This window comes from Enhydra lutris, unplaced genomic scaffold (genome assembly GCF_002288905.1).
Source record: "Enhydra lutris kenyoni isolate GAN:26980312 unplaced genomic scaffold, ASM228890v2 scaffoldscaffold34, whole genome shotgun sequence".
In the NCBI taxonomy this organism is placed as follows: Eukaryota; Metazoa; Chordata; class Mammalia; order Carnivora; family Mustelidae; genus Enhydra; species Enhydra lutris.
In genome coordinates, this window is record NW_019154118.1 from 23,362,338 (window position 1) to 23,434,426 (window position 72,089).

A 72,089-nucleotide genomic window follows, 5' to 3' on the forward strand; every position below is an offset into this window, starting at 1 on the left:
GGGGAGAAGCAGTGATCCTTTCTGAGGTCTTTCCCAAATCCCCAGATGGAATTACTCTTCTCTGTGTGCAGAAAGATTTTTCATGCCACATTAGGCTATCCCAGCCTTGACACACATATTTATGGCACATGTTGGATTATTAATTAAAACAAATAATATCTTATTCCTCCTGACAGTCTTCTGGATGACGCTCTTTAGTTCTGAATGGATTCAGGCTGCCTGTCCCTGCCCACAGGCTGAGCCATCTCCTACTGTGTAAACTAGGCCCTCGGACCTCAGCTTCAGAGAAACCGTTTGGCATAAGGTCGGGCCCTGTGGATGCTGCATATTTTAGCCCTTATGGTTATCTATATATGCCCAGAGCCTGGCAAATTCCTGATACTTAATAATCCTAACAGTGAAGAAAAGCAGAATATGTCACCCCAAAATATTCCTCTTTGGCATAAGGATTGTGTTGAGAAACAGCGGACATGGGAAAATGTCTGGAAACAGAAGAGTTCCGTTTTGTAAAGGAAATTTGCATTCACAAATCCAATCTCCATTTGTAAGCGTGTCTCCCTCTGCACCAGGAAGAGCCGTGACTCCAAATCACAAGAGAATCTTATCAGTGGAAAAGGCACAACTTGACTCCAGATAACAAACCTCACCCTTGGTTACTGTGTCTTTCCCGTAACTTCCCTGTGACTGGCCTCGCCACACGCTTCTTTCTTCTGTCTTCGGCTGACGGTGGTATTTAAGGAAGCAGTTCAGAGGATGCACAAGGTACACCCGTTAATAAACGGCATGTTTTCCTCTTGTTGTTTTGTCTTTCGTTACAGGGGTCTCAGCCAAGGACTCAGAAGGCAAAAGGTAAAATTGTATTTCTTCCCCTCCAACAGCGAACAGTGCTATGTATTAGCGTTAAGTACATTTCATGCGAGGTCTCGTTAGGTCACACATTCAAGGCCAAGACTTGGGTGAGGCTAGCAGAATGGGCAAAATTTTAAGGAAGTCCTCACTCTCAGCGTTGACAAGAGCCCTCTGTTGACACTACCTTCGCGTGGCCCTGACAACCAGTGCCTTCATCCACTACCAAACAACTTTCTTGAGACAAAGTTCACACACTGTACAATTCACTCATTTCAAGTGCACAGTTCCGGGGCTCTTTGTATATTCACAGGGCTGTGCAAGCATCACCAACTTTAGAACTTTCCCATCACCCCCAAAAAACCCATGCCCATTATCAGTCACTCTTCACATCCCCCAGACTCCCAAGCTCTGTGCCACTGTTGATCTACCTTCTGTCTCTGCAGATTTGCCTATTCTGGACATTTTATATAAAGAGAATCACACAATATGTGGTCTTCTGTGACTGGTGTCTTTTACTCACTGTAAGGTTTTCCAGGTTCATCTCTGTAGCCTCTATCCCTATTTTATTCTTTTTATTACCGAGTGACATTCCATTGTATGGAAGACCACCGTTTGTTTATCCATTCATCAGCTGACAGACATTTGGATTGGTTGTTTTTTTTTTTTAACTATTAAGAATCATGCTGTTATGAACACCTGTGTGGATGTATGTTTTCATTTCTCTTGGGTCTATACCAGGGGCTAGAATTGCTGGGTGAAATGGTAACTCTGTGTTTAACATTTTGAGAAACTGCTAGACCATTTTCCAAAGGGGCTGCATCATTTGCTGGAAAATTGCCAGCAATTTTCCAGATTCTCCGTGTCCTCACTGCACTTGTTAGTCTCCATCTGTTTTTGTAAGTCACCTGGGCAGGTGAGAAGTGGTATCTCACTGTGGTTTTGACTTGCATGTCCCTAATGCAAATGAGGTTAAGCATTTCTTTATGTGATTATTGGCCCTTTGTCTATCTTCGGAGAAATATCTTCTTAGATCTTTTACCTATTTTCTAAAAGTATTCTGTTTTCTTGAGGTATAACTGACAGAGTTGTAAGATTAAAACTAAATCACGGTTGCACATTATGCGCACAAGGTACATGGGTGTGTAATGTGAATACACTGTGCAAGGATTCACCCCACCTAGTTAAAGGACACACCCGTCACCTCATGTATTTATCTTCCCTCCCATTTCTTTTAATTGGGTTATTTGTCTTATTACTGAGTTGTAACAGATCTTTGTATGTTCTGGATGCAAGTCCTATCAGACATGATTTGCTAGTATTTTCTCCAATCTTGTAAGTATCTTTTCATTTTTTACAGTGCCCTTGGAAGCACAAAAGAAATTTTTTTAAAGATTTTCTTCATTTATTTGACAGAGGGAACACAAGCAGGGGGAGTGGGAGAGGGGGAAGCAGGCTTCCTGCCGAGCAGGGAGCCCGACGTAGGGCTCGATCCCAGCACCCTGGGATCATGACCTGAGCCCAAGGCAGACACTCAACTGACTGAGCCATCCAGGTATCCCTAAGCACAAAAAAAATTTTTTTTTAAGATTTTATTTATTTATTTGACAGAGAGAGAGAGAGAGATCATAAGTAGGCAAAGAGGCAGGCAGAGAGAGAGGGAGAAGCAGACTCCTTGCTGAGCAGAGAGCCCGATGTGGGGCTTGGTCCCAGGACCCTGAGATCATGACCCGAGCAAAGGCAGAGGCTTAACCCACTGAGCCACCCAGGTGCCACCAAATTTTTAAATTTTAATTCAGTCCGGTTTATTTTTTCTTGTGTTACTTGTGCTTTTGGTTTTCTATTGAAGAAGGCCTTGCCTCACCCAAGGTCAGGAAGAGGCACTCTTAAGTTTTCTTCTAAGAATTTTATAGCTTTAGCTCTTGCATTTAGGTAAGTGACCCACTGGGGTTAATTCCTATGTGACCTCCTTAAAGGTTGTATTCCAGATGACTTGACTCATTTCACCCTAGGACTGCCCTGCTTTCAACAATTCCCCGAAGTCAATAATAACATTATCTCCGTTTATAGATACTTAAATTAAGGCTGAGGTAGTGAAATACTTTGTCCCATGTCACACAGTGAGTGGAGATAAAATTTGTACCCAGCTCTGTGCCAGAACTCTTACTTACATTGGTTTCTTGGTTTATACAGATGGGCTCGTGAATGAATACAGAACTGGCAAAAAGCTAAATTCCAATTTATGATATAGTCTCCATTCATCTGTTAAATAACAAAAATTCAACTGAGGACCTTTGAAGATCTAATAGGCTTTGTTAAGCAATTCATGAATTGGGCGGAATCCCATCTAGCGAAAGGAAAGGAGTTCCACGGAGCTGCAGAAAGGGAATGGTTTTTACAGGTAGCAAGGGATGCACTGTTCCAGGCCGGGTCAGCCTTCTAAGGGGAGTGGGAAGAGTCTAGCAGAAAATTTCCTAGTGCTGATCAGGAAATTCCAGGTGGGTTGGCTACAGGCTGCGTTCCTGGCATGGAGGAGGCTGGGCGGAACCATACTGAGGTTGGGTGTTAAGTCTTGTTTTGTTGCTGTGGGGCTCTTAACATGAGGGACTCCATTTGGGGCCTGTGGTTTTCATTTGAACACAGCTATGGAACCGTGGAAGAACATCCTTAGCGGCTATTTCCTCAGAAATAAAAATAGCTTGAATTACAGACCTAGAGTAGATGAGACCTCTGTGTTGTCCAGACTTTATTTGCAGTTGAGGATTTACTCTGTCAGCGCCACAGGAGAAGGGACGGAGGTCAGCTGAAGACCATGAGAGTTACAGTTTAACAAATCCCATGCAGTGCATCTGTTGTGTGGATTCCGTGATGTTTGATGATATCTTTTTGTTGTCAAGATACTGGGGTATTATGTTGCGAGAAAAATGTATGAAAAGAAATCCATACTTGGACATAGCCTAGTGAAGTGTTACAAACATCGCCGTATAGAGAGACTGAACTCTTAACAGTAAAACAAAAAACAGATTCTCTACAAAGGAACAACAAAATCAGGTTTACTAGGGGGGGTAAAAAAGGAATTTCCAGGTATGAGGGAAACAGAAAAACCAAATTCCTGACATACCACAGACACTTAGTAAATATTTGGGTTTTTGTTGTCATTGTTTTTTAAGTTTTTTTAATTTGTTTGTTTATTTATTTATTTAAACTTTCGTTAAATAAATGTGTTCTCTTATATGCAAGTTCTCAGAAAGTACCCAACTCAGTTAGCTTTCCTAAAGAAGCTGCTTTAACTAGGACAGTGAAAAATTGTTGTGTGGATGTCCTGCTGAGAAATGTTCATCTTCTGTTGTCTGTTCCTAGACCTCATGGCTTCTTCTTCCCATCTCTGGGGGAGGGCATCCTCTAGAACACTAGTTCTCAACCTATTAGGTTTCAAGGCTCCTACACTCTTGCAAATTACTAAGGACCCTCCCAAAGAGCTTTTGTTTCAGTGAATGACATCTATTCTTTTTTTTTTTTTTTTTTTTTTTTTTTACACAGTACAAGGCTTTTTATTCACCAATAAGCTAAAAGTCCATTTCTAGATGTTTCCTTCTTTTGCATGGTTCATTTGTCTTACTAGCAAGCAAAACCCTGCAAGGGGCAGCTTCACATAGTCTTCAGACTCAGACCCATCTTCATCTTGACTAATCTGGAAGCAACTACACAAAGCCAATCAGAAAGATCGTCCTTCTACAGAAACAACTGTGATTTTATTCTTGAAGCATTCAATGTGAACAACATTCCCCATGTTTCCAGTTTTTCCGTTGACTTTAACCCTCTCCTGTGGAAACTGTTCAAGATTCCCAGAATCAAAAATGCCATTTTCTACTAGATGCGTAAGGTCCAAATTAAATTTCCAAGGTGACTTCTTCCGCTTCTTGTCTTTCAGTGCCATCTTGAAAGCCGGCTTGACGAGAGAAAGCTACAGTCACATGTGGGCATCTATTAATTTTTATGTGTTAGAAGTTAAAACTGAGAAACTTAAAAATATTCATGCTTGCATGCATTTATTCAAAATAAGGATAACGAACATATTCAATGTTCAAATCTCCAAAAATTAGAGAGACACGTCTCACTGTTCTACATTTCGGCAAATCTCTTTAATGTCTGGCTGAGTAAAAGAGAGCTGGATTCTCCCATCCAAGTACTAACCAGGCCCGACCCTGCTTAGCTTCCGAGATCAGACGAGATCGGGCGCGTTCAGGGTGGTATGGCCGTAGACGAGAGCTGGATTCTCATATCTGCTTCTGCATTCAGTCTGCTGTAACATCAAATCCCATGGAGCTTCAGAAAACCCTACTCTGTGCTCATGAGAGAAAAAGAGCGAAACACAGGGGACATCTCAGTATGGTAATGAAAACAGTTTGCCCTAGTGGACCCCCTGATAAGGCCTTAGAAATCCCTAGGTGTCTCTGAATCACACCTTGAGAACCACTGCTCTAGCAACTTCCTGAAAAAAAGACAAAAGTAAATTTTTTGAAGACTTGCAAATCAACCAGGTTGTTTTCCTACTTGCACTTGATTATTAGGTTGTTGCTTTTTGCCTCAAGGGTCACTGGCATGATGTTTAGGGCCATTCTCATTGCAATTCTTTCTACAGAGCCCATTCTTCTTCACTTGAAGCTTTTAGGATTCTCTCCTTGTTTCCAGTTTTCATTGCATTTGTTCTTTCAATCTTCAAAGTTATCTCTTTCCTTTCTGTGAAATTTTCTTGCATTAATAACTCCATTATTTCTTCTCTTCTATTTCCTCTTGTTTTCCTTCTGGAACTTTCATTATTCAGTATGTGATCTCTTGGTCAGATCCTCACATTTTCTCTAATTTCAATCTCTTGTTTTACTCTCTGCACGATTTCTTCAATATTATATTCTAGCTCTTCTGTTTTCATTTTGGTTTTTGTGTTCTTTTAATTTCTGAAAGTAATATTACTTTCAATTAAATTTTTTCTTCCTGCTATCTACCTTATATCTTTCTCTAAGTTCCTTCGTCAAAAATACTGTTTTTAGAGCCTTTCCTTAAATGGCCGGTGATCCCTGACTGTCCGCTTTCAGAGTGGGACATTAAACAACTGGACAGCAGGGAGTGTTGAGTGGCGGGTCTCCCTGAGGCTGGTGAGCACAGACTGAGCCGATTCGCCAGGAGATCTGCACCTGTGAGCATCTGCAGACCTTTACTCCTGGCTGGTTGACAGGAATCCTCCCATTTCCCCCTGGGTGGATACAAACCTGTGCTCCCGCATCTTGAGAGAGGAGCAGAGAATGAAACTGGGGTCTGGGAAACAAAAGTGAAAATAAACTTTTGGGACTTCATCAAGATCAAAGGCTTCTGCACAGCAAAGGAAACAGTCAACAAAACAAAGAGGCAACCCATGGAATGGAAGAATGGAATGCAAATGACAGTACAAAGGGCTAATATCCAAGATCTATAAAGAAATCCTCAAACTCAACACACACAAAACAGATAATCATGTTAAAAAAAGGGGAAAAGACATGAACAGACACTTCTCCAGTGAAGACATACAAATGGCGAATAGACACATGGAAAAATGTTCATCATCACTAGCCATCAGGGAGATTCAAATCAAAACCACATTGAGATACCACCTGACACCAGTTAGAATGGCCAAAATTAGCAAGACAGGAAACAACGTGTTTTGGAGAGGATGTGGAGAAAGGGGAACCCTCTTACACTGTTGGTGGGAATGCAAGTTGGTACAGCCACTTTAGAAAACAGTGTGGAGATTCCTTAAGAAATTAAAAATAGAGCTTCCTTATGACCCTGCAATGGCACTAATGGGTATTTATCCCAAAGATACAGATGTAGTGAAAAGAAGGGCCATCTGTACCCCAATGTTTACAGCAGCAATGGCCACGGTCGCCAAACTGTGGAAAGAACCAAGATGCCCTTCAACAGATAAATGGATAAAGAAGATGTGGTCCGTATATACAATGGAATATTATGCCTCCATCAGAAAGGATGAATACTCAACTTTTGTATCAACATGGACGGGACCGGAGGAGATTATGCTGAGTGAAATAAGTCAAGCAGAGAGAGTCAATTATCATATGATTTCACTTACTTGTGGAGCATAAGGCGTAACACGGAGGACATTGGGAGAAGGAGAGGAGAAGTGAGTTGGGGGAAATTGGAGGGGGAGACAAACCATGACAGACTGTGGACTCTGAGAAACAAACTGAGGGTTTTGGAGGGGTGGGAGGTGGGGGGTTGGGTGAGCCTGGTGGTGGGTATTATGAAGGCACGTATTGTGTGGAGCACTGGGTGTGATACATAAACAATGAATTCTGGAACACTGAAAAGAAATTAAATTAAATTTAATTTAAAAAAATAATTCCTTTTACAGAAAGGAACAGATAAATTCATGCTCCATCTACTGCATTTACCTGTCAGTCAGCTGCAAGTCTATTCATGCTTTAAAAACAATATAAAAAATCTGTTCCTGAATTTTATAGGTTTCTCCATGGACCTTTGTCTTTATACTTGAAGTCAGAATCCTTATTTAGTGTATCTTAGCTCTCCAGCATTTATTCTGGCCATAATCTGTTTGCAAAATTTTATTACTACATAACAGAAATCAAAGTCATTACTTATGTCTTTCAAAGAGTAGAAAAGAGTTAATTTTGTCTCTTATTTTATAGAATTTATATTTTCAACAGTAAGATATAAGATGGTTTTTCTGGAAAGTTTAATAATCTCTGAGGACATAGAAGAAGAGACTCAAGGTATAAGTCATATTCTGGGAGTAGTGTGGACAGTTAAGACATTAAATATTGCCTTAGAAGGTTTATGGAAAAGCAAAGAGGCATGGTACTTTGTAGATGGGAAAACACACACACACAACAGAGGAAAGGAAAGGTTAAATGACTTAGCAAAAAAAATCACACTTTTGTGTTTATGGGGCTTGGATTTAAAAACTTTTGTTTTGGGGCGCCTGGGTGGCTCAGTGGGTTAAAGCCTCTGCCTTCGGCTCAGGTCATGATCTCGGGGTCCTGGGATCGAGCCCCGCATCGGGATCTCTGCTCAGCAGGGAGCCTGCTTCCTCCTCTCTCTCTCTGCCTGCCTCTCTGCCTCCTTGTGATCTCTCTCTCTCTGTCAAATAAATAAAAATAAAATCTTTAAAAAAAAAAAACAAAACAAAAAACTTTTGTTTTTAAGTATTAGTTTAGTGCCCTTTTTTTTTCTTGACCCAGATGAACATTCTGCTTACCCACTTATTTAAGGAGCCCCAGTGGAAAGGCCCTAGCAGGTTTTGACAGAATTTATTTCACATACCTCGCTAAAAATACAAAAATTTCATGCTTTTAACCAAGAATTGCTTACCTTTCTTAAATAGCTACTGTAAGTCATCCCTAGAGAAGTCATTTTTTATCAAAGGCACACAGTTCTACTATAAAAGACATTACCATTTTAATGAATATGTCTTTTTCCTGAACTGACCAATTAGTACATAATGCATGTAGCTACTAAATCTATCTTTATAGGAATGGATAGAACACTATATTCTCAGAAGGTTAGCCTGGAATGTAACGTGAGCAAATCTTTTTTGAGACCAGGTCTGTGCGGAATATATTACTTATGGTTTCCCCCCTTTGCTAATATGCTGCCTTTTAAAGAGTCCATATAAAGAATTTGAGCATGATATGTACTACAAAAATGCAGGGTGGCTATCAGTCCTAGAGAAAAGTAAATGTGAATCCTTTTCTGATTGTACTACATGGATTTGTCAGACAGATGTTGTGCCTTTTGGTGTCAGATTACCTTGATTCTGAGAACATTTCCTACTGATTTCATACCTTCTGTCTTATAAACATCCGTTTTACTTAATCTTCTTCCTACAATTTCTTGTGCTTTCTCTCAACCTACATTTCATATTTAGAAAGCAACCCTCCTTTCATACCCTTTCCTCCTGCTGCCCAAGTCGCTCCAAAATTCCCCGTTCTGCCAAGAATCCTTCTTTATCTACCATCTCACTGTGGAACTTGTCCTCTCTTTGCATGGAAAGTTAATTTTTTCTTTAGTTATTATTTTTTTTTTAGCACATGACTAATAAATCTTCCCTAGAGCAGTACTGTTCTCATTGTTTGTATCATTTTTCACAACAAAAGCTTAGAAGTCATTTAAATACAGTCACTTAAATCTGCTTTTAAGGCTTCTATCAGATCTGTATAATGGTTTTGATGTTTAGCCTATATTCTCGATCTGCTCTGGGAGCTAGGGTCATTGAGTTCCCACCTGCATGCTCAGTATTGCTTGTCTTGTGGACTCAACACTGAATCACCCAGCCACCAGGGTGACTACGGGGACATTTTGGTACTCGTGGTTGGGTTCCTCTATCATTCCCAAGGCCCAATTCCTCCTTCATGTATCTGAATCCTGGTAACTGGGTTTCTCTTTGTCCTTAAAACCCACTCTGTCTCAAGTGCTCTAAGACATATTCCTGACATTCTCCCCTGATCCTTCTCTATCCAGTGGTGGTTTCTATCTAGTATCCCAGTGTCCTCCCAGACTGAGACCCTGCCATGTTTTTCTGCCAGGCCACCTCCTAGGAATGGAGCTGGTTCTTAAACACCAGTTGGGTGGCTGGGCCCAAGTGCAGCTCTCCATCAAGATGAATCCTGCATGACTCCTCCCAGACATCCAGTTCCTACACTATACCTCCATGCTGGGAGCTCCATTACTCTGTTGAGAATATTTTTTCTCTAGATTGAATTCTTTTTCAATTGCTATATCTCTTGAACCCTGCACATGGCTCATAAAAAGAAAGAGAGGTAGAAAGGAAGGTAGAAAGGAAAGAAATGAACGTTTATTGCATACCTTTTATTTGACCCAAAAGGCACTAGACACTGTCACATACCATTAATGAAATCTTTTGTTCCCACAAGAATTTTGTGAAATAGCTATTGTTTTCATCTCACAGGGAAAAAGGCGGGGCGGGGGGGAGGGGAAGCCCCAAATGAGCAACTTGACTCTGCATTGAGTAAGAGGCTGACCTAGGAATCAAGCCTGGGTCTTTTGCTTCTGAATCTTTGTGATGGTCTCAGCATACCAGGCTGCAACCTGGCAGTGTGGCCAATTCAAGTTTTATATTCTACACATCCCCACTTCTCTGTTCTATGTTATTTGATGTTTTCTATTAAGGAGAATGAAGACAGTGCAGAAAATGTGATTATGGGCGATGAAATGGAAAGCCAGTCTCATTATTTTATGGTCACAACTCATGCTGAAAGTTTTGGTGACGATGACAAGGAACATGTGTGTTCAATAGGGAAGACAAGACATCGCTTAACTACTAATGGTTAGAACGTAGGAAGACATCTTTCAGAGTTGCTTAGCATGGATTCTCAAGAGAGTATTTTAATTACGGTATGGTTTTCTAAATTATTTCCCTTGGACCATTAAAAAAGATATAAATCATTAAACATGACTAATGGAATCCACAAAATTCTCAAAGTAGAGCAACCACTCCGTTGACTGACATTTATTTCAAAGAAGAGGAAGCGTCTGTAATGGCAAAACCCGAATTAAAATGGCATCAGCAGCATTAGTAAACATCGGTCCTGTTCTTCTTTTTCACTAATGCTGTGTTTATTTATTCATTAACTTATGAAGGTCTTAGGGAAATTAACTGGGGGGTATCTCAATGAGAGATGACGGAAAGTCTCATGGAATGTCCTCTGGGAAAGGCAACACCCTTTAGACCAGTGTAGATTAAAACAGTAAGACAGAGTCTTGCTTTCTCTTCTCTGGTGTCTGCTGTGGATCTGGCCATTCCTGAGTCTTTCCTGAGTGGACAATGGGTGAGATGGAGTCATGGGATTGTCTTCACATTACATCAAAATCACTCACAATTCAGCCAAGTTTTAATCAGAAAACTAGTTAATTTAGTGGGAGAAAAATGAAAAAAAATTTTTTTTGGATGTACCAATTGTATGTGACAGGAAGGGGCATGTTTAGATGAAAACAATTATGAAACAGACACACCTGGGATCACTTGGAAGGTCAAAGAACTCCTGAGAGGTGGATATTATTAATGTAACAACTGCTGCTATCCAGCCATTGGTGGAGTGGACACCGAAATATTTTTTGAATGAATGAAACCACATGGGCCAGAGGACAGTCTTAATAATTGCATTAACTTTGTAATGAAGTTGATGTTCATGCCAGTTCGTCTCTGGGGTGGCTTCAGAATCTAACTTGAATCCACAAAGTGACCTCAGGATGGCCTCCTGCCTGATGCTGGGTGTGCCTTCCAGATCTTTTGGCCAAGGGGTTGGATAGGGCCCTCTTGGAATAACATCTGTCTGCTTTCAATTCCAGTGATAAACTTGAACAAGGGCAGTAGATGTGGAAGCATGAAGAGTGAGTTATACACATCTTTTCGTAGGGACATTCTGCTAAATGTTAGGCTTTCTTCATGGGATGGAGGTGGATTAGGGAAAACTAGGAACAGTGCACCCAGGGACAATGTAGAAACAAGTTCTTCTTTCTTGGCAAAAATAAAAGAGACAATTTATATAAAAGGAGCTAACAAAGAGCCTGGAACATGGAGCAGACATTAAATAAATATTAGTTCCTTTCATTTCCCTTCTTGACAAAGTATACCTAGAACATCTTTTTGGTGGTTGTGTGTGTGTGTGTGTGTGTGTGTGTGTGTGTGTTTGGAGGAGGGTGTTAGGTAGGGAGAGAATGAAATAATTATATTCCCAAAATAGCATATGTGATAGGACAATATACCGAGTATATATTTGGTGCCATCCTCACATTCCCTTTTAACCTCACTTTGGGAATTAACTAGGCAAGCCACACATACCTCCTTCCTAGAAAAACTCCTCAGGGAAGATATGATTCAGGCTTTGAGTGTCACAATTGACATTTGAAGACCCTGGCAGGGACAATGGGCTTGGAAAAAAGGCAGGAGAGGGTTGAATTGCAAGATCCTGGATCTTTTTAAATGTGAAGAGTAGAATGTTGACCTAAATATCCTCAATACCTAGCAGTGTTCCAGAATTGATGGGATGTCAGGACAAGGAAGCAAATTTCCCAATCTGGGGGACTGAGGAGCACGTGAGACAAAAGGCAAGAGAAAGAGATGCTGATGGGTGTCTCTCACCAAAGGATAGCTTCAGGTGCCAAGCAGAGGTGGGTGATGGGTGACGGGTGCCTCCTGTATATTCGAAGATCTGAAGACAGACCTGGAAATTGGCATGTGACCTAAATCATGTGTCATCAAGGCATGGAAGCAGCAGAGCACCCCAATTCTCCCAGGCCCATGGGCTGTGAAGAAGGTACAAATACTAGTGAGCACAGAGAGTGCTCCCACAGTTGAGAGGAGGTTGTGCTATGACCTGATACCCAAGCGTTTCATGTCGGATGACCCTTCCTCAGCACACGCTTCCCAAGGCAGACAAGCACGACTAACCTTCAAACCCAGCCCTTCCAGTACTCACTACAGACAAAAACCATGATGCCAGGACTTCAAATTAACCTCAAGGAAAAGAGGGCTAAGAGAAAGAATCCTTAAAACTGACAAGGTTTACCACCAGGTGGAATGGGGCCATGAAATAGAAACTCCATTTAGTTATTTAAGAAAAGGGGGGGGCACCTGGGTGGCTCAGTGGGTTAAGCCTCTACCTTTGGCTCGGGTCATGATCTCAGTGTCCTGGGATCGACCCCTGCATCAGGCTCTCTGCTCTGCGGGGAGCCTGCTTCCTCCCCTCTCTCTGCCTACTTGTGATCTTTCTCTCTGTCAAATAGATAAATAAGATCTTTTTTAAAAAAAAAGAGTATGTCTCTCACACACTTAAGTGTGCACAGTTTAAAAAATATGTACAAATATGTGCAAATGTGCAAGAGTGGGATGGCCGGGGGGGGGGGTGGTGCATTGGAGAATGGAGGAGAAAATCAGAATTTTGTTTCTTCTTCAGCACTGAAGAAAAGTTAAGAGGGCCAGATGTCCGTAAGCGATGGTAGGCACTGGGCCAGTTTGGAGGGTTCCTGCCTCCATCTAAACACAAAAACATCTGACAAACACTAAGTGGATGAAATTATCCATGGGGCCATTTTTAAAATAAGAGAATGTTTCCTCCCAGCTCAGAGGCTGTGTCCTGATGACTGTGTTTCAGACAGTTCACCGCTTCTCATAAAGACAACATCAGCCCCGAGTGCTATGAAATTCCTCTCCCGAATCTGCCTTCTCGTATTTGACCTGAAACTATTTCTCTCATCCTTTGTATTAGAAACAGCTTCCCCCATGCTTTCATAACTTGGGTTTTTTAAAAATTAGTTGAAATTGCTGCTGTTTCAGGCAGGAAGTCCACCTTGGGTGGGGCCTCAGAGCAGAGCGGGGCCAACAGGAGACCTCGGGGCAACAAGGATATTTCACTTGGTAAAAGTGAAACATGACCTAACCACACACTAAGATAAAGGAAAACCGCAAGAGAAGATGAACATCTCTCAAAGGCCATGGGATTTCAGCCAGTTAAATATTTATTATTTTCTTTCCAATGCATTGATTTCTTCATTCTCATGCTAGTACAAATTTCTTTCTTGCCCTTTATGTAACAGTTTGAGCAAAAATAAATCACTCTCAGCCTGTCTGATGATTTCTCCAGCAGTGGTATGTTCTGGTGCAAACAGCCCTGAGGTAAGAGGCAGATCAAGGTCCCGGGCTCAGTGTCACCCCTTACGAGATTTGGGGCAAATTCCCCAGTGTATAGTCTGTTCTACCAGTCATAACAAAAGACCATAGACTTGGCTGGAATAACAGAAGTGAATTTTCTTACAGTTTGGAAGGCTGGAAGTCAGGACACCAGTGTGGTTGGCTTCTGGTGAGAGCTTTCTCTGGGCTGGTACAGGCTGCCTTCTTGCCATGTGCTCACCTGGCAGAGAGGGAGCTAGGTCTCTCTTCCTCTTCTCACAAGGCCACCAATCCTATCAGATTAGGACTCTACCCTTATGACCTCATTTAACCATAATTACCTCTTAAAAACCCTATATTCAAATATAGTCACATTGGGGATTAAAGTTTCAACATATGAAATTGGGGGGGTATATAATTCAGTCCATAGGACCTCGTATCTTGTTTCTTCATCTAAAATAAGCTCAACGGGTAAAAGAGCAAATGCGCTAACTAATGTGTATGAAAGTTCTTTGCAAATTATAAAATCCCATGCAAACAGATGATATTAATTAATAAAAACAGTAATATGGAAGAAAAACACCGTCCGTAGAAAGGCCAACATATTTCTGATTTCTGAGTCAGGACATTTGAAAAATCCCTTAACCGTGTATCTCGGTCTAGGCAAATTGAAACAGCAACATCCTAAAATAGACCACCTCGATGAATGCATAATCGTTTTAACTAATAATGAAATATTTGTTCTTGTCTAAGCAATTAGCTTCAGGGTAACTAATAATTACATCCTGCATCTCTTCTAAATTGCATTCCACATGTGAATATCGAATTACTATCCTAATAACGTTTAAACATCATTAATAACCCCCAGCCAACACAACTGAAAACCTTCCGCAGCGGCCTGCACTTGCCTTAAGTGTCTGATTTATGTAAATAATACCCAAAATTAAAAGCTTTGTCCTTTTAATCTCCTTAACTATTATTCATTATTTTTGAATATTGGAGACATAACCAGTGCTATGTAAAGAAGAAAAATATTACACCAGCATGAAGACCTAGAATTTAATCAGAAGAGCAAACAGTTCACGTAGGTCTGAAGCATGGTTGTCAGACTTTGTACCTTTCCTTCTTCGGGGCGTTAGCTGTTCTTAGAGCTGCTTCCCCATGGTGCCCTCAGCAACTGCGACTGGTGATCACACAGGGCATTGCTACTTTTGGAGAACTGTACTCAGATCCACCGACTTCCTGTTTCTGGGTTAGTCAGTATGGTAATAGGGGACAGACATTCTTCTCAAAGAAAGGGTCTCCCCCTCTCCTGGACCGCAAGGGAACAATTCTTCCCCAGACATGGGCCACTCTGATCTCTCATGCTGTAGAGACAACTGACCATGTTTATAATAATAATAATAAAAACAACGAACGATACAAAACAGTTGTTTTTAAGCTGAAGTTCGTGACTGGCTTTATGGGATCTGTAAATTCCATGTAAGTTACATGGAATGGTCTCTCAAAAGGTCTGTGACTAAAAAGGTCTGAAGTCACAGAAATAAATGTTGGTTAATGGTGTGCGTCTTAAGTTACAAAGTTCAGTACACAGTTAAGAAGTATGTGCTGCTTTCCCATGGGACTTTCTTCAATATATCGTATCGTTAATGGCGATACTACGACAGAAAACTGTAGCATACTCTTACAATGGGGAAGTCACTATGCTTAATGGCACGGAAAATACAAATGTGAACAAAGCATGTGGCCCTGCACCCTCCAGGGTCATACAATCTTATAGAAGAATTAAGAAATTTATAAAAATAATAGTAAAACGAAGCCGACTGTGAAAAGGCCATAGAGTAGGCATAAAGGAGTTCCTTTTTTTTATTTGAAAGGAAGACAGAGAGTCATGATTGCAGGAGTACGGGGAGGGGCAGAGGGAGAGGGAGAGGGAGAAGCAGGCTCCCTGCTGAGCAGGGGGCTTGATCCCAGGAGCCCGAATCACAGCCTGAGTAGGGCTCGGACTTGAGCCAATGGCAGACGCTTTACTAAGAGCCACTCAGACGCCCTGGCATGGAGGAATTCTTAAGGAAACTGTCAATGATATTAAACTCCATGGAGGAAGTAGTATTTGGACAAGGCTGTGAAAAATAAATGGAATTTCCCTGGGGATAATTCGGGGAAGAACATTCTAAACAGGAGGAATAGCTTAAATAAATGTGGGGGAGGGAAAGCAAGAGGTGAATTCAGACCATGGATTCGAGGAGCAATGGGAAACACATCGTTAATTATTGGGTATTTTGGATCACAGAGTATCTTGAAATGTCATTTAAAAGGGAGAAAAGTAAATTAAAAATCTGTCACAACAGTCCAGATGGAAAAGAAATGGCGCCCGAAGTCAGACATGATCCTTGGGACAGGAAATCACGGTGGGGAAGCATGTTCTGTGTAGGTTCCAACATTAAATATCTAAGAGACGCATAAGGCAAGGAAGGGGACCGGGAATACGTGGGGCTTAACACGTGTGAAATGTGTCAGAAGCTATGGCATCAGGAGTACAGGTTTGTGGTTTTTTTTTTTTTTTTAAGATTTTATTTATTTATTTGACAGAGAGAGAGAAATCACAAGTAGGCAGAGAGGCAGAGAGAGAGGGGGAAATAGGCTCCCCACCAAGCAGAGAGCCCGATGCGGGGCTCAATCCCAGGACCCTGAGATCATGACCTGAGTGAGCTGAAGGCAGAGGTTTTAACCCACTGAGCCACCCAGGTGCCCCGGGAGTACAGTTTTTACGGAGGCAGTTGTATTTGACCCCATACATAGAAAATGATCATTTGTTTTTTTGATCATTAACCACTCTCTATAACCTCACTGGACTGCATTAATTAATTAATGGGGGTATTAACCCCATGTAAGGGAACTGGGGAGGGACACCCACTGAGGAGGTGGAGAGGGGAGCATTACCCTCACACCAGAGAGGTGTAGGCGCCATTGCCTGCTTGAGAAGGTCAAAGGGAAAGAGGGGCGAAGAGGGAAGTACTGCCTCTGAGAACAGGAGAGAGAGGCTTGTGCAGAGGCAGAAGAGAGCTGAAGAAAGTCGAGGAGAGAGTGAGAGAGTAGGGAGAGAATAAAAATGTTGAGAATTCTTCAATGAGGATCAAGGTCCACAATATCATGATACATCATATTTATCTTCATGTGAAATCTGTTCTTTGATAGAAACTAGATTAATCATCAGAAACGTAAAGGAATGAAAAGAATCAGAATAGCCACTAAATATCCCACAGCAAAGACAGTCAATAATTCCCAAGTACTGGAGAGGATTAGCGGAGTGTAAGAGAGTATCTACTCGCGGGGTCTCAAAGGACCCCAGTCTCTGATCTCTTCCTGCATGACTCAGCATCCCCGGAGGCAGAACAAGGCTCACAGAGGGCCTGCCCCGGGGGCGGGGAGGGGTGCTGGCAGAAGGCCAAGCAGCAGGAGGTCTGTTGGGTCCCCTCCCAGCAGAGAGGAATGTACGCCCAGAATGTGCGGTGATTATTTCACATGAATTGGCCCTGCGTCTGGAGCTTGACTGTGAACTTCCGGAGATGGTGCATCACAGAGATGAAGCGCAGAGGTTTCGGGGCGAGGACTGAGCTGGCTGAGAATCACACCTCAGGGAGACACTCAAAAGTGGTCCTTTGTAAGGCAGCAACAGCGACCCCTGGAGGTGGGATTTCTGCATACCCGTGACCAAGAAACTACAGATCAGAGCCCATTTGCTTCCGGTCAGCTGCCGCTGAAAAAATCAGTATGACACCATTTAAAATAAAATAAATGCAATAGGTAATAAGTGTCCTATGAATATCCCTGAGAAGCATATGTTACAGAACTAAGGAAGCTTCTTTAATGCTACTGTTGCTGTTGAAAGTCTAAATAAATATAGATACATATTTAACCACACATAATGAAGCGTTCAACTTCAATCCACAGGAATTTAAAAAAACTGTGTAAGTGTTTTGATGAGTGCCAAGCCGACTTCCCATGTCTTTCAAATATTCATTATCTAATGTATTAAAGAGAAAAAAAATGCAAGCTCCTTCCAAAGCCATGTTGCAGTCTGGATGACTCTAAATACATAATTTTAGTTGGAAAATGTACAGTTTCTCTTTGCTCAAGGAACTGTACTCATAATTTGAGTTTTGCTGTTTTTTTGCCTAAGGCTAAAAATTAATAGGGAAAAAAATTGAGAGCAAAGAGGTTAATATCTAGTTTATTGAGGGAATGATTTATTCATTTCATGGGAATAATTTACATCAAAGGCCACTAATCTCAACATTAAATATTAAAGAAATAAAACAGTCAACTAAAAACAAAAGCAAGTCTTTTCACAGGTATCTTTTCAAATACCTGTGATAAATCAGAAAGAGAACAAAGGACCCATCAATATCTTATTTCATAAAGGATGAAATAATTATTTTTTCTTACTTTTGAAAAGTTCTTCGTTGTTTAAAACTTTTTACTTTTAAAAAACTGTGTTATTGTGGTATGTTTACATATAATAAAATGCAAATAAAATGTATTTTAAGCATGTAGTTTGATCAGTTTGGGCAAATGTATGTATCTGTAATCGCTACCACAATCTCGATAAAGAATATTTCCATCCCACCAAAATGTCCCTAGTCTATTTGCAGCTAATTCCCTCCCTACACCCTGCCCAGAGCAAGCTCTATTCTGCTTTCTGATGGACTATTGATTTTGCCTGCTTGAGAATTTCACATAAAGGGAATCATATAGGATATATTCTTTTTTTCTGGCTTCTTTCACTAAGTATAATGTTTGTATTTATCAGTAATTCATTTCTTTTTTTTTTATTGTAAAGTAGTATTCCATTATATGCTTGTATTGAATGTGTTCACCCATTCATCTGTTTGGAGGACAGTTGAGCTCTTTCCAGTTGGGGCTCTTAGGAATAAAACTGCAATGAAGATTTGAGTCCCAATCTTTCAGTGGACATGTGGTTTCTTTACTCGTGGGTAAATTCCCGAGTGGAATTGTCTGGATGCTGGATGTGTGGCAAGTGTACATTTGACTGTATAAGAGCCAAGCAGTTTTCCAAATTATCTGTACCATTGTTACATTCCAACCAGCAATGTAGGAAGTTCTAGTTCCTCTACATTTTTGCTAATGTCACTAATGATGTCTTTCCTTTTTTCTTTCTTTCCTTCTTTCTTCTCTTTCTTTCTTTCCTTTTACTTCGAGTTCATAGAAATACTTTGAGATCTGTTTTGAGGAAGGAATTCCTTAGAGAGGATTTGTGTTTTCTTCTTCTAGCCGAATCAGAAATGAAAACCAAATATCTCTGCATTGGAAATCTCTTGATGCTCCAGTTTTTGTTCTTCTGAGGCCGAGCTGTTCCTACTTCCCTGATTTTCTGAGCTCTGATCGGAGTTCTTCTGTGTGGACCAATGTTCCCGATCCAGTCCCACTCCCGATTACTGGAAGCAGTGGGTGGGTCTTTACTTCTTACAACTAAGCAAGCCAAAGGAAATCTCCTGAATTGTAAACAGTTGTAGATACAGTGGGGACTATGCCAGAAAAGAAACCTAGAGTTACTTCCTTCATCTGTTACATACATGATCTTGAGGCTTCCACTTCCACCTTTAAAAAAAAAAAAAAAGATCTATCTATCTATATCTTAATAATACATATATTATTGTATTATAACATAATACAATAATATATATATTTGAGCGAGAGACTGAGCGAGCATGTGGGGATGGGTGGAGGGAGAGGGAGAGAGAGAATCCCAGGCAGACTCCCCACGGAGTGTGGACCCTGATGAGGGGCTGGATCTTATGATCCATGGGACCCATGAGATCACAGCCTAAGCCAAAACCCAAGCTGGACACTTAACTGACTGAGCCACCCAGGCGCCCCTTCACTTCTACCTTTGTCAGAAACAAGTCCACCTTCCAGAGCCCACAGAGGCTACTGTGGAGTTACTGTGTTGCAAATCCAACAACCCCAGGATGCCCCCTCACAGCTTGGTGTTATGCTCCCAATGGCTGACTCAGGAGCCAGTCAGAAGCTCCGTCAAAGAAAGAGGGGAAATGGGTGTGGGAGTTCCATATAAAATTCCACACACAGAGAATTAGTTCTGGAAATGCAGCAATATCCACCTTGCAGTACCGATTTCTGGTTATATGAAATTCAGGGAAATGTCTTCCTCTGTTAAGCAAATAGAACACTATACTATAGAAATATGGTTTTGGGGGCACCTGGGTGGCTCTTTTTAAAATAAATAAGTCTTGGGGCGCCTGGGTGGCTCGGTGGGTTAAGCCTCTGCCTTCAGCTCAGGTCATGATCTCGGGGTCCTGGGATCGAGCCCCACATCGGGCTCTCTGCACAGCGGGGAGCCTGCTTCCCCCTCTCTCTCTGCCTGCTTCTCTGCCTACTTGTGATCTCTCTCTCTCTCTCTCTGTTGAATAAATCAATAAAATCTTAAAAAATAAATAAATAAATAAATAAGTCTTAAAAAAAAAAAGAAATATGGCTTTTGCATACCAATGCAACTGTTGGAACACTTGGGTGATCTTTTCAGCTATCGATTCTTGGCTGTGTCTCAGGTTCACAAGGTAAAAATAGGTACAACATTTTCCAATTTCTAGTGCTTATTTATTTACCCGGTAATATAATGCCCTTTTGGGTTAGCTGGCTTATTGATTAATCACTGCCTTAAGCAACTAATTTTTTTCCCCCTAGTTCAAAGGCTTTTCAACATTTGAAAGGTTGTGTCTGCCCAGTAATTCATCAGAGGTCAGTGGTTTACAAGTACATTTTGTATTTGGAGGTTCATTGGCCCAGAGTTGAGAATGACAGATGCAGACGCAAACATGCATTCCTGTCCCGGCCATGAGCGGGGAGCCCGGGCAGCACAGGCTCTGGCAGGCATAGGTACACATTCGCGATGCCCTTGTGTGTCTAAAAGGAAGGTGAATTCAGAAGAAATAAAACTGAATTATAGGCAATATTTTCCTCCATGAGTGTGTTCTGAATAACCACGTATAATCATACTGTGGGATGACTTATGTAGAGAGAACTCAGGATTTTTTTAATAGTCTAATTTTTTAGAGCAGGCATAAGTTCACAGCAAAATCAAGCAGAAGGTGGAGTTTTCTTATGCAGACCTGGCCCCATACAGGCCTGGCCTTGCCTAGTGCAGGCATCTAGGCACCAACGCATGAAACTACACTGACCCATGATTATCGCCCAGAGTCCATCGTTCACATGAGGGTTCATTCTTGGTGTTGAACATTCTATGCACTTAGTCAAATGTATAATAAAGTGTATCTATTATGATGATATCCTATAGAGTATTTTTACTGTCCAAAAAATCCTTTGTGCTCCATCCGGTCATCACTCACTCATTGCTAACCCCTGGGAATCACTGATCCCTTCACCGTCCGCTGAATCTTGCCTTTTCCAGACTATCACATAGCAGGAATCACACAGTATGTAGCCTTTTCAGATTGGTTTCCTTTACTTTGTAATGTGCATTTCATGTTCCTCTATGTCTTTTCATGGCTCATTTCTTTTTAGTGCTGAATGATATTCCATTGTCTGGATGTACCACAGTTTAACTGGGGGATTTTTAAAAAAAAGTTACTCTTTAGCGGTGTTCAGGAGGTAATCACGTATGGAAAAAGCCACTTAAAGTGGAAACAGGAAATGAAAAATCTAAGATGGTTGTGGGATTGGAAAAGAGATTGCATAACTGCATTGTAATCCACAGTAGGCAAGCCCTAAATGTTTGTTGAACTGAACAGAAAGAGGGTTGTTGCCTGGAATACAACGGAAGGACAGGCAATAAAAGCAATGTGGGTCACAAGGAACCGTATTAGTTGTCATGGTCTCTATCAGAAGATGATCACCTTCTAGTGATTTCTAGCATCCTCACAGCTCAGTCTTAGTAAATGGGCGAGTCAATGTCTTACTTAGAAGAGGCCAGAGAGAAGTTGTCTCCCTGCCTGGTCTATCCCCCACTTTTTGGAAGTTCAAGATACAGCACATCGCTTTTACCAAAGACCTGCATGGGTGCCTGTATGCATTGACCTAAGGAAATCCAAAGAGTGTTTTCATTTTTACACCCCTCGCCGAAAAAGGCAAGAAATGGAAATTGTGTCCAGCATTTGTCTTGCAGTGAGCTGTTAGAAAGACAGTCTGCACCCCGAGCCATGGGAGAGGCCTCCAGCAAGCTCCTGGCCTGGGAACTCTTCTCAGCAGCTCTGTACCAAGCCTCCACAGCTTTGCACTGTGTCTGTGAGCATCTGTGATTTATCTTGATTTATTTTGTGCCACTGTGAGCCCGGTGTGTCCTAAGGTATCAGGAAAAGCTAAAGGAGGTTATTGTTTGGGTCTGGGAATGCTCAAAAATGTCTCTATACACATGAATGGCAATCGTGTCATTGCTTGACATTATTTCATCTAATAAAAGCTTGCATGGGAACACCCTATCTCAGAGAGGAGGGAAAACCTGTACTTTTTTTTTTTTTTAAAGCAGTTAATGAAAAATTCAGATTCCAAGAGTCACTCTTAAATCAAAAGTCTTTCCACAAAATTCGATTATTTTCTACTCAGGAGAACCCTAAGCAATAATCCGATATAGCAGTATCTATTTCTCAGCCCTCTCTTGGTGAGAATTTTCCTTCTTGAATTATTTCAAAAGTCCGAAGAGTGCCTGACGTGGGGAAGATGAAGAGAGGTTCTTCCAAGGTGAAGCTGTGAGGACTGAGTGGGCTACAGAGTCTGGGCTCCACTTACTGTGAGAAGAGATGAGCTCCCTCTATGCGATGACCGGCTGTGGGGACACCCAAACAGAAGTTTTTATTTTTTATTTGGGGCCTAAGGATTGGCTTTGTTTCTGGTTTCATAAAGAAATATCCTGAAGTAGGAAGCATGCTCAATTTTCTACGACATCAAGCAACTGCCCTCCTCCCACTGTGTAACTTTTTGTATTTTCTTCTTGAGATTGTACTCGTCCAGACATCACATTTTTATTTATTGATAATTGCTTCATTAATTCCAGCAGTCCTCCGTGAGCACCTACTATGTGCTCAGATATAACTTCTAGGCACTAAGGATGCGACAGTGAACCAGAAAGAAAAGAGCTGTTCTTTCATGGACTTTGTCTTCCTGACGGAGAGATACAGTATGAGCAAGGAGACAAATTAGGCAATTTTCAGGGTGGTAAGAGTCATGAAGGAGACACAATGGGTTAATAGAGTCACTGGGTGTGGGGACAGTTTGTCATAAGGTGATCAGGTACAGCTCTGGACAACAACAACCAAAAAATCAGTTTTTATTTTAATAATTGAATTAGGGACACCTGGGTGGCTCAGTCAGTTAAGCGTCAGGTCTGTGATTCCAGGGTCCTGGGATCGAGTTCCGCACTGGGCTCCTTGTTCCCTCTGCTTACCACTCCCTGTTTGTGCTTGCTCTCGCTCTCTCTCTCTCTCTGTCTTTTTCTTTTAAGATTTTATTTATTTATTGGACAGAGAGAGATCACAAGTAGGCAGAGAGGCAGGCAGAGAGAGAGGGGGAAGCAGAGAGCTGCTTCCTGCTGAGCATAGAGCCCGATGCGGGGCTCGATCCCAGGACCCTAAGATCATGACCTGAGCCGAAGGCAGAGGCTTAACCCACTGAGCCACCCAGACACGCCCCCCCCTTTTGACAAATAAATAAATAAATCAATCTTTAAAAATTACAAAATTTAATTAAATTGCTAGGGAGACACAGGGTACCATGGTGGACATATACACTCATTCCCAATTCTGGCCGTTGGGATTCTCTGGGTCTCTTACCCAAGAGTAAATCTTGCCGGCCAACAAGCCCCATGCACACAGTGGACTTATTGCTTCATTTAAAATTAAGATTAGAGCATCAAGAGTCTAGAGATACTTAGGAAATAGGGAAGCATAAAAGAAAGACCTCTCTCTTACACTCCCAAGAAGATAAACAAAACCGGAAACAAGTAACCCCAGAGGAAGTCAGGCTAAGTCGTAAAAACTTCAAACAAACGGGGGAATCCGTGTTGAGCTCAGCGAAGGGGGATTTCTGCAGCGAGCTGAGAAAGCAATGGTGTGTACAGCACCAGAAACACGGAGGACTGTGCAAGGTATTGTCCTTGGAGCCAAGAGAACATGATGGAGTGACTAGGTAACAAGACTGAAACTCTGAGAAACTCTGGGAAATGATCAGGGCACAGAATGCAAGGAAACAAAGGTAAGGCTCTCAGACACTCCAGTGAACAATACCCAACCAACCAACAAATTACATATGACGGTTATAATCCAAAATTGCAGTAAACCAAATGTGGCATGACTTTTAGCAATCGGTAGGTATAAAGCAGGAGAATTCATTGGAACTAAATTTTAGGATTATTCTCTGAGCAGCAGAGGGCTTACAGAATTACAATCTTGGAGCAAGAAGAAGACTCGTGGCACACCCAGCGTCTCTGCATCTAATATTATGTGATTATGATCACGCAAACGCCATTCACTAGCGCTGACCTTGGCAATCAACGTGTAAAGAAATCATCATGAAAACTGTGACCAGCAACCACTGTAACTGCTCTCAGCATCGACAACGCGAAAGGAAAGCTCGAGCTGACAGATGTTGAGGGTCAACGGGAGTTGAAAGGTGAAGGGAAGAGGGAATCCACTGAGACCACCAGCTCCCAAGAGGGGGACCCCAGAGAATTGTCCATCTGAATAAGATGTGGAGGGTTAACTTGGAAGTCAGAGACGCAAAGCGAGAACAGTGACCTAATGGTGCTGGGAGGCAGAGGGCAGAGGAAGCCGGACGGGGTACGACTGCACACTGACGCCTCTACCACAGCAGGAAGTTGCAGATAATCGTTAATGATGACACATCATGAAAGAGCCCTGTAAGCACACTGGTTAGAGGTTTACAGACAATCACCAGAAGAGTCATTTAAAAGCGGTGCCCTCTAGAAAAAGACATCACAGACGTGGATGGGTTGGCCGAATAACTGGTCTTCTCTGTTATAATAAGCCTGTGGTGCTAAACAATTTATACATATGACATTTGTATCCCAAGGAAATTTCTGAGCCCTCTTGGCATCTAGTCTGTAAGGAGGAGCATAGGTGCCTCCGTCATCTGATGACGTGAGGATATGAACCTCTCCTGAGTGATGGTACAAACTCTTTTAATAATTTAGTTTTGGGGGGTGGAGAGAAAGACCCTTTCTTTTAGGAGGAGGGGAAAATCCCACCTTAATTTCTTTAGATTACCCTTTTCAGAATATCTGTTAGTGTAGCAAATATATTTATCACATAAAATTTCCCACTGGAATCATCTTACGTGTAAAATCCAGTGGCATTCATTACACTCGTTACATAGCACGATCATTACCATGATTTCCAAACTTTTGCACACCCCTTGACAGAAACTCTGTACCCACAAAGTAATAACTCGCCACCACCCTCCTCCCAGCCCCTGGTACCTTCTATTCTCCCTCTGTCTGTAGGAATTTTCCTATTCTATGGACCCCATCTAATGGGAACCCTAACTGTATTTTTCCTTCTGTGTCTGGCTTATTTCACTAATCTTCAAACCACCTTTTGACAATTTTCTGAAACTGTCTCAGGCCAATGACAGGATTTGAAATGTGAATTAGAAGTATTCTAATCCATGTAAAAATCTTGGTGGCAGAAGACAAAAGTATTCTATCCTTTATTCCTAAGAATCATACCCCTTATCCTGAGAATAATGGCCGCTGGATTTTCCAGAATCCAAGACTGGTGACTCTGCCATGCTGTCTCCTCCTGGGTCATGGCAGCAGAGAAGTATGGTTGGCTAGAGTGGGGAAGAAGGTCATGAGAGCTGGCACCCCTGAGCTCACCGATGAGGGACCACCCACGCTGGAGCAGCGCAGGCAACCAGCTTCCACACTCAGCCGACACACCCACTACTTCTCTCAGCAGCTGAGAAGGACGGGGTGCTCTGTGCACAGTCTAGTAAGATGGACCACCCAAATATTACTTGACCACACCGGGGTGAGGGGCACATGGGTTCCTGAGGGGCATTTTGTTTTTGCCAGGGGAATTCCTGCCTTTTCTCTGTTCCCTGAAACTGTTCTGTGCACGCTCCACACCTCTTTCTGGAACTTCTCACACCTTCCGGTGTGTTTGCAAGGAATGGAGACGTGTGCAGTGATGTGAGTTACAACATACCTAAGGAGATTAAACCATCTCTTGTTATGTGCATTGAGTTCCTATTGCCAACTCAGACAAGCTTCAAGGTATGGCAATTTGTGAGAAAACTCAAGACAGGACTGCTCACTTGTGAATTATTTCCCATGCTCTCTTGGATCGTTGTCACTCTTGACAGATACCCTACAAGCTAAACAGTGAGCATTTCATTAAAAATAGACCCCTGCACCTAACAGGGTGATGACTCACCAAACCCAGGGGAGCACGGAGAACGCCAGAAGAGCTGCAAGAATGTCCCCAAGGAGCTTCAGAGCAAAGCACCTTCATGATTCACCTCTCCGGCATCTGCAAAAGCCCATCAGGGAGATTCGTCAGTTTCTCCGAGGTGACCACTCCTGGGAGGGAAGTGTGGCTATAATGTCATGGTCAAAATGAATGGGTGGGTGGGACCCCTGATTTCACAAGCTGCCAGCCACGAGGGATGTATGGATGTGTGTGAGTGTGTGTGTGTATGTGCACGCACGTGTGGTGTGCGGAGAGCTTTTAAGAGAGTTGCTTTATTCTGAAAACTGGTGGCGCGTCACCTACCAGGAGACCCTATAAAGAATGATGCAGTTGGCCTGTTCTGAAGAGGATAGCCATTAAAGGGAATTCCAGTGCAGACATGGGGATGGAGATCCTAAGGGCCTAAAAAAACATGACAGGAGAGGCAAGCAATAGGGTCTCGGAAAAGAGGCTGAATTTGCACAGACATGAGGCTGTACTGGCCTGCTGGCTTTCGGGAAAGTCGGGGGAGGGAGGGCAGGGCAGAACACACTAGGAATGGCTTGGCTGATGTATGGGACATGGGGCAGAGGTCGTGAGCGGGTTCTCTAGGAACGCCCGCGTAAAGTAGAATTCATCAGTTATGTGTGTCTGCAGGTTATGAAGAGGATGGGGTTGGTGACGGCTGAAGATTGCTGATTCACGGCTTGACGGAGAAGGTAAGTAAGAAATGCTCTGCGTGTGTTCATGCAGCCTTATAGAGTGTGCTTTCCCACTCCGTGTTTAAGGTCATTTCTTTCTGGGGTGCCTGGGTGGCTCAGTTGGTGAAGCATCTGCCTTCCGCTCCGGTCAATCAGGTCATGATTTCAGAGCCCAAGTCAGGTTCCCTGCTCAGCAGAGAGTCTGCTTCTCCTTCTTCCTCTACCCCTCCCCTGCTTCCTGCTTGTGCTCCCTCTCTCTCTCAAATAAATAAAATCTTTAAAAATATAAAATGAGGGGCGTCTGGGTGGCTCCATGGGTTGAGCGTCTGCCTTCAGCTCAGGTCATGATCTCAGGGTCCTGGGATCGAGCCCCGAATCGGGCTGTCTGCTCAGCAGGGAGCCTGCTTCCCCCCCGTCTCTCTGCCTGCCTCTTTGCCTACTTGTGATTCCTCTCTCTGTCAAATAAGTAAATAAATAAATAAAAGAAAAATAAGTTCCTCTGTACAAGTAAGAGGGAAGCAGAACAGTAACCCCACACGTACGTGTGGCTAGTCTCAGAGGACAGGTGCCGTAGAGAGTGGCAGGTGTAACCCAGGGACAGAGCTCTCTCGGCCTTCCAGGATTGGAGCTAGAGCTTTGGGGGTCCTTTGGCTTCCCCCGTCTTCCACCCTCACAGTCAGTGACCAGATCCGACCCCTTCTTTCAGGCATCTGTTGTCTTGGTGCGTTTTGGGGGATGACCACGTGTTGCGACTGCCCAGTCTGACCTGACCTACTCCAGATCGGGCCAAGGTTCCTGGGGTCGGCTGTGGCTCTTGTCTTCTCTTCGACATCACAGCCAACCGGTCAGGACATGAGCCAGCTTTACCTTCAGTTCCATCTGCAGTCCAGCCGCGGGCCGCCCTCTTCGTGGTGAACACACAGACCTTCCCTGTTGCTAACCTGTCACCTGCTCCGGCCCCGGTGCCTCAATCAGCACCTCTGTTTCCTCCTGACACCATCCTTTCACCCCCATCCAGCCCTGCAGCCTCTCGGGGCACGGGGCAGCCTTCCCCTTCCCACCGGCGCTCCCCCCCCAACTGGCGACTTGCCGCCGTCCCACGAGGGCATCCGTGCCCGGCTCGCCTCTCGTCCTCGCTGACCGCTCGTGCTCTCCCCAGTTCTGTGACACTGTGGGAAGTCCAGCCTGTCCTCTGTCGCCACGCTCTGCAGGAACGGTCCTCCAGCCCGGGCTTCCGTCATCTCTCGTCTAAGTACTATGTGCACTTTGGGGTGCAACACATGGTCCCATTTTCTTCCCACGTCCTGGTGAAGTGACTGAGCCCGCATCTTGTCTATGGTAGAAGACGCTGCTTTCCCCTCTGGGATGCGCTGTCCCCTCATAACAAGAATCTCTGGGTCTTACTCAATCCAGAGATTTATATCAAGGAAAAACAAAAAACCCAGAAATCCATTTGGTCTGTCGGGGAGACTCGGGTTGTTGTCACTGCCACATGGTGTCACTGTTGAAATGTAGGAAGCCTGCGAGCTGGCAGTGGCCTGGTCTGTGGGCAGGCGAGCGGCAGGTAGCTGCGGGCGGAGACATGCTGCCACCGAGGCCCGGGAATCCAGGAGCCTGGGCCGATCCTGTTCTCCAGTGACTGGAGATGCTCCAGGGACGGGGTGTGCGGCTGCCGGCTCTGCGTGGGGGCCTGGGAGAGGACGTCCCGCTCTCCGAGTGTCTCCCTGAGCTCTTGCCACGGCACACCAACGTGACTTCCAGTGGGACGGCTCCGTGGGACTTGGCTCGTTAGCTCATGCACACACGCACACTTGTGAATTTAGAAAATAAAAGGCCGCTCCCCTGGAAAACAGTGAGAACTTGTTCCATTCGGTATCGCCTTCTTCTCGCCGTTGGTACCTTTTCGGGTTCTCTCACCCTATAGAAGTTTCCTTCTGACTCAGAAAAAGCCCCCAGGCTCTTGCTATCCCTCTGAGGTCGCCGAAATGCTAGAGTGAGCCTCCAAGTTCCTCTTTGTTGAAGAGAAACTGACAGAGGAGGTGTGTCTGGGATGGGCATTGAAATGCCAGAATGATCTCAAAAGAGGAACATTTCGTTTGCTGGTAACTTCATATGAGCACATTCAGGGATTCCAAATCCTCTTGCATTTTAGCAAATTTTTTTCTTGATTTGCCTCAATGATTTCTACATAGGAATTACTTGATTACATATTTGTGTTTTCGATGTTTCACAGCATATGCCAGAGGTGGGGGGACATCTCCAAATGGGGAAAATGAAACCAAATTTCTTAACCCTTTATGCTGGAATACTTACCATGTAAAGATTTTTGTTTTGTTTTATTTTCTGAAATGCAAGTAGGAAAATAAATGACTGAGTTCGAGGTTCTTAATCCCTGAGTGTCTACCTACGCTAGGGGCTCCTTCTGCCCAATGATCTCAACTTTACAGGAAATGTAAAGGCATTAAAAACTTCCCCTGGCATGCAAGGGCATCACCCACATTACAGCAATGACTCTCACCGCCTCCCTACTTGGTGATGTGAATCTCATTCCCGTTCCTGACTCCACCACTGTGTACATGTCCGTCTACCTGCATTGGGGATGATGGTGTAGAACCAAAACATTTTTCATTTCCTAACTGGATTTTCCTTGAAATATGTGCTCATTAATTTTCCCAAAAATATACAGGCCATACCATTAGTTACCGGATGTCAGGGGGTGTCTGGCTTTGGAGACGGCAGGCACACCCGGTGTTTACTGCTCGTTTCTAAGGAGTTACTCCCCAGTCTCTTCCATCAGCCACTGTGAACGTTCCTCCTGGATTAACCTAGAAGGTAAAGCAGAAATGTGTGGGATTTGGTGTGAGGAGTTGGACACTGGAGTTCAGAGTTTCTCCAATCTACTTTTTACGGTATGTCCGAAGGAAAATTGATGGTCAGAGGTGGCTTGCTGATACAAACAAGGACCATCGGCGTTCCAATTTCTGGTTAAAATTCAAAGAATTTTAAAATATTAAAATATTTCAAAAAGGCAATGCAGTCTATTCCAAAGTAATAAAAATAAATTTTCCTCCAAAGGATAAGAGCGTCACGCATGTGTGATGCTTACTGCAACTCTGGATGGGAGTCTGCAAGCTTCCGTCGGGCATCGCAAACTCAAACATCTCCAGGGTCAGGCCAGGGACGGTAATTTGGGTTTGTGAGGACCAAGATGGTCTGCAGAGCACTCAGATTATCCGGAAGGGCTAGCTCTTGCCATTTGTTTCCATGAGGAAATGGGGGCCTGGCCTTGTCAGAGCTTTCATCTCTTTAAGAGAAGCTCTCAGTCCAGACTTGTAAGAGAAAGTTCCTGTACCCTTGACCTAGACTTTCACAGGCTGTTTTCTTTCATCTTAGATATTATCTCCACATCTCAAACAGCCACCACCAGGGGAACAATTTTGTCTGACATTTGGCCACATGAGTCAGTAATCCAAGTTTCCCTCAGGGTAGCCAGAGGAAAGGGAATAGCACATCGTTCGGTGATTTTATATATATTTATATATAATACCTATAAATAGAAAACATATATATAATGCAAGACAAACTCTTTTAAAAACAATGTACCACAAGCCATGAATGAACATAATCATATAATTAAATAATATTGTTTTAAAAACAAACCTTCTTATTAGCTAACTTACTTGCTAATCCTTGATTAGTATGTTTTAGGGATTAGATAAGGCAAAACCCAATGGTTCAGGTACACTTTCGTGGCAAAATGTGCATTACTCTTACTCATTAGCTTTGGTTTCCCTGGAAGGGTTCTGGAGACCTTGAACTCATCACAGACATAGACTGAGACACGGTCAAGTGTCAGCCCTTATTTTGGTACTTTTGGACTTGAGATCTCTTTAGTTGCAAAAAAGATCTCTTTTGGACTTAGTTCTCTGTTGCCTTTGATCCCTCTGTAGTGGACAGACCTGTTTACAAAATACCCTCGCTGATGTGAAGGCTTTCCTAAACTCAGTTGAACGCATTTGCTTGTCTTTCTGGGTGAACCTTATCTACATGCTCTGAATTCCCAAGTCATAAACTTCAATGTGTTAACCTCTTCATGCCCGAGTACTAATGTGAGGGTGCTGGTCTCACACATTTGCAAGGCTCCTTCACTATTCTGGCCGATGCACTGGTTCTCTGATTTCCAGGGCCATCCTCTGGTTAGGGCATGATCCATTTCCACACCTTGATGACAGCAGGCAGGTCGGAGGTGTCTTCCCAACCCACTGTGGTCTATTCCTCTTCCTCCTCCTCCACACTCCCAGTGAACACCTCCTCCGCCCCTGTGTGTGAGGACCTACCAGCTTGTGTAGACGTGTGCGTGCTTAGTCTTACAACTTCCCCAAAACAGGGAAAGAACATTCATCTTACATTGCCAGTGTGTCGTGTAGTTTCGACACATAATAGACACGTACTGAACGAACAAATTCTCACATTAGTGTTCCTGATTTTATCAAACATTTTTTTCCTGAATATTTTAAAATGCGTTTTAAAAAAAACCGCTTCTTAATTTTGAAAAAGTGGGTTTCCTTAAAGTATCTAAGAACAAAGTCATTATGAAAAAAACAGGTTGTACTGACAATTTGGTTCCTACTTGGGTTCCATACTATACACACACACACACACACACACATACATACATACATACGTGTCTGCGTCTCATCCATAGGTTTTGGATGTTGATGACATTGATTAGGACAACACGGAAGCCCAAAGTCATAGACCTAACCGACTTGGTCAGTGTTTGTGCTTGGGTCCCAGGACTAAACTGCACCTCCAAATCAATGGTGCCCTCTCACACACATTTCATGTCCAGTACCGTGTGGTTTGTAGTGTGAGAACAGTTATGTAAGTTAAGGAATAGGCTATGGATATGACACATTGTGGTTATTCTTTAAAACATTAAAGATAACCCAACTTTGAGTACAGTTAAGAGGGTTTTGGACATATGAAGAGTGCTTAGGGATATTAACTAAGAAAAGATAGCCATCTTCACTTTAAGTATCATTGAAATTACATTTAAAGAAGCCTCAGCTAATTCATCCCACGTAGAAAAAGCTCCTAAAAGGAACACTGTATAGTAGCTCTTATGTTACTTACTTTATGAACCTAACAAATATATACGAAGACACAGTCAAGATCCCAAGAGTGGAACCTCAACTTACAAAACATAATTTTACACTGTTAAAAAGGGGGGGGGTCACTTAATAATCGTTTGCTTTGTGATCATAATGCGAAACCAATTAGATTGTAAGTCTCTTCCCTCCAAATTCTAAATCCAGAACCTGAAACTCTGAATTGCTCTTGCCTGGTTCTACTGACCGGAAGTCCTGTAATGATCACAGCAAACAGAATTAGAACAGCCTAGCTTCACAATTCTAATCTTCTGGATTTGTGTCTTTGTCAGGAAGTAGATCATTTTAATTTACTGTTCAGAAGAGACAGCTAAGAAACAGAGGTATAAGCACTATTTTCCTGTTTGGGGAGCAACGACATAGGTAGGCAAGGGAATCTTTGACTGTAGTTGGCACCAGTCATTCTCTCGGTCACTGGTCCTCTATACTGGGGATAGTCTTTGATGTGCCAGTACGGAAAGGACTGGTTGTCTGAGGATATTTAACCACTGGGATTGCAAAGAAGTAATTTGTCAGCGTGCGTATCCCCAGGAATCAACTCCCAACGCTTAGCCATCCTGATCACTGTTTCTCAACCAACGGGGAAGATTCTACCCAAGTGGGTTTTTTGCATCAATGCATCAGACTTTTGTAAGGGGGAGAGACCTTCTGGAGATGAGGGGTTTTCTTGGGGCTGTCACTGCAGGGGAATGAGACCAACGCTGGGAAAAAAGGAAAAGCAGTCTGGCATCCACTACTTCCTCTTGAATTCTCACAAAGCGTATGGGCTCCTTCTGAGGTATGATGTCCCGTAGTTCCCGGAGGAACCTGCCTTCTTTCTCAGGATCAGGATGAGAAGATGGGACGTGGCTTCCTCCTCGGGGGTGTTCAGAGACTAGTCTGTAGAAACAGGTTGGTCAGCTGAAAGATTGTCCTTGGAGGACTCAGACAGAAGTGCTTAGTAACTTGCCCCTAAAAAAGCAGAAATCTATAAATACATCCATTTAAATAAATATGTCTCCTGTCCTCTATAATAAATTGTATTTCAATTTAATTAAAATTAAAGATATTCAAAAGCTATTCCTTTCTCTCAAAGGCCTTATGTAAAGATGAGATCATAAACCCATAGAGGCTTTTTATTTAAGCAGATTCTCAAAGTGGCTCTTAGTAACATCCCTGAACTTTTACCCTAGTGTCCTGTTAATGGGTGGTGTCAGGGATTCTGGCCTTCAAGGACATGATTCTGGCCTTGGCTATGCCCGTTATTGATTCTGTAGTGAGTCAGGTTCAATTTTGATTTAGGATGAAGTCATTTCCTTTGATGAGGTGAATGAACTCGGGACCACCGCAGATACTCATTATCTGGCCAGAGTTAGCCACAGAAGTTAAATTGGATTCTTAGGAAAAAACAGGTCTAAAAAGAGGAACAGTTTTGTCCAAACTTGTGGGGAGAAAGGGAGTGTGATAGTGAAAGTCTCCCTTTAACAAAAGAAAAAAATCCTCTCGTCCCTAGGTTATCAGAGCTCTCGTCCTCTGTCTGAAATCTTACTTCCCCTCTCTCCTGTTCCCCGGCCCCCTCTGCCCGTGGTGCTCTGCCTGACCACCCACACGCCTGAACTTGTCCTTCACACGCAACCTTGGCTACTCACCCAACAAACTGGTAAGGAGCTCAGGGTTTCCCCCTCATCTAGAGGGCTCTTCTCTTTGATGAAGGGTTGTAGGGTTTTTTGTTTGTTTGTTTAAATATTTTATTCATTTGAGAGAGAATGAGATCACAAGTAGGCAGAGAGGCAGGCAGAGAGAGAGGGAGAAGCAGGCTCCCTGCCAAGCAGAAAGCCTGATGCGGGGCTCGATCCCAGGACCCTGAGACCATGACCTGAGCCGAAGGCAGAGGCTTAACCCACTGAGCCGCCCAGGTGCCCAGGGTTGTGGTTTTGAAATCAGACAGAAGTGGGCTCAGATCCCAACTCTGACTCTTACTAACCTTGTGACATTCCACACATTTCTAAATCACTCCAGGCTTTAGTTTTACCATCTGTAAAATGGGATTAATAACACGTGTCTCGAAGAGTCGTAAAGAGAAAAGAGATGAGGCATGTAAAGTGTTTACACAGACCGGCAGGTAAGTCCCCATCACATACTGATTTGAATAACATCCTGCCTTTTTCTCCTGACGTTCCACTTCGTTCATGAAGTGTTTTCTGTTTCTCTAATGACATTGCCGTAAGCACCGTCCATGCTGCTGTAGGAATTACTCTGAGACCTCCTCTGATGCCAGCACCGCACAGGTGGCTATGCTACCCCGGGAAGGGCCCGGGCTTCTGAGGCTGCTGCTTTGGGTAGGACTCCTGACTCGGCTATGTCCTGGCTATACTCGCAGTGAGTCTTTAACCTTCCTCGCCCTAAACAGAGCACACACAACATCCTCGGATTATCGATTAAATAAGGCAATTTTTTTACTGAAGGCTTCATCTGTGCCCGGTCCTGTCCTAAATTCCTCATGTGTATTAACCTCATCAAAACCACCCTCTGAGACGGCTACCATTATTTTCTCTGTTACGTGGACAGGGAAACTGAGGCTCAGCGAGATGAAGGCACTTGCAGGACATGGAGGCGGGACGTGGGCTGTGGGGACCAAGGCAGCCTGTCCCGAAGTGTGCCATTTTGGCATGTTGATGATTTTAAATAAAAGGTACTTAAGAGACCGCCGGTGCAGAAACACTCAGACCCTCCTCTGTCCCCTGAAGGCAGGAAATAAGTCTCCCAGGTAAAGGGAACCTTCTCTGTACCAGGATGTGAAAGAATATCCCTCTCCCCAGAGGTGGGAAATTTAGAGCTTGTGTCAACAACTAGCCCTTCTTGCCTTTTTACTAATTTGCTACCATGGCCTCAATTCTGTTTGGAATTCCTTCATTCCCTCCTCCCAGAGTTAAGGATTATTATTATTATTATTATTTTTTTTTTTTGGTCCTGTCAATTCCTCACAGATTTATTGTCTCTTTGTCTCAAAAGTATAAAAACTGCCACCTCGGTCATTCCTTTAGGTCTCAATTTCATAATTGTCCTCTGTGTGTGCATGTAATAAAGCTTTGGGTTTTTTTTCCTTCTCTTCTTCTGTCTCATGTAAATTTAATTCTTCATCCAGCTGGAAGACCTTGAGGGTTGAGAAGAACTTTTTTCCTTTCAGAGGCTGAGGCCGCCACTCATGGGAGGCCTTTCTACTCGCTCAGGCGTGACACCAGAGGAAGGCTGGGACGTCGCTATCCGCTCGGCGATGTCGAGGTGATTCTTGCACGTGCTTCCTCTCCCCGGTGAGAATGTAAGTTCTTCAGAGCATATGGTGTGTTTTGGGTTTGCTCTCTTTCCCGCAGTACCTAGCAGAGCATTGCATTGTAACAGGCATTCAATAAATTTCCTGTTGATTTACATGTGTAGTCGTAGCATGCCTTTCTCCTGAGGGCTTTCTCCAAGCTTCTCACCGTAGCGGTGGTTTAATTGTCAACAGTAAGAACGACACGGGAATAGCAACAACATAATAGTTAAGAGTTTCTGAGCACCTACTTCATACCCACAAGTCCATGTGGATTATCCGACTTACCCCTCTCGGCCATCCTCGAAATCACACGCAATCGCCAGCCTGTGTTACAGGTGAGAAAACTGAGCCTTGGATCGGTTACATGATCTGCCGAATATCTCGGAGCCAAGAAGGGTGGAGGTCAGAAGCCTGGATTTTGAATCTAGGCGTCTGCTTCGGGAGCCGGGCCTCTTGATGTCTTTAAAATTGGCCTTGGATCACCTGACCACCTCCTCGTTGCTTATTCTACAATTCTTTGTTACCAGAATTCTTTCTGTAGATTTTTTTGTACTGTGGTAAAGTATGCCTGACGAAAACTTACCATTTTAACCATTTTGAAGCGTAGGGTTCAACGGCATCAAGTACAGTCCCATTGCTGTGCAACCATCCCACCATCCGTCTCCAGAACTCTCCATCTTCCCAGACTGAGACAGTAACCCCTCATTGTCCTCTTTCTCCTCCGTGGTCAGAAAACATGTTTTCTTCCAAGGTGTGTATTTGCCCATTTCAGTTCCTGGGGACTAGTTTGAGAACTTCTGTGACGGAAGTCTTGGCAAATTCTGTACCTGGATGACTGTCTCACTCATCTCAGTCCTAGAGCCTTGTGACCTTGTTTTCTATCTGATATCAGCAGGCCTGGGGGCAGAAAGGTCTTTGGTTGACAGATGGCTTTTCCTGTGTGAATCAGTCCTTTTACAGATTTTCTTGTTTCAAGGCTTGTTCATTTTTCTTTTACTGCTGCCACATCCCCATGATGTGGGCCCAAAATTCTGAGTCACTTGCTTGACTTACGTCAAAGAGAGTTACAATGACAAAGGAAAACTGCTACAATTATTATTTGCCATAAAGTGTGTGCTGACTTGCTGGGTGAGGGGGCATTCTTGTACTCTGGGCATAACATTTTCAGCATCGCTCATAGCTCAGTTGCAGGTAGAACTGAAACAATCTGGCTAGAAGTATGAGAAATAATCCATCTGTATATATAATGAGGAGAAGTGACAGACTCTGTTCCTATTGTCCTTTCTCAGACATGCCTCTTCAGGTTGTGGATGGCATGACATTTTTCATCTTGACAAGGCCAGTTTATGAAACAGACACAGGGGCAGAGGCAGATCACAGCAGTTTAATGCTGCACTCCAGCCAACGTCCTTGTGAGAGCCACTTAAAATCATCACGTCTTTAAAACAGAGCCAATGTCCACAGCAGTGATGGTGCCTATGTAAAATGAGGTTATTTTGCATAGTGTCTATATGGATACAGATATAATTATAGGTAATGTTAGTTTTCATCTTGAGTTTCCAGGTTGATACAGGTTATCTTTTTGATCCCTCCCTTCTCACTGTGTATACCCCTTGAAATTCACTTTTTCTCCATTTTCCCAACTTTCTGTCCTTTATGTCTGCTCTTACATATGATGTAAATCTTATGCCCTTTGTATCTAGTTTTACTGAGCAAGATTCTTTTGTTTTTTTTTCTATGTTTTTAAACAATTCTATCATTCCATGAAGGCTTCCTTGACAAACATAAAAGGAAGTTGATAGTTCTTTCCATTTAGCTCCCTTATGATTTGCCTTTATAGGACCCAGACTTATGTCATTTAAACACTTTAAAGTGAACGATCGTATATGGAAGACTGCACATGTTATAATTATGCAACTCACTAAATCTCATCTGAACATACTGCAGAACAAGAGCAGAGATAAGGAAACAAAATATTATAGTAACTTCTAGGAACAGATGAGTTTTGTTTATTTTCAAACTTTATATAGATAGAATCACACCATTTACATTCTTGTGCTTAAAATATTTTTTTCCCCTACAATTTGAAGTTGGGATCCAAATAAGATTAAAATTGGTTGTTATGCCATTTACATCTTTTATATGTATCCTGTCCATCTCTTATTTTTCTTTGACTTTTTTAGAAGAGAAACTAAGATGCTAAGCCTGTAGAATCTCCTGTAGTCAGTCTGATTTTACTAATTGTGTCCCTTATTATTATTATTTTTTTTTAGATATGTGCCTGTCAATCCCGTAAAATTGATAGTCTGATATAGTGGCTTCATCAGATTCAGGAGGTATATAAAGTCTGGCCTCACTATTTGCGATGTCATCAGCCATGGGGAAATCATTGCCTGGCTCCTGGATGGGGATGCAGAAGCACACAGAGGTTAAGTGACTTGGCCAAGTGCTCAAGGCAGAGCCGAGGTCTCCAGGAATCTACTCCTGTGCACTCGACACTACAGACCAGCACTGAAACTTACAGTGATTTCTGAGGGTAATTCAAGTATATTTTTAGTTACTGGTGATTTAAGTATCTGACTCTTGCTTTTGTGTTTCATCTGGAAGGCATGGACCATGTTCTTTATACTGGTTCTATCGTGCGCAACATTATTTACGATGGCAGTGGTTTTGTGTGTGTTGGGCAGGAAGAAGTTTCCTCTGCCCTTCAAGGTTCTTCTAGCTGGACTAATATTAAAGTGATAGGGGACAGATTGAGCAGTAGAAAATCAAAGGAAAGTTTAACAACATGTATACCCCCTGTACATATAGGTTTTCTGGGAGAGATCCAGGATTGGTCCCCGAAATAGCTGAAGCTATCCCCTTAAATATCATCTCCAGCTGATAAAGATGCTGGGAATCAGTTCTGGGAGGTTACAAGGAAAAGCACAGTAAAGGAGAGTAAGGTTGTCATGCAGGATGTAAGTCCATGTCTTCTCTACTGATTTAGAGTCTCTAGAGATTTAGTCATCCTCTTCCTGGTACTGAGGGAGACACCCTTATAAATGGAGATTGCGTTATATGTGTAAATGTCTCTTACAAAAAGATTTTCAGAGCATGTCCTGTGTCTGTGTTAAAAATAACCAGCTTCGACTAATCAATATGCTGAAAATACCTATCTTGGGATGGCAAAATTTGCTCTTCTACATGTGAAAATGGAATAAAAAGGCCTACTTTTTATGACATTTTTATTTTAGAAGAATGGTGTCAGTTAAATCCAGTTAAATATGTACTGCATAAGTACATAGTGTATAATTAGCAAAATGAAAATATAAATAAAAACAAAGATAACATCTCTGCCATTAAACAGCTCCCCATCTGAGGGAGACAAACCATAAGTGACTCTTAATCTCACAAAACAAACTGAGGGTTAATGGGGGGAGGGGGGTTGGGGGGTGGGATTATGGACATTGGGGAGGGTATGTGCTATGATGAGTGCTGTGAAGTGTATAAACCTGGTGATTCACAGACCTGTACCCCTGGGGATAAAAATATATTATATGTTTATAAAAAATAAAATAAAAAAAAAAACAAAAAAAAAACAAAACAAAAAAAACAGCTCCCCATCTTTTTCATAGAATCTTATATCTGAGAGGAACCACTCACATATATATGGTCAATGGAAAAAAGAAGTAATTTCTGAGTCTGAGGACAGGGGTTAACACTTCACCTGTATTGTTTTCTGGCCCTGTGACTAGGTGGGCAGCTTAATGACTATGGGTTTTAGTTTCCTCATCTATAAAAATTGAGCCTGTCCCACAGAGTGGTTATGAGTTCAGATAAAATAGTGATTGAAAGAGCTTTATAGTGATGATGCTTTCCTATCTTCTCTGCTTGGGTATCATAAGAATGGGAGAACCCATTACTTCAAAAGGAGGTGCTCCATTTTTTGAAAATCTTTAATTATGGTAACATTTTCCTTTCATGAACACAGATCTCCCTCCCTGTAACTTCCACCCATTGATTCGGCTGAATCTCTTCCAGTACGAGTATAAATCACTTTCTCTGCACAGTGTAAATGTAAATCTTTCTCATGTTCATCCTTCAGACACGTGAAGACCACTATCATCAAATTTCTATGGTCTAGGGTAACGGTCCCAAACTCATTCAATCACTGTCTCCATGTCAGGGTTCTAAACTAATGACTTTTAACATAGAATACATCAGAATCACCTGGGAATTCTTAACAAGCATGCATTTTGAAAAATCTCTCCAGCTGATTTTTAAATTCTTAATTATCTTAGTATCTTAAGTTATTTCTAAAACTTTTTCATGCTTGCCAATACCCTCCTTAGAATATGCTTTGCTCATCCAAATAAACACTACAGATATGTGTGGACCAGTTGAAGTAGTCAGGGTTTGCTAGCTCTTGTAGCAAATAAATCAAAAGATGGTGAAGGATTAAACACAATGGAAGCTGATGTCTTGCAAAGAGGAGTTTAAAGAGGCCTTTCCTGATTGGTGGGTGGCTCTCTCCCAAGCATTGCTTTAGGATGCTAGACTTATTACCCCCTATAGTTCTGCTATTCTTAAAACATGACCTTTGGGGTCATTATGCTTACTACAAGTTGGGAAAAAAAAAAAAAGAGCATAAACAAATGGGCATTTTTATGGACCCAGCCTCGAATAGTGTGGATCATTTTGGTTCATAAAATCACACAGCCAGGGGCGCCTGGGTGGCTCACTGGGTTAAGTCTCTGCCTTTGGCTCAGGTCATGGTCTCAGGGTCCTGGGATTGAGCCGCACATCAGGCTCCCTGCTCAGCGAGGAGCCTGCTTCCCCCTTTCACTCTGCCTGCCTCTCTGCCTACTTGTGATCTCTCTCTCTCTCTGTCAAATAAATAAAATCTTAAAAAAAAAAATCATACAGCCACAACTAATTGCAAAGAAGTGTACCTAGAAACAAGACAGACTGAGTTTGGGAGACAGCTAGCCAGTCATCACGGTTACTGTATATGATATGTTGTGACCACTTCTTCTGACATTAGGCATACCACCCGTTAATGAGGTCACAAGCATTTAAACTGTCTGGAAGACAGAAAATACCTTAAAGTTAAAAGACAAGTACAGAGTGGAAGATAGTGTTTACAATATCTCTGGATGTTCAGGGTAGCTCTTGTCAAGCTGTTAACTCACGGAAGTAATGGTCAGCTCAATGTTTTTAGTTGTTTTCAGAAGACATGCCAAGTTGGGTTTCCCCCCACTAGAAAATCATTCACTTCTTTTTTTTCTTTTTTTAATGTCTTCATAGGACTTTGTATTTATATCATGTTAGTTGAGGCCCACCAGCCACTGTGCAAAGGTTTGCAGCCACCATACATTTAGTAAAAAATTCTTTTCTCTTTAGCAAAGAAATTTTATTCAGAGAAAGGGTACAACCTTTGTCATCTAATTAAATTTTTGTTATATAGTATTAGTTTATACTTAGTGCTTTTATGCTTTCTAGGCATTGCTAAATATTTCACCTGCATTTAGTTTTTAAATATTCACAACCACAGTCTTAATAGAGATCATAACCTTCCTTTCAAAGATGAGACTAAATAATTTGCCCAAAGTCACAAGAATAGTGACTGTCAGAATTAGGGTTCAAACATAGGTATATCTTACTTCAAAGATGAATTTTTAATTATTTTTCTGTGTCATCTCCTATATAAGCAATACCTCTTATAAAATACCAAATAGGAAGAGAGGAAATGGGATGGATGTCATCAGGAAAGAGGTTATTGGAAGTAAGATTTGTTATGATCCTAATAAAGGATAGGATTTAGCTAAAATGATGAAGGACAAGAGTTTACTTGCATATGATTTGCAAATGGTATAAAAAATACCATTCTATAAGCAATGATTCTATAACCAACCATCTTTTGAACTTTAATGGACAGGATGTTAAAAATGAATGTTTAGTTATAGGGAAGTTAGGTCTTATACTCAGGTAATGCAGTGGCCTGAGACTCTTCAAGACACACGGATTGCCAGTGTTTGTCTCTGCATAGCTGTATATTTTCATTGCTCTACTTGAGGAGAGTTAAATATCCACAACTGAAAACAGGAATTATTCAGGTAGGAACCCACTAAAAAAAGTACTCAGTTGGATGGGGGTTGGGGGGGGAGGGTTCCTCTGGCCAACTTGCTCATTTCTAGTGCTATGTCTCCGCCTGGTGGGAGCTAGTGGAATTACAGTAAATTCACATGGGCCACTTGGGTAGAATAATTATCACATCCACTGTAAAAATCAGTCAGCTAATTATAGGAAACAACGAAAAAAAAAAAACTAACAACAACAATAAAAACATGCCATTTCCTGAAGCTATCTTTCCTTATTGCAGTGAATTACTTAAGCTATATTGATTTCTTCCCCATAGAGAGCTATACTGTTTTTCTGTATGCACTATTAGGGACATTGATTGGAAAGCATCAATACTATTTCTTTTAAGGGCTGTTGCACGTCTCAGAAAGTATTGCTTTCTTTGATGGTATGTATTTAATGGAAAGCAAAACATCTAAAATGATATTAACATCAAGTTAACATCAATTCAAGGGGAGGGGATTGTAGTGGGAGGAACGGTCAGTAGTAAATTTCAAAACTTTTCCATGGATTCCTACCATTCATATGCATGACTAATACAACGGAGAATTGTAACAGTACTGGTATGGTTTTACAAATTTTGGTTGCAGTTAGTATATCTTGGCCTTCGTAGCTTTTGCGAGTCACTTTCTTCTCCTCCCTGATAAAAGCATAAATTAAGATGATTTCAGCCTCTTGGTTTAGAAACAGAGATGCGAATTTGTCTATCTCAGAATCACCCATGGCATCTTTGGGGATAAATGTCGGAGTCAGAAATAGCATGCAATGTTTTTTTAACCATATTAGTTATGTATGGTAACCCTGACACCAGACTGAGACCTGTCTTACAAGGGCACTGACTCTGTGTGCGAGAGATTGGAGCTAAGACTCGGGTCACAACAGCTTTTAAAAAGTAACTGGCTCACTGGATGGCTATGGGAAATGAACTAACAACTGGCAAACATCCTAAGAATCCCAAATTTGGTTAAGTGCTTTAAATACATAACCTGCTCATGAAAAGCAGGTGCTATCCCCCCATTTTACGGAGGGGGACAAGGATACATAAGTAACTTCTCTGGGGTCACACTGCTCTTACGACAGAGCAGCCTCATCGGTACTGTGGAGGACTCACCCCCAATCCTCATCCTTCCTCTGGCTTATTATGACTACACCCTTCGTTTCAGGGACACAGCCCAAAGCAACCAGCACTTAAACGGAGAAGGCGAGTTAAGGAGGTGATTCAGGGTCAAGTCAGTTAAAATGCTTAATAAAAATCAAAACATGGGAACACCTTATAACAGTATGCAATTTCTTCTATTTGTAATACCCTTTGGTTTACAAAAAGCGTTTTAGACCTGATTGCATTTGCTTCTCAGCAATCCCAAGGGGAATGAAGAACTAACTAATAGTGCTCTTCTCTTTCATAGCTCGAGAGACTGAGGCTTGGAGAGATTATTTTTCACCCAAGACCATCGAGCAACTTCTGATGTGTGATCTCTGGATGCCCCAAAGGAGAGAGTAATTGTCACGTGTCTTTCCTGCCCCATTTCCATCCTTCAAACCTCATCATGGGCTCTCAGGGCAAGGCACAAGGCAGGGGGACAGTGCAGATGGGATCACAGTGGATTTTACCTGCCGCCCCTCCCCCCGGTATCTCTGTCACCCTTTGGTTCAGTCTCTCAAAGGTTTAACACAGAATGGCACACTATGTGTTAACTCATCCTTGCAAGTTTCAAAGTGGTAGGAAAAAGAAAAAGAAAAAGAAAAAGACAAGGTACAAATGCCAAACTCACCATGAAAATAATTATTTTTTAAGCTGCCGTAAGTCAGTTGGTTCAAATGACCATCAGCGGCACGTCGGAGCTCTCATTCTACTGCAAGATACACAGATGCAGTGAACCCTCGTCAGATTAATTGGTTCCTGACTTCACTGTACCAAGCAGAGGTGTATGACGGGAGGGGTGGGGGACACTCGCTCGCTGTGAGACCCTCTGCTGTTCAACCTTTCAAAATCATTTCTGCATCTTCAAAATGGACCTGGTACTTTCTATTTCATGGGGCTTTTGTGAGGATGGGATGATCCTGGTACACAGGGAGGACTTTGAGAAAGGAAGTGCACATAGCGGGAACTCAGCTACCATGGATATTCAGAAAACATTTTCTGAAGTGTCTGAGAGTTATGTTTTAAAGGGGAGAATAAAAAAAAAACTCCATTAAAAATATTAATGGCAGAGATATTTAAACATATTCCTATTGTAGCAATATATGGGCATAACCTAATGGCATATTTTAGTTCTCAAAGAAAATATGACGTTTAATTATTTCTATGGTAATGGAAAGAAAATTAAGTTAGGAGTTAAAAGGGGTCCTGGCTCTATTATTTAGCAGCTCTTTGACATTGAGGAAGCCACTTAGATTCTTTGAAATTCAGTGTCCTTATCAATGAAATGAGATTATCTACCCTCGTTACCTTCTGTAAATGTCGTTACAAAGACAAATGGATTTCTGAAAGTGAAAGTAATTTTTTTTCCGCACTATATTCTTACGCACACCTGCCCGTATCTAGCATTGCTTCCTGCTTACCGGGAAGGTGAGGAATTGGGGTCTCCATTGTCAATCTTTGAGTCTCAAACCCAGGAGAACATTGACTCTAGTAGGTACTTTACGTCAAGAGAAAAGTGACAAATTATTTTGAATACACTGCTTCTGCTGTCCTTCCTTTGGAAGCCTGTTGGGGTGGCATCCATTCCCACCAACCAAGCCATACTGTTTTTTTCAGGTGTGGGGCCTGCAAGGGCCTTCGTGCTTTGACCCCTGTGACCTTCTTGGACTGACGTTGATCCTATAATCTTCGGAGAGAGCTTGTATTCCCAGGATGCCCAGAACAATTTCCCAGTCCCAGGAGAGACAATCGAGATTGAATTGGCTCTGGTTCGCCCATCACTAATCAGACTGCACTGCAGGCCTGCCCCGGGGCATAAGAGCATCGATGCAGTTCCAGTAAGGAGCTTCATGAAGTACTCTCATCCTGATTCCGGGTGCCAATTCTCTAAAAATCGCCCTGAAATGTAAAGCTTCGGAAACTCAGGAGCAACCCAATCAATTCAGAGACACAACAGGAAACAAGAAAAGGTTACACAGATGTTTTACAGGATACACTCGCATCCTCTCCAATGGTAGGTTTGCAAGGCACCTCGGGAGCAACGGATTTATCCCTCAGATTCCACGGTGGATGATGCTCGAACCGTACCAAGGAGTCAGGATCTCTTCTAAATTTCTACATGCTGAAGGTGCCACAACGGCTCTGTAGCCCGGCCAACTTTCTAGCAACCTTCGCCATCCTCATTAGTATGAAATATGACTCCTACTCGCAAATGAGTATCACACACTTGCTGAATACCGTCTTGATCCAAGAAACTTCTGTGTGAGGTTGACAACCAGATATGTAGAAATGAAAGAAAATTAATGGGGTAATACAAAATTCTCAATATAAACCCATATTTTACACACCGCAGAGTGTTTTCCCTAAGAAAGAATCTGCCGTGACGTCGAGGGGTCTGGAACGATTGGCTGAAAAGAAGACAGAGAGGAGCCCAGGCAAGACAGATAAGGGGCAGAGTCACAGTGTCTTAACATTGGAAGGACGGCTGAATTTTCATCAAGGCCGGCCTCTCATCCACCAAAGAATTATCCTCGTCTGCCGAAGTGACAGTCGGCGGCTCCCGCTCCCGCATTCCTAATGCAGGGACGTGTCGAGGTGATGAGGCAGGGCTGTCCATCATCGAGAGTCTCCATCTGCTAGGGTGTACTCCATTATATTTAGCCAAAATCTGCCTCCTGTAATTCCTTCCACTTCTGCATTTGCCTTTGGTGAAAAGAAAGCACAAGTCTGTTCTTTATTCATAGGAAAGTTATTCAAAACTTAAGGACAATATAGGTGCCCACCCTGCAAATCTTCTCTGTGCTCAAAGGTCTGGTTCTCTGAGCAGTGACCGGGGGCTGACTTTGAGGTTCCTAATTCCCCCAGGGGGTGTGGACTCTTCTCTGGAAAGAGACGAGTTCCTTGCTATTCAAAAAGCTCTCTGCGTCCCAGCAGCCCCAGCGTCCCCTGGGAGCCTGCTGTAAACGCCGACTCTCAGACCCCATGCCAGCCCTCCTGACAAGACGGTCTGCATGAGCCTTAAAGTTTGTAGTTTGTCGGACTGTGTCTTAAATACAGCAATGAGAATTACACAAATCCCTCAAGTGTGTTCCGAGGACCACAAAATACAGTGCGATTATTTATCTGGCTCTGTACATTGTATCTGTATTCAATCTCTTATCATTGCCTTATTTTTATTTTTATTTTTTCCAGCAAATGCCTCACACAGTTAATACCCCCTACAGTGATGACTAAGAAGACAGTCCAGGCCTTTTCCAGATAAACTATGGCTAATCGTATTTGCTTCTCCTCGCCATGCTGTAATTGATATTTTGCACCTATGTATGTGAATATCCACGTATCATTATTAAATTTTATCCTGTTGGCTATAGCCGATTTTTCTACTCTGTTGGGATAATTTTGAAGCTTTATTTCATCAACCATCACATTACTTATTTCTCCCAGCGGTATCCTTTTAAAAATAGATGAGCATGTCTCTCTTTATTTAAGACACTGATAAAAATAGTGAATAAAACAAGGCTAAGGGCAGAATGCAGTAATGTATTTCTAGAAACTTCCTTCATAGAAACACATTAAGTTCTACAAATGTTGGCTGGGAACCTGTCGTGTGGTGGAAACCACCCTGTTCATACCTGAAACACACGGAGAATGTAGCAACCTTCTTGTCCTTGGGAAGCCCACTGTCTAATGTGAACTCTGAATCTGGAGATCATGCAAGGACATCTCTTGCCAGCACTATCATCCTTTCATTAAGCTAATTATGGTAACAGAGTCCAGGTCTGTGTGCCCCAAGGCAGGTCTGCTTTGCCACCTCATTAGTGATGAAAGAACCAAAGCTAATTCAATCTAGTCTGTCACTCTCTAGACTGAGGAATTATCCCAGACATCATGAGAATACAAGCTCTCTCTTGATATCATAGGAAAGGACAGCCAACACCACAAGATCTTTATTTCTCCTGAGGAGTTCATCAAACCAAAGAACAAACATGACCTTCTAAAATACATATACCTTGCAAGGAGATAAAAGGAACTCACCATACACAACATACATAGTAATATCTCAGACAGATAGCACAGGAGGGTGGGAAGAAAGACCCTGACTTCTGACCTGTTGTGTCTTAGTTGGCTGATCAAACTTAGAATTGACCCACCATCAACTGAATAAGAAAAACACAAGACCTCCAGCAAATTCAGATGAACATTAAAAAAAAAACATAAACCAGCTTTGTGTAAGGAAGATCTGAATAAAAGAAATTTAAAACCGACCAATGTCTTGACATTGTGAGCCCATGCTAGTCTAATTCCATTTTCAAATTCTTTGGAATGAAACTTCTTCATCCCACGGCCCTAACGACCTGCCAGTCTTCCCAGCTCACCTGCACCTTCCCGCCTGGCCCCTGGCCCTAGCATCCTTCATTTAACAATCATCGGCAAATGTTTGCCCGATGCCTTTTATGAAACAGGCCTTCATAAAACTTACAGCCTAGGGGAAGACACTGAAAATACAGAAGAACATCAATAAATAAATGAGGTTATTTTAGTTATTGGCAGACAAATGCCACAAAGAAAATAAAACACGGTAAGTTGTGAGTGACACAGGAGTGTGCTCCTTCATATTCTACCATGTTCTCCAATTCCAAGAGAGGAACGTTCCTGCCCAAGGGAATGTGCTTACCCAAATCTCCCCAAGACTGTGTCCATGGCCCCTATTGCTAGATCCCACCCCCCATCCAGGTTCTTCTTTTTTTTTAAATTTTTTATTTTTTCAGCGTAACAGTATTCATTATTTTTGCACCACACCCAGTGCTCCATGCAATCTGTGCCCTCTCCAATACCCACCACCTGGATCCCCCAACCTCCCACCCCCCGCCACTTCAAAACCCTCAGATTGGTTTTCAGAGTCCATAGTCTCTCATGGTTCGCCTCCCCTTCCAATTTCCCTCAACTCCCTTCTCCTCTCCATCTCCCCTTGTCCTCCATGCTATTTGTTATGCTCCACAAATAAGTGAAACCATATGATAATTGACTTTCTCTGCTTGACTTATTTCACTCAGCATAATCTCTTCCAGTCCCATCCATGTTGCTACAAAAGTTGGGTATTCATCCTTTCTTTTTTTTTTTTTTTAAAGATTTTATTTATTTATTTGACAGAGAGAGAGATCACAAGTAGACAGAGAGGCAGGCAGAGAGAAAGAGAGAGAGAGGGAAGCAGGCTCCCCGCCGAGCAGAGAGCCCGATGCGGGACTTGATCCCAGGACCCTGAGATCATGACCTGAGCCGAAGGCAGCAGCCCAACCCACTGAACCACCCAGGCGCCCAGTATTCATCCTTTCTGATGGAGACATAATACTCCATAGTGTATACGGACCACATCTTCCTTATCCATTCGTCCGTTGAAGGGCATCTTCGTTCTCTCCACAGTTTGGTGACCGTGGCCATTGCTGCTATAAACATTGGGGTACAGGTGGCCCTTCTTTTCACTCCATCTGTATCTTTGGGGTAACTACCCAGTAGTGCAATGGCAGGGTCATAGGGAAGCTCTATTTTTAATTTTTTGAGGAATCTCCACACTGTTCTCCAAAGTGGCTGCACCAACTTGCATTCCCACCAACAGTGGAAGAGGGTTCCCTTTTCTCCACATCCTCTCCAACACATGTTGTTTCCTGTCTTGCTAATTTTGGCCATTCTAACTGGTGTAAGGTGGTATCTCCATGTGGTTTTAATTTGAATCTCCCTGATGGCTAGTGATGATGAACATTTTTTCATGTGTCTGATAGCCATTTGTATGTCTTCATTGGAGAAGTGTCTGTTCATATCTTCTGCCCATTTTTTGATATGATTGTCTGTTTTGTGTGTGTTGAGTTTCAGGAGTTCTTTATCGATCCTGGATATCAACCTTTTGTCTGTACTGTCATTTGCAAATATCTTCTTCCATTCCGTGGGTTGCCTCTTTGTTTTTTTGACTGTTTCCTTTACTATGCAGAAGCTTTGGATCTTGATGAAGTCCCAAAAGTTCATCTTCGCTTTTGTTTCCTTTGCCTTTAGAGACATATCTTGAAAGAAGTTGCTGTGGCTGATATCGAAGAGGTTACTGCCTATGTTCTCCTCTAGGATTCTGATGGATTCCTGTCTCACGTTGAGATCTTTTATCCATTTTGAGTTTATCTTTGTGTACAGTGTAAGAGAATGGTCGAGTTTCATTCTTCTGCATATAGCTGTCCAGTTTTCTCAGCACCATTTATTGAAGAGACTGTCTTTTTTCCACTGTATATTTTTCCTGTTTTGTCGAAGATTAATTAACCATAGAGTTGAGGGTCCATATCTGGGCTCTCTACTCTGTTCCCCTGGTCTTTGTGTCTGTTTTTATGCCAGTACGATGCTGTCTTGGTGATCACGGCTTTGTAGTAAAGCTTGAAATCAGGTAACATGATGCCCCCAATTTTATTTTTGTTTTTCAATATTTCCTTAGCGATTCGGGGTCTCTTCTGATTCCATACAAATTTTAGGATTATTTGCTCCAGCTCTTTGAAAAATACCGGTGGAATTTTGATCGGAATGGCATTAAAAGTATAGATTGCTCTAGGCAGTATAGACATTTTAACAATGTTTATTCTTCCGATCCAAGATCATGGAATGGTCTTCCATCTTTTTGTGTCTTCTTCAATTTCTTTCATGAGTGTTCTGTAGTTCCTCGAGTACAGATCCTTTACCTCTTTGGTTAGGTTTATTCCCAGGTATCTTATGGTTCTTGGTGCTATAGTAAATGGAATTGATTCTCTAATTTCCCTTTCTGTATTTTCATTGTTAGTGTATAAGAAAGCCACTGATTTCTGTACATTGACTTTGTATCCTGCCACATTACTGAATTGCTGTATGAGTTCTAGTAGTTTGGGGGTGGAGTCTTTTGGGTTTTCCATATAAAGAATCTTGTCATCTGCGAAGAGAGAGAGTTTGACTTCTTCACTGCCAATTTGGATACCTTTTATTTCTCTTTGTTGTCTGATTGCTGTTGCTAGGACTTCTAATACTATGTTGAACAAGAGTGGTGAGAGTGGGCATCCTTGTCGTGTTCCTGATCTCAACGGGAAGGCTGCAAGCTTTTTCCCATTAAGGATGATATTTGCTGTGGGTCTTTCATAGATAGATTTTATAGATAGTGGTTTTAGATTCAGATTTTTAACTTTACCTCATTTGGCTGAGTCATACTGCCGTGTATTTTTAATATCTATAAAAATATTTTTTTCTGATGACATTAACTACCAAGGGTTGTTTCATGTGGCTATATTTTCTCTTGTTAGAAGTATATTACATTTTTCAATTCAAACTGAATTCCATTCTACTTGAAATGGCTTTGGGCAACCAGTCTTCCTGGATAATAGAAAACTGAGTGGGGCTTCACCGCACAAGATTTATATGTTTCTAATTCACCTCTGGTATATATCTTGCTCAGTTTTAAATGACACATGGTAATACATCTCTGATTTTTTACTTTAGAAAAACCAAAGTATTTAATGTGTTTTTTCCTATCATTTATGTGCGTGTGTTCTCAAGAAATCTCTTAAGAATTTTTTCAATCCTCCTCCTTGGATATAAGAAGAAATCATAACTTTTCAGGAAAACAAGACTGTGAAAACAAGCAATTTTAAGCTTGGCTTAAAATTCAGAAACAGAGACACTCTTACATATATAAGTAACAACATGAGTACTGTGATTTTGGAAAGGAAAGAGTCTTCATGCTTCTCCCCAAATTCTCTGGTAGGAAATGAGTCTTCCCAACTTCCACATTTTTTAAAATTTTCTCATTAAAAAGCAAATTCCCTTAGGAAGGACACATGAAGCCTTATTCACACTGAAATTTAAGTGGCTAACATCAGATTTTTTTTCCTTGCAAAACAGTGAATAGCTTATAAACTCCTGAGTGCCGAGGGAAGGAGGGAGGGAATAGGAAAGAATTGCAGAGACGAGGACATATCCAAAAATGGTCACAGGACCCAAAATTAAAATTTTATCAGCTCCGCAATTCTCCAAGGCTTAATCTTGCCATTTGGGTAAGGGCCCAAGGCCAAGCTTGAGAGAAGGTGTTACTCTCCCACTATCCTTCATAGTTAGTTTTCAGATTCAATACTGCTAAACCCTGTAATAAGTTTCTGATGATATACCATGAAATGTGATGAAATAAATCCCTCGCTTATTCTGGAATTCACGGTGAAATATCCTTCATTATTGATTTTGAGTATGCAATTGATTATGGTCAGTCATTCATTAGTAATGGGCAAAATAATTTAAAATATTCAATAACTGGGCTATGCCCATGTGTGTATTTATATATGTCTTCATAAGAATCACCAAGGGTAATTTGACATTTATCTATTCAAGCTCTGGCCAATGTTGAGCTTAGCAATAAATTACTCACAGGCGCTTTTTATTTTAAAGCCAGATTAGGATTCCAAATTGTATGTTTTTGTCAAATACTGAATAATTCAGATGGCTTTTAATCAGTTCTTGATGCAAATGCTGTGGCTAGGAAATAGGACTTAGGAGGGAAGATGTCAAAAGGCCCAGCAGAGAAAAATAGCGAGACGTGGATTAACCACTGCAGGTGGTTAGCAAGGAAGTAGATGATGAATGAGAGAGAGCGTTGATGATGCTAATTTGGAAGGCAGTCTTCTGGGCTGATGGCAGAGGAAGGCCAGGCATGAATAAAAGCAGCCAACATTATCATGTGCCATGTTCTGGGAACTGTACAAACAGCTGGAGATGCTGACCTAAGTGGTCAGCAGCCATGTGACTTGAGAGCTCCGACTTGAAACTACTGCATTCTCCCGAGAGGGAGGCAGAGAGAGGCAAGATGGATGACCACGTGAAACAGAGGAGGCTCTTGGACAGAGGTTGTTGGGATTGGAGGTACACACCTGTGTCTCCATCTTCTCCATGCGGTGTTCTCAATATCTTCAGTCACAACCAACTTCTTCTTTTCTGGGAGCCCACAGCACTCCATGTGGAACTCTGTTGTAATGCTCTCATAGGTGGATTTGTTCCTCATTATACACTTTTTTCAAAAGCTATTTTTTTTTGGAAACAACTTTCCTGAGATATAATGTGGTCTAACAGACACACGATAAACTTCTCATATTTAAAATGCATAATTTGTTAAGTCTGCCATATGTATATGCGCATGAAACCATGATCACAGTCAAGACCATGAACATATCCATCACTTCCCAAAGTTTGGTGGTGCCCCTTTATAATCCTGCCGTTTATCTCCAGAGAAACGAACCAATAGGACATATGTTGTAACAAATTGGCTTATGCAGTTGTGGAGGTGGAGATGTCCCAAGATCAGTCACTGGCAAGCTGGAGGCCTGGGAGATTCGATGGTGTACTTCCAGTCTGAGACCAAATGCCCGTGAACCAGGAGAGCCAATGGTGTCAATTCTGGGCCAAAGGCTGGCAGGCTCCAGCCCCAGAAGAGCTGATTCTTCAGGCAGGTGAAGACTGAAGTCCCAGCTCAAATGTTCCGATAGGAGGAGCTCCCTCTTACTCAGCCTTTTTATGCTAATTAGGTCTTCAATTTGACTGGATGAGACCCACCCACATTAGGGAGGCCAATCTGCTTCATCCAATCTACCTCTTCAAATGTTAGTCTTATTCAGAAGCATCCTCACAGACACACCCAGAATAAAGCTGGGCCAAGGTCCAGGCACTCGGTGGCAAAGTCAAGTTGACAGATCAAATCAATCACACCTCTCCTTGTCCCCGTGTCCAAGCAACTACCGATCTGTCTTCAGATACACACTATTTTGCATTCCTTAGAGTTTTATCTCAACAAATTCACACAATATGCACTGTACCCTTTTTTGTCTGACTTTATTGTGTTGTTTTCTGCCGTACAGGTGTACCACAGTTTATCTGTTCATCAGTTGGTGAACCTACAGGGTTATCCGCAGTTTTTAAGTCTTACAGATAAAGCTGACCTGAGCATTCATGCACAAGCCTTTGCACCATACACTTTTACTTTTCTTGAGTAAATCCTTAGACGTGGAATGGATGGATCGTGCGGTAGGTCTATCTTTAATGTTTTCAAAACGGCCCTACTCTTTTCTAAAGTGGGTGTACCATTTTACACTCCCACTGGTGGGTATGGAAGTTTCAGTTCTTTTAGAACCTTGCTAACACTTGGTATGGGCAATCTTTAATTTTGTCCGTTCTAACAGGTGTGTGCCGGTCTCTTCTTTTAGTTTCAATTTGCATTTTCCTGGTGGCTAACGATACTGAGCATCTTTTCACGAACTTATTTGTCATCCGTATATCATCTTCGATGAAAGTGTCTATTCAAATATTTTAGCCATCTTTATTAGACTGTTTTTGATTTTTGAGAGTTCTTCACCTATTCCGGTACAAGTATGTTATCAGATATATATAATTTGCAAGTGTTTTCTCACAGTTTGTGGTTCTCTCGTTTCTTCACAGTGTCTTTTTCAGAGAAGAGGTTTTTGAGTTGATGAAGTTCAATTTATCGGTTTGTTCTTTCATGAATTTTGATTTCATTATTGTCTTAAAGAAATATTTGCCTAACCCAAAATAGCAAAATTCTTTTTATGCTTTCTTCCATAAGATTTATAGTTTCAGTTGCCATAATCTCTTTTGAGTTAATGTTTGTTCATGGTACAAAGTTATCACCAAAATTCTTTCTTATTTCATTTTTTGCATAAGAAAAATCTCATTCTTCTACTAACATTTGTTGAAAATTCTTGGGTCCCCCACGGGGCTCAGTCAGTTAAGCATCAGACTGTTGATTTCAGCTCAGCACATGATCTCAGGGTTGTGGGACTGAGCTCTGCATCGGGCTCCACACTCAGTGCAGAGCCTGCTTGAGATCCTCTCTCTCCCTCTACCCCTCCCCACTGTTCACTCACTTGCTCTCAAAAATAATTAAAATCTTTAAACAGAAAAAGGAAGAAAAGACAAGACTATTCTTTCTTCAAGGAATTACCTTGCACCTTTGTTGAAAATCAGTTGTCCATGTTTAGCTCTGGATTGTCTGGCCTGTTACGTTGGCCTGTTTTTCTATCTGTACGCCAGTACGACTGTCTGGATTGCTGCTGCTTTAAGTAGTAATGTTAGTGCTAATCCTGAGACTTCGGTTTTCATTTTCAAAGATTTTTGGCTAATTAAGATCCTTTGCATTTCAATATAAATTTTTGAATAAGTCTGTCCTTGCTACAAAAAAATACTTTTGGAATTTGGACTAGTATTACATTGAATAGAGATCAATTTGGGGAGACCTGGTAATTGACAACTGTGTCTTCCAACCTGTGAACCTAATATATCTCTTCTTGTATTTAGGATTTCCCTAATTTCTCTCAGCAATGTCTTGTATTTCTCAGTGTATAGTCATGCCATGTTTTTTGTTAGATTTATTCCTAAGAATTTCATATTTTTAATATTGTAAATAATACATTAAAAATATCAGTTCTTAATCATTTGCTGTTACTATAGAGATCCAACTGATTTTTGTACATTGACCTTATATCTTGGGGCCTTACTACTCCTAATCATGAGTTCTAGGATCTTCTTTGTAGATTTCATTAGGTTTTCTACATAGATTATCATGTGGTCTGTGAATAAGGACAGTTTGACTTCCTCCTTTCTAATTTTGATGCCCTTCCTTCCTACCATCCCCCCCGGCCCTTTGTCTCTGTCTCTATTAGATCCTCCAGCACACTGTTGAACAGAAAGTGGTGAGAACTCTGTTTTCTCATTCATCAGGTTGTTCTTGCCTGAGCCACGGGTAGGTTTCTTCACACGCACGTGCTCGTCAGTATTCAGTGGCATCCCATGTGGGGATCCCCTGTAGATAATAACGGCTCCCATCTGTGAACTCTCATCCTCTGTACTTTGTTTTGAGAACTGTAGGGCTGGTCTCCATAGGCTCTCAAGTCTGTCTCCTGACCTCCAGGATTCTGCGAGACTCGGCTCAGCCCCTCCTACCTGCACTGCCATTACCAACTCTCTCCGGGCAGTAGGCTTTGGTGGTTTGAGAGCTCACTTTGTTTTTTTTCCCATCTTTCCAGGATCATTGGCTTCTATGCCTGATGTACAGTGTTTTACAATCTCATTTCCTATATTTTGTCTTTTAAAAAATTGTTTCAAGTGAGACGGTCAATGAGTCTTCCTTCTTCCTCAAGAAGTTATGTATATATTGATAAATCAGTAACTACAATGTTTACAGTGGAAAAAGAACAGTTCCTAGCTCCCACATCCCCAGTACTTGTCCCCTGGAATCAGTCACTTGAAAGGTTTCGAGCTGTTTCTTCTGGAACTTAACTCTGTACTTCTACTTGTGTGTTTATATTGCTTTTTCAATTTTTCAATTTTAGGCTTTGGCTCTTTATCCCCCATCCTGCCAGTAACATTCCCACACACGCATACTTCTCTTCCCCACTCCCACCTTCTAGTTCACGTATGTCATAATTTTGGTTACATATACAATGGGTTTTATATTACTATAACCACGGAAATACTGTTTACAGTTAAGCCAAAGAGGGCAACAAAATTAAAATTTTCTTTTTACATCATATTTCTTTTTCCTGGAGTTTAAGACCAAACTTGCCCCAGCACCAGGTCATCTAGAAAGTTCTACAAGAGTATATACTTCTGGACTCTGACTTGGATCTGAATTGGAATGTTGAGGCTGGAAATTAGAAAAAAGTATTTTTTTTTAAAGATTTTATTTATTTGAGAGACAGAGATCACAAGTAGGCAGAGAAGCAGGCAGAGAGAGAGGGGGAAGCAGGCTCCCTGCCAAGCAGAGAGCCCGATGTGGGACTCTATCCCAGGACCCTGAAATCATGACCTGAGCCGAAGGCAGAGGCTTAACCCACTGAGCCACCCAGGTGCCCGAAAAAAGTATTTTTAAAACACTCAGTGCTGTCCCTCTGACTCAGCTGGTCCTCTGCAGTTTGGGAAGAACTGCCTTCAGGCTCTCATCTTATTGAAGTGCAGGAAGTGCAGTTGTTGTAACTCTGATAACATCTTCATCATTATTGAACTGTCAGATGGCACTGAAGTTTTGCTGTCCCAGATTTCCCTCTGACACTACACATCAGTCATAACACGCCACGATCTCAAAGAGCACCAAGGCAGTGACCTGAGCTTTGCTAACTATGACTGGATTAAAATTGGACCTGAACTTGTGGCCCCCGGGCATGGTATTCACACTTCTGGGTTCACTGAAGAGTTAACAGCCTCTTTTGAGAAGGCAAATACATGGGATTGACTCAGTCGCTTCTGTGCACCTCTATTTCAGTGGTATCAGTTTGCAAAATTTCTGATTTGGGTTGGAGGTAGCCTTGAACACAGTGGGCTGTGCCAAGAGTCATTAGCACCACCTGTCTCTCCATTAGCTTCTGTGGTCTGATCCGATTTCTACAGTATCAGGAAATATGCAAAGTGTGTAAATGGCGAGGCTTCCCCCTGTTTCGCCATCCAGTGGGAACCAGAGTATAACAAAGTGAATTAACTCTCTGCCCTTGAAAGTCTAGGAACTGTTTTTAAGCAGTAAATACTATGTTAGACACATTTTCCTGAGACATCAACCCTAGGTCCTTCTTGGAAGATGTTTCAACCTTTCTCAATAATCGTCACAAATGTGGAGGCTGGATGCATTATGAACAAAGCCTACGCACACGTTGGGAACTTCGAACATCAGTTTGGCTCAGTGACCAGGCAGACGCCCAACATGTGAGTGACACAGTCTCTGAACAGCTGCATCATTCACCTTCGTCTTTCAGTTTTGAAAGTCAATGTCCCTGCCTCATCATTTGTAACAGACGTGAAGTAATTCTCACAGTTTCAAGCCCAAGCCTTTCATGTGGTTGCTGCCTTAAGGGAGTATTCCACCCTTCATTAGTGAAAACTGGTTTGAAAATTCTGATTTGTAGAAATACTGTAAAACCTAACATATTTCATCAGCCACACTTTTCCAGAACATTTGGAATCGTAGCTTGATAACATCAACCTCTGTCTCTGAAGAAAGCTATTTTCAGAGAGCATATTAGGTGCTATAAAAAATGATACAACTGTGAGTTCCCCAGAACAAAGCAAACAAGCCATTAAATTATAATCCATCCATCCATCCATCCATCCATCCATACATGCAAACATTCATTCATTTGAGAAATACTTAATGAATTCTTTCTATATTCCAGGCACTGAGGTATTAAGAAGCACTATGAATTAAAAATAACAGTAACAGGAAAGAAGGTAATAGGAAGCTAGCAGAGACTTGAGTGAAGTGAGAAAGTAAGTCAAGGGAATACGTAGGGAACAGGTTTCAGACAGAGGGAAGAGCAGATGCAAATGTCCTGAGGCAGAAGCCTGTTGGAATGTTTCAGAAATAGCAAAGAGGACAGAATGAAAGAAGTGGAAGAAGGGGTCAGAAGGTTGGAAAGGGGCCAGGTCTTGCTAGAGTGTGAAATGTAATTTGAACATAATTTTAGAAGTGATTGGAGGTTACTGGCGGGTCTTAAGCCAGAGTGATGTGGCCTGACTTAGATTTTTAGAGGATCCCTGTGAATGCTGTGTGGAGTATTGATGTGGACGCCCTGGCCAGGAGTCACAGGGGAAGAGTAGAGGCACGGATTTGTAGTTCTTGGGACCATTATGCCCATGTTAGAAACATACCAATAAAGGAGAAACAGCAGATCTTCGAAGCAGGTTATATCTTATTGATTTATTGCTACAGCTGTGATATCCTCAGACAAGCCCTGCACCACTTTAATTCAGTTGTGTAACTTAAGTACTAAAATAAAATGTACCATGTTTTAAAAACTAGGTGCCCCCGCCTTCCTCCAAGAAAGAGGAAGGTAATAAAATAGATGAGATTGTCCTTTGTTACTGCACTCTGGGCATAAATCATTAGTTGCCCAGAGTTTACAAGAAAGTGTTGTTTGTGAGGCAGAGTTGTTAAGTGTCAGTTGTGAAGGTTTTCCAAGAGTTGATTTTACAAGAGCTTCAAGGAAACAATTTGGAAGAAAGAAAATGATTCTCGGGTATTTTTTTTCTTCCAAAACACAAAAATTAAGATACAATTTTTCTAATATCAAATTGTGTGAAAACACAAACCTCTGTTTCATAATACAGATTCTAGGGTTTGATCTCCAGAGTTCTGAAATTATAAATTTGAAGGGAGGGACATCTGGGAGGCTCCATCAGTTAAGCATCTCCCTTCGGCTCAGGTCATGATGCCAGGGTCCTGGGATTGAGTCCTGCATTGGGCTCCCTGCTCAATGGGGAGCCTGCTTCTTCCTCTGCCTGCAGATCCCCCTGCTATGCTCTTTCTCACAAATTAAAATTAATTACTTGCTTAATTTGAAGTGAGGTCCAAGAATATTTTTTTATTTTTAAGAAATATTTTAATTATTTATTTTAGCAGGGGAGAGTACATGAGTGGGTAGAGGGGCAGAGGGGAGAATCTTCAAGCAGACTCCCCATGGAGTGGGGACCCCCAACATGGGGCTTGATCTCAGGACCCTGAGATTGTGACTTGAGCTGAAACCAAGAGTTGGTCGGATGCTTAACCAAATGAGCCAGCCAGGTACTCCATAAATAAGAATATTTATTTTTAACCTGATCAGCAAAAGTGCTGATGTGCTCATGTTTTCAATAACAGTTTATGAATGGTTTTTCTCAAAAGTAAGCTTCAGCTAAAAGTTTGATAATGGGTGTTTAATTAAGATCATGAAGTTCAGACGCTTATTCCCAGTATCCTAGGATTTACTCAGACTCTGCACTCTTTTGGAAGTTGCTCCTTTCTTCTCCTTGTATTGCATGGCTATTGAGGACTACCATTTCCCACAATACGACCTTATTCCTACTCCTTCCTCTCATCTCCAACCATAGGTGATTGGTCCCAAAGAGCTGTCCTATGTCAGGCTGATCAGAGCTGTTTTCTAGGACCAGAGATTCAAGCATCCTGGTTGAGGTCATAAGATAGAAAATGTGAGAATCTTTTATGGTACGTGGGAGAGTGTGAATCACCAGTAACAGATAAAAAAAATAAGAAGCCCACACAGAATATGAAAAAAGCCCCAATAGTATTTGTGTTATTCCAATAATTCCTCAAATTCAGTTACATTTCTATACGACCTCTGGGTATGTGTATTAGCAGTTGCTGTGTAACAATGTTGCTTAATGGTTTAAAGCAACAATAGTTGTGCATTGTATCTGTGACAGCTATAGGTCAGGAATTCAGACACAGCAGGAAGAGTTAGTCTCTGCTGCATACCTGGCGCCTAAGCTGGAGGATACAGAGGTTGGACGTTGGAACTGTCTAAATCTTATTCACTCGCATGTCTCGTGGTTGGTGCCAGCTGGCAGGTGAGACCTTGGTTAGCTTGGACAGTTGGTTGGAACACCTTCATGTGACCTCTCCGTGTGATGTGCGCTTCTCGCACATGGTGATGTAGAGTGACCAGCCATCACGGTTTACCTGGAACTGAGGAGTTTCCCAGGAAATGGGAGAGCCAGTGCTAAAATATGGGAAGCCTCAGTGAAGCAGGAGTCTGGGTTCCAATGTCAGCTCCTGAGAGATAGATGAATGGTATGTCAGATGGAAACTCTATCTTCTTTCTTTTTTTTTTTTTTAGCCTAGTCTTCGATGTCAAATAGTATTCTGTCATGCTCCGCTGCTTGGGTCAACCATAAGCTCCAGCTCCGACTCAAGGGAATAGAATATAAAACCCCATCCTCGATGGGAAGAGTGTCAATCATGTTGTAAGAAGCATACGTATGAATGGCAAGTTATATCAGTGTCGCCATAAAGATGGCCTCAATGATCTAAAATATAATTTGCCACACTCTTCTCTAAATCCCATTTTTCCTAAGTCAGTTCAAACTGGGCTTCTGTCGCCCGCAAGCGAAATAATATTTTTTAAAAAAACTCTCCATAGCACCAATAGTATTTTAACAATCAACTGAAAATTTGGGTTGTTATAAACATTAAGGAGCCTGACCTATTATTAATGACTCGTCACTATATAAGAAGAGAAGTTGGCTGAGGGAACACTTGCAGACGAGGCAAAATTTTCTCCCAGATAGAGTCTGGATCTGCCTCAAAACATGGACAATTTACATTATTGGGGCCCTAAAGTTTCACACTCAAGCTGAGAAATATTATAAGCAGGCATTACCTATTTCCTAGCATAGTTATTAAGGAACAAAAGGAAAAAAGAGAAGAAAAAGAAAAGAAAAAAAAAGGAAAAAAGCTCAAGAGAACTCCCCACTACCAACAGAACTTCACAGAACACCTGGGAACTTTTCAAGTTACAATAATTGCAAATTTTGCCTTTAGATAATGACTGGCTTACTATGGAATACAGTTAATTATCTGTCAGTTAAAGGGAGGCTGGGTGGTAGAGAGACATGGATAGGAGAATGAGGAACACTTTGGGGTCATTAAATACTTGAAAACCTCCCATTTCTGTCCCATCTCATGAGCTCTGCATGCCACCCACGGCGGTACCACAGGGCCATCCTTGGACAAGTTACCTAGCCTGTGAGAACCTCTACTTGACCATAGCTGGATGCGTGTTTTTACAGAGAACTGGTGGAAGGAAGACTTTCAGGTTCTCTTTATTTGTGTTATGGGCTTCTCCCACCACCCCTCCTTGTTGTTGGGAAAGGAAATCATGAATTTAATTAACTCAATTTAATCACACTTTCAGAAAAGAAAAAGTAAGGTGAAATGACAAAGAAAGCTATAAGAATTATAAGACATAAAAACATATTAAGATACAAATTAAAATTAAAAAAATTAAATAAAAGAAGTAAAATTTAAAATGACCAATACTAAAGGAATATTAAGGAAAAGATCTAAAGGATGACTTTGGTCAGATTTGGAACTGTGAAATAAAAAGAGCATAAACAATTAAAGTAATAAAGCACAAAAATAGGGTGTGATACAAAAATAAAAATTAAGAGGCACCTGGGTAGCTCCGTGGGTTAAGCATCTGCCCTCAGCTCAGGTCCTGATCCCAGGGTCCTGGGATCGAGCCTTGACAGGCTCCCTGCTCAGGGGTAGTCTGCTTCTCCCTCTCCCTCTGCCCCTCCCCTGCTCATGCTCTCTCTGTCAAATAAATAAATAAAATCGTAAATAAAGATTAGGATAAAGTTGAAAGACAAGAAATTGTAGGGGGAATGAAATCAGAATAAATAAGGAAGAAGTTTTCCTAAAACAATACAAATGTGCAAGGTACTCTCAGAATAGGTAAAATCATGGCTGCAAACAGCTGTGGCTATGAGTCCTAAGGAAAGACCTCAAATCACTGGCCATTCATCCGACTAGCTTCTGTGTCTCATTCATCTTTATAACCCTGAGTCTGGCACATTGTAGACCCAGGTGTGTAGTGTTTGTAGAGTAAGTGAACAAATGTTTCCCGAGTGTCTGTTATATGCAATACACCTTTTGAGATATGCTTACATAAGCTCGCTTACTTAATTCTCAAAATAACCCCGGGTTACTTTTACCCTCAACATATCATGGAACAGCTGAGGCCCAGAGAGTTTAAGCTGCTGTCCAAGACCACAAAAACAGTAATTGTTCATTTTCCATGAGACCACAACCTTATAGCCAAACCAGCTGATGACCTCCTGAATATCATATACACAATCACACACACACACACGTGCACATTGTGGCAGGTTTTACCAGTGGGCATATGGCCATCACCCATCTCATGGGGGTCCTCGTTTTAACTGCACAAAGAGCATCAAATCCTATCTACTTCTCAGAAACATGTGGCTCTAGCCAGCTGCTTTCACGAGAAGACTGTCGCAGATGCCTCCTCAGATGCTGGTCCAAAGGACAAAGCAGTCCAGCGTCGGTGTTGCACACAACATCCTTCGCACAGGAAAGCCCTTGGTGCCCCATCAGAGGCTGCACAGATACCACTGTCCTTGTGTCAAAGGGATATGGAAAGAAAACTGGATTTAGCTGAACCAGAGCCAAAAGCAGAGTTTATTTCTTCATTGTAGAGTGGACATGCCTCGGTCTTCTCTTCTTTTTTTCTTTTTGTGCCAAGCGGCTGTGTGGACCACATGAGATCACAGTTAGGAGGACATCATGCAAGGGAGCAGGGTGTTGGCGCTGGAGGCAGAAGGACTTGGACTTGGCTTTGTGATTTATTAGTCATGTGACCACGGCAAAGCACTGAAACTTCTTCAGCCAAGGATGATTCCCGTTTCCAAACAGGGATCACACAGTACTGCCTCTTTCAGAGATTTCTTGTGAGGATCAAAGATGATTGGTCATAGAGCACCTCATTGGCCTTGGATCCACAGAAGAACACAACAAATGAGCAGTATTTGGAGGACATTCTGGGGAAGGTGGGAGAGGAAGGGTTTAGGGAATCTGCCTTCTTGCCCTCGCTCCCTGTGCACACAGGGCAGCAGGTCACATCAGGAAGTGCTGGGGGCAGGTGGGATGGGTTAAGGAGGACGTTATAACAAGTCAGGAGTTGTGTTTTCTGTTTCATGTGTCAATCTCTTGTTAAACACTCGGTGAGTTCTGTGGAGGAGCGGACGATGTCTCATATGGCGCTTGGCCCCAAACAGGACCTCATGAGTACTTGGGCACATAATCAGTGGGGTGGCTGTGCCTGACCTGCCATGCTCTTGAGGGACATTCAAGGCATGGGCTAGTACTCTGCCACCTCTTGAGTAGTTTGCATTGGGAAAAAAATCACAGCCTTGGACATTGACAGCAGGGAACTGGGCTGGTTATTTTTGTGACCTTCCCTGCATCTCTGAAATTAACATGGCTCTGGCAGGATACGAGGGGGCCTCGAATTTCTCCTTTCCTCGGCATTTCCCTACCAGCTCTGGTGTCAGCCTCCAAGGAGAGAAAAGTGTGTCATCTTTACTTCCACCTAATTTCACAGTTGAGCTAGTGGGCCTTGAGTTCCCAGGGGCAGCCCCTGCAACCCCGTCTTTAGGGCAAGGACGCTGTGGTCACTGCAGCAGGAAACACACTCCGCTTGCTTGTAGGGTGTCGTGTCTGTCAGTCAGGCCTCCAATGGGAGCTGGAGAGCAGTCAGCTCCAGGTTAAAGTCTCCGGCAAGGACAGCACACGGGGATTCTGTTCGGCTGCTACAGAAGACCCACATATGTTTCCCTACTCTTACCTGATGAGCAGTAGCTTTGAGAAGATAAAGCATATTGTCTGTAGAGAAAAAGACACTATTTTTCTTGTTTGCCGAGGTGAACAGTAGGCATCTAGTTAATCCGAGAAGCACATGAAGCTATTTAGATCTTTGGAAGGGAGAAAAAGAATATCCCTTGAAAAATCGAGTTAACGATATTCACGCACAATGGAAAGGATTATCCATAGAGAGGAGAAAGCCTCTGTAAAGGTATAGAGAGTCTGGAGTTGTAAGGCAGTAAGTAGAATCTTAAAAAATAACATTTTATCTTATTTAGAGAAACATGGAGAAGATACACACACAAATACACCAGCCCAGCTGATTAACGGCTCTATTCTCAGCCACAACAAAATCTGGTTTTGCCTAACTCTATGCATAAACGGCAATTTATTGAGATCTTTGGCCACAAACTGTCTTTATCTTACTAATCGCCTGGGTCGCATGCCACAATATTTGAAATCTCAATAAAACTAAAGAAAAAGAAAGAGACTAAATCATAGTTGTGATTCACAGGAGTTGAGATTGGTGTATGAGACACCAAAAGACTCATTGACCCAAATGCTGGGGACAGATCATTACTGTCCCCCAATCTTATTAACCTGGAGCTGGAGAGCAGTCAGAGCAACGGGAAAAAAGAACAGAGCAACACCAGCGTGTTCCTGATAGAAGATACTGTATGGAAAAACCAGAACTGCAGTTTATTAAGAGAATAGCAGTGTTTATTTTTGGTGGAGTGTCTGGTGTCCTATGGGGTTTACAGACACATTCACCCACAGAGGAGAAGCTGTACTTGAGAACCAATTAGAACATAGAGTTTAGCAAAGAATGAAACCCATTCCGTGAACAAAAGTAGCAAAATGTTTCATCCTGAGAACTTTCAACAAGTCTCATGTACCAGAAGGTACAGTGCTCTCTAGAAGGAGTGGGAGAAACTAAAAAATTCAGATACCTTGTCCTGAGTCATGAAAAATCACCCTTATATGCCAGTGGAAATCTGGATTCCACATTTTTAATGTATGCACATTTATTAAACGTAGCATTGCCAAGTTTGAGGTTGTCCACTAAGATCTGTCATATCCTGGATTTTTGTCCCTGGGTGGCTCAAGTGGTTAAGCGTCTGCCTTCGGCTCAGGTCATGATCCCAGGGTCCTGGGATCGAGCCCGGCATCAGGCTCCCTACTCAGTGGGGAGCCTGCTTCTCCTTCTCCCTCGGTTCCTCCCCCAGCTTGTGCTCTCTCTCTCTGTCAAATAAATAAATAATATCTTTTAAAAAATAGGGCATTTAAGAAATAATATTTACTTCATAAATTGTCTTGCTTGGGACTCACACACACAAACCTGTGGTGATTTCTCCATTTGGAGCTACCTATCTGTTCATTCTTTCTTACGTGAATATCTATTCATGGCACATGTTAGCCGGTATATAGACCTTACAGCAAAATTTTGAGGACAAGATTTATTTAATTTTTAGATCAAACACAACTGATGGACTAAGCAAATATCACATAAATCCCAGGGACAAATGATTAAAACATGGTGATTTATTCCTTTTTCTATGACTTGCTGAAGCAGGAGCTTTGCCTATTTCCAGGTAAATTCGGATCAAGTCGAGCAGTCTGTATGGCTATCAATAGTCAATCTTCATTTGATTGTTTATTTGAAAAAATGTCGATAGTGTCTCTTTTGATTTTGCTTTGCTAGTGTGGAAACGGCCCATAATCACTTAACACACGTCATCGTGACCTCCCGAGAGGGTTTATCCAGGGATAATGAGCTCCTGACATGACCTTACTGTACTCACTGCCACGGTCACCAGTCCATTAAGCGGACTTTCCTCTAGAGCCTGGATGAGACCTCAGAATCTTCCTTAACACAACACTCTGATCTGCTGCTGTCAGTTGACTGGCATTTGTGTGTAAGATGAAACTTACTTGCCCTCCCTGACAAAGTACAAAGTATTCTTGCATTTTTACTTAAGCTAAGATTCATTGAATATTTAATTATTTATGATATAATTGTGAGCAGATGGCATCCTACAAGTTATCCACTTATTCTGTGTGAGAGGAGGTAATATCTTCCTTGCAAATTGCTCCTCATGGGATTATTATGATCAATGCCCAGACACTTTCCATTTTTCAATTTTATGAATGACCTTCTTGCAGAATGCTGACATAGTGCTATATGTGTTATGGAATGTCAAACCCATTAGAACAAGTCACAGGGATTTGCGAACAGACGCTAATTTGTTGACATTTTACTGGCTTTTGAAAAATTAGCTTAAATTTAACAGCAGAGTCACTAGCACAAAATGCTGTGTGTGTGTGTGTGTGTGTGTGTGTGTGTGTGTGTATTTTCTCCTGTTGAGAGAATAAAATCTGGGTATTGCATCAGAAAGAAACTCCAGGAGGTCCAAAATTCTGAAGAGCTTTCCCAGGAACCTTTTGAAAAATAATGGATGGCCCTATTATACATATTTAATTATGTCTGCTTTATTCTTCCCCTGAACTTTAAAATACTTGGAAAAGTGCTGGGTTAGCTAAAGGCCAAATTTAGGTACAGTGTGGGGTTTAAATCCTACGCAGTTGCTCCTTTAGAGAAATCACCTCTGGGGTAGTGTAAGGTTTGTTTTAAGCCCAGGTGATCTGTGTCTCTTCATTGTCCCTCGCTGGAGTAAGTGAATTAATAAAATCATTAGTAGACGAGGCAGCGTGTAGAAGTCAGTAATGGGGGAGAGGCACGGGTGTCTTTTATGAAGTGGAGATGTTACTGGTAATGGCCATAATTGGAGCTTATCCTATTATAACAGCACGATAAGGCGCCAATCGTGTTCAATTTTCCCCTTACTTTCAGTATTTGGTAACTTAAAAATGTAGGGTTTGATTCTGAAATGATGACTACCTCAATGCAATTATCCCAGTTCCGATGGCTGAACAGAGGTTGCTCTAGAAACACAGACAGTAGAGAATCAAAACCACCAACTTCTGAGCCGCAGATTAATACGGTCAATATTTATAATAGAATTGAGATTTGGACCCAAATTCTAGGATCGCTACAATTGAAATTTTATTTAACTCTGGACAAAGCTTGGTGTTGGCATGAGGCAGTATGCAATTTTCCTTCCTTTCAGGAGAATCTCAACTTGCCAGGGTTATGTCTGTTCTCCTGGATTAATCATCCCAATTTCTTATGTTTCTGGGAAAAGTCACACTAAGCAAATGCCAAAGACTTTAAAGAGCACCATTTAATTCAGTAACTAGTCTAAAAATATATTTCAGAATATATATTACCTTCCAAAAACCTTTCTGGAGTCTTCAGGGGGAAAAAAAACCCCGAGAAGCCATGTTAAATTATTTTTGTCTTTGGACAACCTCTAAGCATTATCGCCTTGTTCTCTACTCTGGAGCATCCCCATCTTCCTTATGCCCCCCACTTTCGACGCACGTCGTCCTTCCCCACGAGCATTAGGGTGATGCTGCGTGTGTCTGCCCTTGTAAGTAGCTGATGTGTGTGCTGTCAACACCGGCTTCCCACCTTCCTACCTCTGCCTCTGCTCTCAGCCCAGACCCTGGCTCCAGCTTCAGCAGCAGCAGGGGCTCCATCTGAGCGGATGGAGGATCCAGGACACTCTCTAAGAGACGGTGAAGAGGGAAACAACACACTGAGAATAAAACCCGATCTCTTGCCATCGAGAAAGTACAACCACGTTGAAGAGACAAAGTAAGCGGAGTCTATGTACCACCTGGAAAACCGCATACATACGTCCACGGCAAAGACTGAAGACCTAAACGGGTATGTACAGATAAGCACGGAGATGAACAGCAATCTCTGTTTTAGATGCCAGAAGAAACCTTTATGGTGTTACACGGACACACACACACACACACACACACACACACACACCCCACCTGATGATGTCTCTTCTCTCTACAAACATGATGAGGATTAAGCTGCCAGCCGTCTCCGTGAGAGGGCTCCCTGTAATTCTTTCATTAATCTTACGTGACGCACAACAGTAAGTTTATCTGTGTGCTGTTAAGTATTTTTGCAATTAAAACTCTATCACACTTGTCAGAATAAGTGAATGGAGTTCATTCTCCCGCATGTAACATGATTTGTTTTGAATGTATTTTGCTTTTGTAGTCTCACTAAAACGTAACTTTGCAAGCAACAGTGATGGCCACCTGTTGTCTGTTGGCCCAGAATCCACGCTCAGTGAGGTGGTTGGATGATAATGTACTTAGTAAAATTAAATGAACAACAACGTGCGTGGTACTTCATCTGTGGTCCCAGATACGACGGGGGCTGTCCCCCACATTCTTGATTTCTGGTGGTGGTCTCCTAATCTTAAGTATAATCTGGAGCCGGAAGGTGGGAAGAGTAAGCACCAAGTGAAGAAAGGCCCAGAAATGGGAAGGGATAACTATAGAAAATAAAGCAAAACAACCGAGGGTTCCAGCTTCCTGGCGGTTAATTTGTTGGGAAATCGTATCAGGCAAGAGAGGCTTGATGATCGCGGAAAATCTACTCTTGGCTCTGGCCATCTGAATTGCTAAACCATGCAAATGCTGGAATAAAAATACTCATGTCAAACTCCAGTGACCCCTGGCATGGATTATGTCTCTTCCCTTAATTAGATTTGTATTTTGAAAGAGTATTCTCTGAAAAGGGGTTTGTGTTTTAGCAGGGAGATCTAATTTGAGCGATGTTGCTGTCAGAAACCCATGTTGCTCTTTGTCTTTGCCTCTTTGGTGAATATTGGGATGGAAAAGCGGTATCGAAAGGCATTTGAAAAAAACTTGGCTGTTGCAGAAAAAGATAGAAGTAGAGGCCTGAGTTGTCATCCTTTTACGGCCACCAACCACTAGAGATCTTGGATGAGTCTTCTCTTTAGTTGTTTTTGTTGTTGTTGTTGTTGTTTTTGTTTTTTACATCAGGCTAGATGTAAAAGAAGATGCTGGATTCACTTTCTCAAGAAGTTTTCTACTTTGGTTCTTTTTTCTCTCACACTTAATCGACCTTCCTATCTCCACAGTGTCATTCCCACATGTTCTGGTATCTCCCACCTTAATTTAAAAAAATAAAAGGAAACCTATCCGTATCCTCATATCCCTTGACTTAACATCTGGTTAGCCCAAAGTCCTAGAAAAAGGTGTCTGTACAACTCATTTCTGTTCGTCTTTTCTGCTCTAGCTTCTGACTTCGTCAACGCCACCAAAACTGACTTAATAGACATCACAGCGACCTTCATGTCACTTGCCAAAAGCAAAGGGTGCTTTTCTAGAATCATACACCACTTCACCTTGACGTGTCTTCCCAGCTGGGCTATTCTAAGAGCACCCGTTCCCTGGTGTCCTCAGATCCCTAGGCTTCGCCTTGCCCAGTGTTCTTTATTGGCTGCTCCCCTCCACCTGTCTCTCCCTGGACAACCCCACCCCGTTGCCATGGCTGTGTGAATGTTACGGACGCTGGCTCCAGGTCTTTGATCATCCTTGCAATGTCAACATTCTTATGAAGGAGCTGAACCGCGAGTCACCGCCCAGCTCCAGCCCACAAACAGGGAGGGCACTGGGCTCTGGACCCCAGAGATGGTGACAACCGGGGAGTGACATCTGCGAGTTCTGCATCCAGACCACGCAGACTCTTATCCCATCTCTGCTGCTGATGAAATTTCCCCAGTTTTTAGTCTCTTATAACACAGGCAAGGGGACGCTGGTGCCACCATCAGAGCGCTGTGATACCTCCATCTGGGGCTCAGGCAAGGGGGGATTCAGCCTGTCGTAAAGGCTGTCTGCAAGGGCGTGAGGGGAGTCTGAGACCGACCTTCCTCACCAGCGAACAAGTTAGTATGCTACTGTTCCATGGATGTTGTCAGAAGATGCTGGATTCCAGCATCAGAGACAAGGCACTTTAATACTCACAGCAGAGCAAAGACAACAAGGGTCATGTTTGCAACCTCATGCCCTACCCCAAGTCCAATGGGGCTGACATCAAGGGGCTCAGTTATCACATCACAAATGAAACTGCCCCCTGCCCCAGGCTTAGGGAATATGCCTCTTTTATAATGGGCTGTAAGCACACCAGCCCTTTGCTCCAAGGGAGACATTACCTTTATTATATTGAGAAGTATAAAATCTGCCCTTTGCCTCAGATGGACACAGTAGCTCTGTCTTCAAAGGGTGCCTGACACACAAAGGTCCTCGGAAAGATGGTCTGGAACAAAAGGGTGGTGCCTTATAGGATGTGCAGAAACATGACTGGGGGGAATCCTCTCTCCCAACACGGTTATTGTTAGAAAATCCCCTCTGTTGGCTCTTCCCTGTTCCTCCAGGGGGAATTCATTGTTTCCTCTTTTGTATCTCACCATCCTTTGCAGAAACTGTAACTCTCTCTCTCTCCTGCGTGTCAGGGTGGTCTGTCCCCTTTTTTCCGCCACACTGGGAGATCCTTGAAAGCAAGGATTACAGTTTATTCATCTCTTATGCCTCTTTTTCCTACTCCTTACTTTGCACCACCAAGAACAGCATCTAAAATTGTGCTTAATGAGTATCCTGGGTGGGGATACTGTTTCCCTTTAGTCTGTGATGAAGACCATTGTCATTATTTGAATGGGGCATTCAGGGCAGTAGAGACCCAACTCTCATTAAGCAAATGAACATTTGCATTTTTAATACAGAAAACAGAATGAGAGAGGCTATTAGCACAGTGCCACTTTTCAAAGGAGAATATTTCTTTTTTTGACTCAAGAATGTAATGGTAAATGTTACATTTAACCCCCACAGCATTAAAAATTCTGTATTGAGTTATAAAATTTCCCAGCTTCAAATTTATTGGTTTAAATGGATATATAGTACAATGGATATTCTGACTCAGATGGATATATTGTTTCTTTTTGTTTGTTTGTTTGTTTTTTCATTTTTCTTTAGAACTGTCTGACAATCCTTCAAGACCTTGAGAAACTGTGTCCCCAGGGGGTAAAGAGACACACACACACACACACACACACACACACACACACATCCATGTCTGTGGCTGTAATTTGCTCTGCTGTCCATGGGGGCGACAGGTGCTAAAGAAATGCAAAGTGGCGTTATGACTCAAAGCTGAGCTATAAGAGACTGCATTAAGCATTTGTCATCAAGGAAGTTTGATCTAATCTGAAGTGTGGATAAATCAGTAAAAGAGGGTTACATGCTTATTCTGTAGTTAGGGTGGTGTCAAATTGCGCCTTAGGAGAAGAACGTAGAGAGTTCTGTCCTGATGAAAATAACTGAATATTTATGTCATGGTCTCTGGTACAGGAGTAGGAACACAGTTAAACTTGTTGACGAGGGTGAAGGGGAATTATTGCCAATACTGAGCCTCCAGATGGGAGCAGAAAAGACCAGACCAGAGATCACACATCACAGCCATTAAAGGACAGAGCCTGTGGGGAATGTTGTTCTGGCTTTAAATTCTACTTCAGCCATTTCCCAGCTACATCATCATAGGGAAGTTCCCAGGATGGTGGAGACCCCCATTTCCTTGCGAGAGATCTACGTTTCCAATCTCCTGTGAAGGTGGAAAGAGCTAGCGCCCAGGCCCCGCTCAGCCCCGTGCTGATCCGTAAGCATGCACGAGTTTCCAACTTGCATGTGTACTGATTCAAGAAAGAATCGGCCCAAAGGAAAAGCAACTCTTTATCTAATAGTTTAGCTATTTAGCTGTTAGCTGCTAAAAGTGCATTTCTGTAATTCCCGGCTGAAGGTCTTTGGTCCTGTTTCTCTCAGGACTCACTAGAATCCTAATGTTTAAACCCCGTTGCTTTTTTTCTGACGGGCAGGCGAGTCTTCCTCCATTTAAATGAATGTACGAAATACATTTAGGTAATGCATAGCCTGAGGTCGACTCACCGTGTTGGCAGAGACACTATTAATTTTCATCGCCATCCATCCTGCAGTGCTTTGCTTCCTTCTGGGGGTGGTCTTCTTCTCCTGATTCTGTCCTACCATTGCTCTGCAAATGACAGGACGCTGCAGCGGCTCTGACCCTCTCACCGGGTCGTCGGACCCTCCGACTGCTCCTCGGAAGAGCAGAGCCCGAGCCAGGTGCCCAGTGTGTCACCTCACTCCCGTTGCCCACTCCTCTCTCTAGTAACAGGCCGGGCACGAGTTTCCCTTCCCTGTCCCACCATGGAATAATGGGGTGTCTTCGTGTGAATGTCTGTTAGAGTTCCTGACCTCGAACCTTGGTGAAATCCTAACCTCACACCTGGCGCCCGGATTTCCTCTCTGACGACTCCATGTGCTGCAGGAAACTGTGGCTTTGCAAGGAGGGCAGTGACTCAAACGGAGTCCAAGGAAGGGGAGGGTAAGGTTTCAGTGTCGTGTGTGGTAACAAGCTCAAATGCTCCCTGAGAGAAAAGAATCTCATGCAGAATGATGGTCACGGTTCCCAGCCAGATATCGGCAAATACACATACCTAAAACGCCTTCCACTCTTTAGATCCTGATTTTGTTTCTTCAGGAGAGCTATTTCGGGGGAGTTCACTTAAGGATCACATTCGTAAGAGCGATTGCTAAAATGCAAGGTGGCAGCTGAAGAGGACAGAACGTGAACACGTCTGTCCTGACAACCTCATCACGCTTGTGTTGATGAGATGAGAAACCTGGGATACGCGCAATGTGGGAGGTACAATACGGGAAAATACTAAGGAGAAGACAAGATCGAAGAATCCTAGTAGTTGGGAGGGGATGAGGTTGAGAGAGGTGAGGAAAGGGCCAGATCAGAGGGAGGGAGAGAGAGAAGGGGGAAAAGAGAGAGAGAGAGGAAGGGGGAGAGGGAGGGAGGGAAGGAGGGCATGAGAAGGGAGAGGAGACAGCGAGAGCACGCACAGAACCTGCTCAAAGGGAAGGAAAAAAACAGGAACAGGAACTGAAGTCTTTAAATATTTCATTAAAGATTCACCACCTAACACTATTTTGTGTATGTGTATGTTTTCTCTCTCTCCTTTTTCCTTTTTTTGCCCATGGATATCGAGTACAAGATTTAAAGTAGATTTAATATTCTAATTTAATGAGAGAGGAGAGGTGCAGCATGAAAGAAAGGTTACCAGTGGCTGTAGGAGTTGGTGAGTTTAATTTGAGCTTCATGATTATGCATGTTGTTATTTCTAGCCTTTTCGGAAAACATATGCAATGAAATTTCCATACAGTGCTTTTGCAGACCGAGGCTTTTTTCCTGTTTGTGTCTCCCCCTCCCCCTTACTTTTTAATTGTGTTTACACAAAGTAGGATCTAATTTCTGCCCAGAGCAATACAATTCTCTGCCTCAGCGATATTTTGCAAAATATACGCTAGGGAGGGGGTGGAGGGATGTGCTAACCTTGAAAGCCTGTCAGCACAGTCCCTCCCTACCTCCACTGGCCAGCTGCCTAATGGGAAAAAGAGCAGGGGAGAGGAGCTCAGGGGCATATGCAGC